The sequence below is a fragment of the Rhamphochromis sp. 'chilingali' genome, assembly GCF_963969265.1.
Source record: "Rhamphochromis sp. 'chilingali' genome assembly, chromosome: 17".
Lineage (NCBI taxonomy): Eukaryota > Metazoa > Chordata > Actinopteri > Cichliformes > Cichlidae > Rhamphochromis > Rhamphochromis sp. 'chilingali'.
In genome coordinates, this window is record NC_137944.1 from 16,513,164 (window position 1) to 16,584,830 (window position 71,667).

The 71,667-nt window shown below is 42.2% G+C and overlaps 3 protein-coding genes and 1 long non-coding RNA gene across 6 annotated transcripts in view; 2 read left to right on the plus strand and 2 right to left on the minus strand.

The window, feature by feature from the left end:
- Positions 1-19,786: 19,786 nt before the first annotated feature.
- On the plus strand, positions 19,787-39,436 carry itgb8 (integrin, beta 8). The gene is made up of 16 exons (XM_080862388.1): positions 19,787-20,421; positions 21,346-21,431; positions 25,218-25,389; positions 26,190-26,296; positions 26,732-26,871; positions 27,110-27,275; positions 29,655-29,813; positions 29,933-30,028; positions 30,203-30,295; positions 31,330-31,470; positions 32,755-33,169; positions 33,295-33,517; positions 33,640-33,743; positions 35,402-35,524; positions 36,558-36,724; positions 37,797-39,436. Exons 1-16 carry the CDS (start codon positions 20,328-20,330, stop codon positions 37,920-37,922), a joined length of 2,412 nt encoding a protein of 803 aa, XP_080718514.1. The 5' UTR covers positions 19,787-20,327; the 3' UTR covers positions 37,923-39,436.
- Positions 39,437-40,299: 863 nt separating this feature from the next.
- Positions 40,300-43,061, minus strand: sp8a (sp8 transcription factor a). Of its 2 annotated transcripts, none has more exons than XM_080862392.1 (2): positions 42,277-43,061; positions 40,300-41,871 (listed from the first exon to the last, which is right to left on the minus strand). In XM_080862392.1, exon 2 carries the CDS (start codon positions 41,732-41,734, stop codon positions 40,568-40,570), a length of 1,167 nt encoding a protein of 388 aa, XP_080718518.1. In that variant the 5' UTR covers positions 41,735-41,871; positions 42,277-43,061; the 3' UTR covers positions 40,300-40,567. The 2 variants fall into 2 exon arrangements, with proteins under 2 accessions (XP_080718518.1, XP_080718517.1); XM_080862391.1 differs by having other exon boundaries at positions 40,301-41,767; positions 42,277-43,060.
- A 21,353-nt stretch (positions 43,062-64,414) lies between these two features.
- Positions 64,415-71,667, plus strand: part of sp4 (sp4 transcription factor) — an 8,698-nt gene continuing 1,445 nt past the window's right edge. The window contains exons 1-7 of the mRNA XM_080862286.1: positions 64,415-65,166; positions 65,450-65,520; positions 66,517-66,867; positions 66,959-68,153; positions 68,841-69,039; positions 70,125-70,324; positions 70,620-71,667. The exon at positions 70,620-71,667 is cut by the window's right edge and continues 1,445 nt beyond it. Of these exons, the coding sequence (XP_080718412.1) occupies positions 65,160-65,166; positions 65,450-65,520; positions 66,517-66,867; positions 66,959-68,153; positions 68,841-69,039; positions 70,125-70,324; positions 70,620-70,891 (2,295 nt within the window). The 5' untranslated portion in view covers positions 64,415-65,159 and the 3' untranslated portion in view covers positions 70,892-71,667. The remainder of the gene's footprint in view (positions 65,167-65,449; positions 65,521-66,516; positions 66,868-66,958; positions 68,154-68,840; positions 69,040-70,124; positions 70,325-70,619) is intronic.
- On the minus strand, positions 68,884-70,836 carry LOC308384001. Of its 2 annotated transcripts, none has more exons than XR_013969257.1 (4): positions 70,700-70,836; positions 70,087-70,296; positions 69,555-69,675; positions 68,884-69,018 (listed from the first exon to the last, which is right to left on the minus strand). It is a non-coding gene; the product is annotated as an uncharacterized lncRNA (long non-coding RNA). The 2 variants fall into 2 exon arrangements; XR_013969258.1 differs by having other exon boundaries at positions 69,555-69,724.

A 71,667-nucleotide genomic window follows, 5' to 3' on the forward strand; every position in this document is an offset into this window, starting at 1 on the left:
AAACCACAAACTTTCACTTTTTCAGAATAAAATAAAAACGATTAAATAAACATTAGTGGAATACTTTCTGCCATGTTTGTGAAACCTTTGGTTATGTAAGAATGTTTCACAGTAGTGAATTGCTGTTGTCTTGGTCCAGCAGGCTGCTATTAGTTTGGGATAAGATGCTGCTTTTGGCCTGCTGCCTGTGAACCAATAAACTTCTGATCAATGGCAGACTTGATGACACTCTAGATTTCTCTCTTATTGCTTTGGTTTTCAAACCAACAGACACCACCCAATTAATTATTTTGTCTCCACCATCTCAGCAGAATTTAATATCTCATTGTATCGTCCTTTCTTTCTTTCCCTTTCTTTGTTCTTTTCCCGTGTTCTCAGCCAAAAGTCAAAACACTTGTGGATTTATTTGTGTTCCCGTGTGCATTTTAAGAGTGCATGTAAATTTCTGTGTGGTGATCTACAGCAGTGGTTCTCAAACTGTGGGGCGGGAGCCACTGCAGGGGAAGAAACATGGAGAAAAGCAAGGTTGAGTTAATATGAAGAAAGGTGATTTATGTAACTTTAAACGTGGCATGGTTGTGAGCCACACAGGCCGGTCTGAATATTTCAGAAACTGTTGATCTGCTGTGATTTTCCAACAAGGTTCACACAGAATAATCTTAAACAGGGAAAATAGCCAGAGTGCTTCAAGCCAGTAGGAAAGCAACAGCAAGTCAAATAACAACTCGTTACAAACAACAAATACAATAACTGCCTTCTACGAGTTTGAAGATGTTTAAGGTGTTCTTTTCAGTTCTGAAAAAACATTTAGCCTCGTAGTACTGAATTGCTACACTGAACGAAGCTGAAACTCCAGTAAAACAATCATAAAATCCTGCTTTTCCGCAAACTCTTCCATTTTAGTGAACCAATGCAGCAGCAGAGTGCAGATATAGAAGACATATGTACTCCTATCCAGCTAAGTGGATAAAGATGCGAGATCTCCTGAAGAGCCTGGAAGTACGGCGTCCCCAGAGGCCCATTATACTGCTTCTCTGGGTGACTAAGAATCACTAGGAGATATATGGCTGCCGGCACATAATTAGTGTAGCAGTGGGCAAATGTCTATCTGTCATTGCTCCCAGGATACGAGATAAGTGAAGGAAATCGAAGATACCACAGGCCACTTGGAGACTGCCTTTGTACCCCAGATGCTTCACCGTAGCTGTGACAGCAAATTTACTGTTTTATTGCCTCCTGCAGATTTCAAGAGCTGTTGAGATATACTGATAGCAACGAGGAATAATGAATCACTGTAAGACCACCTTTTTTTGGTACTGGGCTGTCACATCTGGCAGTAGGTTACACTGATTTGTTTGCTCTACAGTTGAGAGACACTGATTAAAGAGCAACTGTACTTAAAGTCTGCAGCTGTGCTCAACCTGGCAGAGAAACCTGGTTTTAAAGGTCTTTCCCCTCAGGGACGTCTTTCTGTGCTGTTTATTCAAGCTGCTTAAACATCCGCTTCTCTCAATTTGGAAAAAAAGTGTTAATATGAGAGAAATGAGACGACCAGGCATCATTAACTCAAATGTCAAATACACAAAGACTCACCTTCACAGTTTCAGGCATAAATATTTTTAAAGAGCATTGTATTATATATGCAGTACAAGAAAAAAAAAACACACTGCCAAGCATTACCAAGTAATCCGACTGCATCGATTATATCACTCCAAACACACAAAGGGTGTCAAAGTCATTTGTAATTCGATCTCAAGCAGGACCAGTTAACCGACTCCATAAAAACAATAAAAAAAGATGTGCTACACTCAACCTGCTGTCATTACAAAGAAACGTTAGCTCTGTAAATCAAAGAAACGCATCAGTACAGCTTCTTGACATCAGCGTAATGTATTACGTATACTCATTACTTCTCTTAAAGGTAATGCAGTATGTTACTTAATTACTCACTGTAGAAAGTAATGTGTGACACTAAATTACTCTCTTGTTACACTATAAAATGAAACGTATTGTCTGATAATTACGAGTTAACAACAAAAACCTGAGGCTACAGTCCCACACAACAATACAAATTTCTGTCCTACACTGTGTGCACAATTATTAGGCAAGTGGGTATTTTGGCCATATCATAATTTTTACGCATATTTTTCAACTTCAAGCTGTATAAACTTTAGTGCTTATTGGATTTAAGTATATCAGGTGATCTGTATTTGAATAACGAGTGAGGGTGTGGCTTAAGGAGATCAACACTCTATATAAAGGTGTGCATTATAATTAGGCAGCTTCTCTCCCTCAAGCAAAATGGGCAAAAAAAGAGATTTAATGGACTCTGAAAAGTCAAAAATTGTAAAAAGTCTTTCACAAAGATGCAGCACTCTTAAAATTACGAAGATATGGCGCTTGACCACAGAACCATCAAACGTTTTGTTGCAAATAGCCAACAGGGTTGCAAGAAACGTGTTGAGAAAAAAGACGCAAGTTAACTGCCAAAGATTTGAGAAGAATCAAATGTGAAGCTACCAGGAACCCATTATCCTCCAGTGCTGCCATATTCCTGAACTGCAACCTACCCGGAGTGTCCAGAAGTACAAGGTGTTCAGTGCTTAGAGACATGGCCAAGGTAAGGAAGGCTGAAACCCGACCACCACTGAGCAAAGCACACTAGTTGAAACGACAAGACTGGGCCAAGAAATATCTGAAGACAGATTTTTCAAAGGTTTGATGGACTGATGAGATGAGAGTGACTCTTGATGGACCAGATGGATGGGCCAGTCGCTGGATCAGTAATGGACACAGAGCCCCACTTCGACTCAGACGGCAGCAAGGTGGAGGTGGGGTACTGGTATGGGCTGGGATTATTAAAGATGAGCTGGTTGGACCTTTTCGGGTTGAAGATGGCCTGAAAATCAACTCCAAAAGCTACTGCCAGTTTTTAGAAGACACTTTCTTCAAGCAGTGGTACAGGATAAAGTCTGCATCTTTTAAGAAGACCATGATTTTTATGCAGGACAATGCTCCCTCGCATGCATCGAAGTACTCCACTGCATGGCTAGCCAGGAACGGCCTTAAGGATGAAAAGATAATGACATGGCCCCCTTCCTCCCCTGACCTAAACCCTATTGAGAACCTGTGGGCCTTGCTTAAATGGGAGATTTACAGTGTAGGGAAACAGTACACCTCTCTGAACAGTGTGTGGGAGGCTGTGGTTGCTGCTGCACAAAAAGTTGATCGTCATCAGATCAAGAAACTGACAGACCCCATGAATGGAAGGCTTGTGACCAGGCTATACTGGTCACTGATTTTTATTTATTTTTTATTTTGACATGTCAGAAATGTTTATATGTACATTTTGAGTTGTTTTATTATTCCCAGTTTAATATTTGCAAATAAACTAGTGAGATGGGAAAATGTTTGTTTTTTCAATTAGTTGCGTAGTAATTCTGCACATAAATATATATATTCTCTTAAAGACAAAACCTCACTTTTACATTCTTAAACATTTAGGTTTAGGCTCATTAACATTTTGGATTGACCGAGAGCACTGTCCTTGATCCATAATGAAATTAATCCTCAAAAATACAACTTGCCTAATAATTGTGCACACGGTGTAATGAGGACACACGTACTGTCGTTCTTTTAGTTTTTACGTTTGAACACAAAGCCGACAACATGAAGCAAAGATGAAAACCAGCCAAAAGCGACTTCGCAGCACGTAGATTCTACTTTAGAGACATGAACAGGTAGAAACTGCAGGCTGACTGCTCATCACTGCTTTGGTTACCTGTTGAGGTTCAGCGTCTGGCTGCTGGGCTGGGGTCAGCATTCACTCAGCTTTAACATCACCTTAGGTTCTTTGCTAGCTTAGTGTTAGCATGCTGTTTGTGCAAATGCTTGCAGAGAGCAGTATTCCTGTTAGCAATGTAATGCATTTTCTGCTTCCCCATTGCGCTTTCGTCCTTTTGCGCAATAAAAGTAAAAGTAATGCCCATCTCCGCTCCTTAAAAGCTTCATCGCTGTACTGCTTCACCATTCTCCTCCCTTCTTCTTTCCATCCACCTAACGCACAGATAACTGAGGAATCTTTGTAACGCTAGTAATGAAATAATTTTAACTGTGATACGATCCCTGTTTAGTACAGCAATGCATTACGTTACAGTAATCCATTACTTTGTAGCAAGTTAAACCCAACACTGCGCTTGACGTCATTCCTTTTCTTCAAGTTTCACTCTTTTTAAAACCATGCTGTGGGCCGGATTGGACCCGCTGGTGAGCTCCATAATGTGCAGAAACGTCTCATTCTGTTCCACTCTAATTAATTCGAGCAGATATGGAGAGCTGGTCAGCTGTCACTATCCTATTCTGCAGTTGCTGCCAACCACCCACACGTTCAGACACACAACTCCATTCAAACTGGAGCTTTGCAATTCATTCATTCTTTCTCTTAAGGAGTAAGATATGAGAAGGTCAGTGTTTTACATACAAGAATCTACCTGAGAGATTAACGTCAGCCTCTGTGTGTGCGTCTGAATGTGTCTGGAGTGGGACTGTTAGGAAAAGGAGAAATGAAAGGAGAATAAAAAAGCCATCCAGAAACTGTGGTAAATGAATAAATGGATAAGTGAGGACATGGGTACAGGGGAATGAAGGAGAGAGGAACTGAGGATGTAAGCCGAGGGAGGAGGAGGAGATGAAGAGAGATTGTGCAATCAATCAATAGATTCTTACTGTGTGTGCTCTGACCAGAACAACCAATTCTAAAATCAATTCCCTCTCTGAGGCTCATAGCAAAGAGGTAACGCTCTCCCTTTCTCCCTTACTGCCTCTCGATTTTGCTCTTCTAATGACTTTTTCAATGTACGCTGTTGAATCTATATACATTAGCAGTGCTCAAATATCCACCCTCGCCTCCATCAGCTCCTGACAACGAGATAGCACCAGCCACTGGAGATCAAAGGTCACATCGATGGCTTGCTTAATGAATGCCTTTGCAGTGGGAAAGGTCAATAAAAAAGGGTCAGCTTGCTCACATGAAAAGGTGACACCACCCTGAGTGTAAAGTAACTTCTGTGTGTCTGTTAGCAAGCATGTGAAGTCACTAAGTCATTTTGCTCCTTCATCCTGAGGGGACGTAGGCTTCAAATCACCTGTCACATCAGGTCAAAAACCATGAAGCGAAGTACCCATTTCCTGTTTCATAACACAAGCAAAGTGCTTTTTCATTCTGCATATGCGTGCTGGCTTCGAGTGATGGGCATGCAGCGTGAAAATGTGCATTTCTTCCAACTTCAGGGCATGTTACTGTAGTCAGAGCCAGGAGACTGGTGGGGTATGCCCTTGAACACAGGACAGACACACTCACACACACATACACACAGAGAGACAGAGAGAGACACGGGAGTTGGCTATTGTTTTGGTGTCCCCCCCAAAAAAAGAAAGAGAGCAAGAAAACCTCTAATTGCCACTCACAGAGACTCCTACCACATATGAGATTTCTGTTTTTGTCTTTTCTTGTTTCCTGTTGACGTGAATGACGTTGTGCAAAGCTGGGTCAAAGCTGATTTTCCGTGGGCAAAAAAGGGAACGAAGCAACAACAGAGCTCACCAGGAAAAAAAGAAAAGACTTTAATAAGGATGAAAAATACAGCATGAAAAGCACAGACAATGGCTGCTCTTGTGTTATAACTGGGCTCTTCTCCATGGCTAGGTGATGTACTTACAACAACACAAGCAAGAGTAGCCCGCAGAGTGCTCCATCTCTGACAGCAGACGCTGTCTACAGGCAGTCTTAAGTTGCCTGCGGACTGCTGAAGAGCTGCCACCTTTGAACCATAACTTCCCCATTAGGCTGATGTCTGAGCAGCACCTAGCATAGCACATAGCACAAGTAATTAAAACATTTAGGGTCTTTGTCAAGCAGATAAACTAATTCATGAAAGCACTTCTAGAGCTCGCTAATTCAACAGGCATTTTCACATTACTTCTCTCAGACGTAAGCTACAACCAGCACGACATCAGGTTAGCTAAAATAAATAATACAGGAGGTGTCATAACCTCCACCTGAGGTTAACGCAAAATGTGAATCAGACCCAAACTCCTCCAGGTTAAAAATATTTTTAAAAAGCTATGATTTTATATTCTTGTGCAAACTAAACAGGTTCCTATCGATATGATCTGTTTCTCCAATCATAAGAACTGTACAGATGCACAGCATGTACAGATGCTGTTGGATTTCTAAAGAGGATCAAAGTGAGGGGGACACTTTGACTAACAGGTGCTAACATGGCAGCTTACCTCAGGTAACTGATGTCACAGAAGTGGAGTGCTCTATTTTATCTTAATGTGGTCCAAAGGATTTTTTGTTTTATTAATGAGAAGATCAGCTAATAGCATAGGAACTGCCAGACCTGCTGTTTGGCACAGCCCAGCCAAGAAGACTGTGCTCCAGTATGGTGAGTGACATTCTGGGCTTATAATTAGCATTAATTAGCAGGTATCTGTGTCTGTGCCATGCATTCATACAGCTGATAACCAAGATGATGCATGATGATAACCCAACATGCTAGTGTTTAGGATAACTTAGGATAACGTACTCAGACCTCTTCTCCAATTATTGTCACTTATGGACCCAAAAACACAACTTGATGGAAGCCAAAAACGTTCATGCTGAGCCTTAAAAATATGTGACCCAGAAAATAATGACTATAGCCACAGCCTTATAGAAAAAGTCACTCTTCAGATATTATGGGAATTAAAATATTTAGGAATTTTAAAGCTTGCAACAGAATTAAGTTTGATTTCAGTGGTCACCAGAGTATAAAAACTGCATGTCACTTAAAATCGCTGCTGACGTTGCCTCAAAATAAGATATTAAAATTAGTTATAGTTACAACACTGATTATAAGGACAAAGTTGTTGCTTTGTACAGTGTAATTCCTTAGCCTTGTCATTGGCCGGCTGTAGTTTTGGGTAGTATATGAGAGTGAATCATCCCATGTCAGACCATTCAAACTATTATAATTCAGACAGACTAAATAAAGCATGCCCACACACTAAGACACTAAGCACAGTTTCTCTAAGAGCAAAGGGGGTTTGGGTCGTTTGCTGTCAGTGAGCTGTATGTGCGTATGATTTGGCACAGCCAATGGAAATCTTGGATAATGACACGTTCAGTCTCTGCGGTCTCTGCCTGCAATCGAAGATTTTCATCTAATCAACTCTTCATTTATCAAAAGCTGGAAATACCAGGTCTCAACAGACTGTTGCTTCAGGGGGAAGGAAAGGATGATGTGCCCTATAAACATGTCCACAACTCCCAGGCCGATGTGTGATATCCCATATCACGTGGATCAAATTCCATTTTTTTGCTGAAACGAGGGAAGGTGCAGATGGATAGACATAATGTCAGAAGTGATGTCACCAAGAAACATCATGTATTCAGGTTTGCAAAAAATACATTTTCACTCAGCCCCCCCCAACGCTCTGCAAATAATGTGGAAAGCTGTGCAAAAAACTTGGAAATGACTTCCACTGGCGCGGGAAAAAAAGATAAACAGAGATCTATGATAAGAAAAAATCTTCATCCAGCTGCAGAGAGATATTATTTACTGCAGCAGCAGTAACTTATCAGCTGTCAGCTGACTATAAACTTGTGTTTCTTTATTGCAGCTGTTTGAAATAGACCAAAAAATAGCAGACAATAAAATATAGAAGCCTCTTAAAACCATCAGTGCATGTAAAATAAATGATTCCTTCCTGCAGAAGATGACATGACATCCACTGTCATTACTCACAGACAGACAGTGTAATAAAAAAAAGACCACAAGCACGGAGAGAAACTCCTCACCTGCTTATATATGAACGCCTGCTGCTGACTCTCTCTGCAGGTCTGCCTCAGTGCTTTTGTTCTTCAGGCACTTTTTGGCCTTTTAAGTGTTCCTTCGTTCTCTGTCCCGATGTGGCCTGGCTCACCTGTCAGTAAGGTTATTTGTTTTGCCACGGTTACATTATCACCCTTAAATTTTAAACTACGGTTCATGCATTATCCATCACTATAGAGTACACACACAAACAGCCGCACAGGGTACCATAAGGTTCTCCCTCCCACCTCTGGTGGTTGTTCAAGGTCCTGAGATACAAATCTCTCTTATTTGTGTTGTTTTTTCCTTCTCGTATTGTAAAGAGGGGAAAGTTGACAGTACTTGAAACGTGGTAGGATTTATCATCACAAGAGTGTGTTTGTACCAGAGTGAAATGAAGCAAATATGTGTTTGTGTAACAAGCGATGAAGGGTGATTTATTGTGTGTCCTTTGTGTAGTGTCTGGAGCCAGGCTGTGAGTGCGTGTGAGCGTGTTTTAATTGTGGTTCATAAATATTTCACGTGATTTTTGTTTACAGAAAAATAAAACAGCGCAGATGAGAAACGGTGGAGTGCGTCTTTGGTCGTGGGGGTTTGAATTACACTTAATTTCAAATGCTGACAACATTTCATTTTGTTAAAATGTTTACGCAGAAGAAGAAATACACGGCGCTTTCTGTTAGGCTTCCCAACATTTTCCTCTTTAAAAACACAAAAAACAACACCACATAAATCTGAAGACTGGAACAAACTCTCAAACAATGAGCATCGCTTTGTTTTCAAACTGTTAAAATATCCAAACTACATTCTGGATCTGTTTCCCGTATTGCGTAAGTTGTGTCTCTCAGCATTTGAGCAGCATCTGCTGTGTGGGCCGCAGCCCTGCCAAGTAAACAAGGCTCTTATTAACTATTAAACACTTCACAGCAGGGACCGCAAAGCAGCCACGCACACACATACAGCTTTGCACATTAACACAAAGTTGCACAAATGCAAGTACGTTTGAAGAGTAGGTAAATGTGCAGAGTCAGTAGCTTCTTTTTTTCCCTTCAGTCACAGTGAAATTAGATCGCTCCGTCTCTCTCCATCCTCTTTGAGGAGGTTGTACGCTCTAACGTCAGGCTGTCCACGTCCCCTCTCGCCCTCTATTGGGCGAGAGGCATGAATGACTTAGTAAGCAGAGTGCTTGCCAGTCTGATTCAGCTCTACGATTCACTCCTGGGAGATTGAAACACGCTCTCTCTCTTTCTCCCTAGCGAGTACGCCATGTGAGTAACCACCAGATACCATCCTGAAGTTAAATTAAGGACAGATGTGCCCTGAAACTCCGGAGATTACTCTCACACTCACACGACACTCACCTCTTTATGCTTGTTTCTGAGCAGTAAGGTTGAACTAGGAATGCTAGAAGGAGACAAAAATGTAAGATCTTGGATATTTCTCTCAGCTGCATATCTCATATCGTTATTTATGATTGCAAGGTTTCACCACTAGGCGGCTCTGTCACACCGTTAAAGCCCAAAAATGACTGGTTACTTAAATACAGCAACATCACAGCAAGTTAGTGAAGATCATTATGTACTGTGGGACTGATGTTCCTGAAATCAGCCATTACACTGCTTGATTTAATCCTTGTACTTCTAATAAGTAAGTAATAACAGTGTCCAGCTTCCTCAAATATGTTTCTTTGTTCAAGAGTCATAAACCTCATCACATTCAACCAGATTTAATTTGAAATTATGTAAATTACAATTAACGCAATTATATAAAACACATTTTTGTAAACAAGCCTACTTTGTGACCAAACCAGTGGTTTTATTTATATGCCAAGTTGAAAGGAAGTGGGATTATATTCCAAAGAAAGCAAGTAAAGGAAGGCTTACATTTGTTCTGTATAAGGCAGGAGTGGAGTTCACATCCACCCTGAGGGTGAAAAGTGCCGCTTTGATGCTTTCATTCTCCACCTCACTCCTGGCCACAGAGGCAGCAGTGCACTGAATGACGACGAAGCTTGTTCACCCAGGAAGGAAACTCCCTGTTTTCCCAAAGGACGTCAGCACAGGATTTACAGCTGTGTGTGAGTGTGTGTGTTTGTTTGTGTTTCTGAAACAGAAAGAGGAAAGGGGGGCGAGCTGTGTCAATAGCCAGTTCATTCAAGTGTACCGTAAACCATCGGAGAGCCTCATACTGATACTCGCAGCTTGTTTTAACTTGTAAAAACAATCCCATCCCACCTCATATGTTCTCAAAGCACTTTAGTCCTCTTTAATATCCGCTGCCAGTATGAAGGAGATCAGAGCACAGTGAAATGTAAACTATGGATAATAAGTTCTATTGTATTATGACAAATTCATGAATCACGCTTTGGGAGGAGGATGGACATGGGACACTGGCCATGCTTGGAGAAATAATTAACCGACGAAACACACACACGCACACCCACACAGTTGTAGAGGTGATGTAATAGCTTCCTGGAGTTACTGGCGAAAAACCTCTTCAGGCCTCAGCCAACTGTAAGACAGTACTTACAATGGATGCATTAAAAAGACTTCCAGTATGCTCCAAGCACTCTGGGTTATCGGATTCACCTTCCTAACCTGTATGTCTGTGTTATATTACGCTTAAACAAAAATAACAATGCAAAAGCTTGGCCTCTGTCTAGAAATCACTGCTGCGAGTTGTTTTCCACAACCCTGACATAAAAAGGCTCCTTTCTTTCTCTTTACTCATTCGGTTTTGTTTGTACCAGAACAGGAGCAGCGTGCTTCTGAGATCTCCTGCACCGTAGCCTTCTGTTGAATCGGGGAAAAAAAACCTTAAAGCTACGCAGAAGTTTTCAGCAGATCTTGAAGATTTTGTTTGAGCACATTTTCCTCTTTGAATTAGTGGAATAGTTTACCCATGTTCTAAATATAGGCTCTGTAGTCATTGTAAGAACTGCAGTGATGTAATTGATTATTCGTGTTTAACATGACTGAGCCATTAACCACAATGGTGGTCAATGTGGTCAATGTGAGACAACAGTCTCATGGTGGCATAGCTGGCATGGTGGCACAGTGGTTAGGGCAATTGCCTCACAACAAGAAGGACCAGGGTTTGAATCCTCCATCTGGCTGAGGCCTTTCTGTGTAGAGCTTGCATGTTCTCCTCATGTACTCCAGCCTCCCAAAGACATGCAGTTAGTGGGGTTAGACTAGCTAATGGATATTCAGTTCCTGAATAATTAAAAGATAACAATGACTTTCAGATCTTAATAATTTATCATTGAATTATTTTTCTTTTCCATGCAGTTTGAGGATAAAAAGAGCCTGCCGTCTCTTTTTAGCATTCCTGCTCTATGAGCCACGCTCTGACATGACATTTACTGTAATCATTTATTTAACGAATGCATTTGATCTTACTATCTGTTTCATTCTAGAACATCCTGGCAATGGATTCATGAGTTCTTTGGTAAAGATGTGAGACTGTGTGAAGCTGCTTATCTTTCTCTACTTATTGTTTACAGTACTGGCTGTCCTTGGTATCTGCTGGCTACAATGTGTCTTAGCTGTTATGACTTACTTGGAAAGAAGGAGGAAAAATACTGGGAGGTGAAGCAGAAAACTGACATGCTTCATGTGATTTGGTGGATTTTACCAGAACTGTCCCCGGTGGTGACACTGTTTTAAACGTCTCTCTGTGGGTGATGAAAACAAACGATTCTTTTGTGTCGGCTTGTTTGAGCTTTTCTTCCTTATCTTTGAGCATCACTGCCCATCCTATTTTCTCCTCTCCTTTAGCTCAGTCTGCCGCTGGTACAAAGTAGATTTCCTTTCTACACTTGACTTCTCAGTCAAATAGTGAAAAGTGATTCCTCATTTCCTCTGACCTTGTAGTAACATTAATAAGCAGAACACACAGATCAAAAGCTTTTTTTTTTTTTTTTTAAAAAAAAGAAGGCTTTCCTTTTGTCTCTTTCATTAGTTTTCACTGATTTTGCCATGTAATTTTGCAGATTTGATCTGTGTTTGTGTTGGCCTTGAATCACCGGACATTCACCTGGGAATCGGATCTGATTCCCACATGACTCCTGGGTGACTTCACATTACACAGCAGTGCAGTTGTGTCAGGGAAATACAACCTGGGTGGAGATTTAGAGGAACAGGCGGTGAGTCTGGATGTGTATGCGTAAACCACAGAGTGGCATATCACCATTACGCCTTCATGTTGCAGCCCTGCAGGCCAGATTGTGTTATTCCCCTGAATATAACTGAAAGTCCTTCAGAGCTGTGACCTCGCTCATTCCCTCCCTCCTCGCTTTCCCTGACGCTCCCTTTCTTTCTCATGGCGCTGAGCCAGAGAGCTCCTGCTCTGCTGGCCTTCATAGAAATACAGTAACAAAGTGCAAAGTGCAGCCGGCACCCATGATGTGTGTGAAAATCAGGGGCATTCCAGCTCCTTGTTAAGTGGAAGTGGGCACAATGAGGAGCATAGATAACCAAGCTCTCCCTATTATTGGGTTTCACTTTCACATTCAGGGGACAGTGAGTGTGCATGTCTGACAGGTGCCCTGAGCACCTGATACTATTATTTCTGCAAATAAATTACAAGGATGGATGTGGGCATTTACCAGACAGGAGACCTGGGAGAGGACAAACTGAGTTAGATTATAGGTAATTTTTATTGCCGACTCAAGAGCCTGTAATAAAGGGAGTGTTTATGTGTTTGACCCAATCATGGGAAATTCAGGATGTCTGTCTCAGCTATGCAGATTTTGTCCTTAATTATACAGAAAAACAACTTTATATTGCGAGCCTGAAATAAAATTTTTTGGCCGAGCTGTTGTTTGTATCTCACAGTCTTCATAGCTTTTCTCCCTCTGCCAGTGTAGGGTTTGCTTGTGTGCATGTCGTCCTGTCTGTAAAGTTTTCATTGAAAAATTTGAATGTATGATGATAAAACTTTGTAGGAATGTAGAATGAGGTCATCCCTTAAAATTAGGCTCACATCCATCAAGATCTTCAAGGTCAGCTTGATGATTTATTGGATGAAAGAAGGCCAAAAAGGCTTGTAACTTAAGAAACTATGAGTCTTTCACTAGCGGGGCCCACGTCCTCATTTATGTTTGACAGCATTTTAGCAGGTAAAGGTTGGCTTGGACATGAATTGAGCTGCGGTTTGGGAAAGGCCTCAAAGGGGACTGGCAGCGGCTCCCGGGCCTGGCAGATCGCCATGTACTAAATAGAAGTGAAGAAGTTAAAGAATTGAAAAGGGGCGGGAGGGTGGGGCACGTAAATGAGAATGAACAGCTTGTAGGACTCGGGGAACATATATAGATGAGAACATGAAGGAGCGTTTTTGGAGGCGTGGTCCTGCTCCTGAAATTCTGATACTTAATCTCCAATAAGTGTGGTGATGATTTTTAAGCACCATATAAAGGTTTAAAATATCCTAACACATTTGACCTCTAACCTTTCCTGCTCATTAACCTGATCTGAAGGTTAAAATGATAATAATGCTACTGTATAAAGACCTATTTAAAATGGTGTTTCCTATAATGCCATTAGTTGTATGACAGCACATATAGGGAATAACATATGGGAAATCTAACTATCATAGTTTGGACCTCTGACCTCATCTTTAATGTCAAACTGTCTTAAAATGTCTTTTATTGTCTTTTATCTTTAAAAGTTTCAAACTATGCTTAAAATTCTACTGCCTCTGTTTGTATAGGGGACATTACAAACAGACCGTGGCTCGGGGAGTTGGGAAGCGTATCTGTAACCGGAAGGTCGCCGGTTCGATCCCCGGGCTCTCTGTCCTGGTCGTTGTGTCCTTGGGCAAGACACTTTACCCTACCACCTACTGGTGTTGGCCAGAGGAGCTGATGGCGCGATATGGCAGCCTCGCTTCTGTCAGTCTGCCCCAGGGCAGCTGTGGCTACAACCAGGGTGTGAGAGTGAATGAATAGTGGCATTGTAAAGCGCTTTGGGTACCTTGAAAAGCGCTATATAAATCCAATCCATTATTATTATTGAATTTAATGCTTTTTTTTTTTTTAAAAAAACATGTTTTCTAAACTGTTTTTCACTTCCTATTTCTTGCTAATCATTCATCCATTTATCATTCTCTTCCATTTATCCTTATCAGGGTTGCGGGGGCACTGGAGCCTATTCCAGCTTCCATAGGGTGAGAGGTACACCGTGAAGCAGTCTGTAACAGGACTAACACAGAGAGACAAACAACTGTGCTACACACTCCTTAAAGTGAATTTCAAAGGACCAAAAAAATAAAAAGGAATATATAGAAAATACAACAGTATTCCCTTAAAAGTATGTCTTGGCGGATGTTTGTGCACTCTGACTGCTTCTCGTTTCATGTGTAGTTTGAGGACTGCTTAGTCATCTGACCTATTCCTTGTCTACTCTACAACCACTAAACAGCATCCATTTGGTTACAGGATCCTTGCTGATTACAGGTCTTTCGCTCTAGTCTTGCCTACGAATAGTTTGCCAGAAGCAGCTGCCTCCGTTCGATTTAATTGCTCTAGTTGGATAATCTAAAACCCCACAAATGCAATAGTAGAGTTTTAGGCCACCCAAGTAAACTCTCCATCTGACCTTAGAAACTGATTCTATGAAATGACGCTAAGATACACAGATTAAATGTTCACACTGCTGTTTTAGAGACTGGTAAGAACTACCAGTTCTGATCCCAGATCATGATAATGTAGCCCAAGAAAGCAGCAGTGAGTCATTTGGGATCATTTCTTTTGTAATCGTTTACTGAAACCACAGTTTCTTTGAAAAAACAATGACAAAAAAACATGGGTTGCTGTGGAAGTTCTTGTATGTGCTGACAGTCATGCTCGTGGTTGAGTGAAGTGGAGGTGTCTGCATGTTTCTGTACTATTGTCTGCGTCTGCATTCAGCCACAAGGCCACTGATAGTCACCATAAATATCAGCTGTGACATCGCAGTGACCACGGGGTTTCCTTGGGTATGTCCAGCGGAGAGTAAACGGATGTTTTCTGAAATCTTAGCACATGCCATCATTCCAACCGTGAAACCTCACAGGAATTCAGACTCAATTCGAAGAAATACATGCAAAACCTTCTTGGTGTTATTGTATACGAATGCTAAATAAGTTGCTTCAAAGGAGGAAATTCAATGCTACTGATAAAGGCGAAGTGCTTCCGTTGAAAATCCCGTCTAGAGCATCAGGCTTGAAGTCTTCATGAAAGTGAAAGATCGAGGAGGAACTTTGTCTGGTAGCTGCATCGTTTTTGAAACAGCTGCGATGGGGTTTATGGGTACTGTGGTTTTAATATGGAAAAACTCTCACGCAAACTATACCACGGGTTAAAGATGTTTCATGTTGCTTCTATTACAGTTACTTCAAATGGTATCTGACAGGCTGTATTGATATGTATAGACACTACTTACACAGAAGCTGGTCTGCTGTAGGGGAACAAAGTCTTTGTGTGGGCCCACTGCCCACACTGCTAGTGACATAAAAAATTAAGTGTTCTGAATTTTCACCTTTATAAACACAATTCAGAGTTTAAATTGAGTTAAACGTACACACGTTGCAGTTGGATCCCATTTGCCTTCAGAACTGCTTTAATTTATCATGGCACAGATTCAACAAGGTCCTGGAAACATTCTTTGGAGATTTTGGTCCATGTTGGTGCAATAGCATAACACAGCTGCTACAGATTGGTCAGCTATACATGCATGACGTGACTCTTGTTTTCTACCCAAACAGTTGAGATCTCTGGAGGACATCAGAGTACAGTGAACTCATTGTCATGTTCAAGAAACCAGTTTGAGGTGATCTGAGCTTTGTGACATGGGAAGTTTTCCTGTTAGAAGCAGCCATCAGTAGATGGGTACACAAGGTTCAGCATATTTTACTTTTAGAGATGCTTTTCTGCGTAACTCAGAGGTAATGACTGGCTGTTTGAGTTGCTGTCGCCTTCCCATCTGCTCCAAGCCGTCTGGCTATTCCTCTGACCTCTGGCATCAACAAGTCATTTTCACTCAGAGAACTGTCCCTCACTGGACATTTTTTCTTTTTTTGCAACATTTTCTGTAAACTCTGGAGATGATTGTGTGGGAAAAACCCAACAGATCAGCAGTTTCTGAAGTATTCAGACCAGCCCATCTGGCACCAGCATCCCTGCTACATTTAAGGTCACTTCATTATCTGATGCTCAGTTTGAAAATCAGCACGTCGCCTTGAACACGTCTATGTGCCTAAATGCATCCAGTTGCTACTATATGGTTTTTGATTAGACATTTGTAATTAACAACCCGTTGGACAGGTGTGCCTAATAAAGTGGCCAGTGAGGGTATTACTGTCACACGCGCTAACGAACCAGAAGACTGAATATGATAAAATGATTACTGCGTAGCAGAGACATCTTAATCTGAATAAAAACATTTGGATAATTACTCTGTGTTTTAGGTGTTTAAATTATGCTGAATGATTTTACTGTTTATGTAACAAATGCTGCCTCGTTTCTTCAGGATGTCTTTGTTAAAGCAGCATCCTACTTTATTTTGAATGTTTGTTCTCATTTATGTTTCCTGAAGACTCATCATGTCCTCCACACGTCAACCACATGATGTGTTTTGGGTTTTTTTTTTTCAAAGACAGATTTCTTTTTATATTGAAAAGCAACTTTGATATCAGTGTTGCTGTCTCCACCACGTAAGCATAAAAGTCACAGCCGGATGTAAGCGGTAGAATGGTTTTTGAGTTCGAGGCTATCAGCTGAAGAAACAAGAAATTAAAGGCCAAAATCAACAATGAACTGAGGACAGATTTTATCTTGCTAGCAGCCTAATACTCAATAGATCTTTCCTTGAAATCATAACAGTCAGGAACAAAACCAGCTCCTTAATGCAGTGTAGATTTCCATTGTGCCACTAAAATAATTCTGAGTGGAAATCTGGGAGTCCACCAAATCCTTTGGGGATTTGAAATTGAAACCTGGGGGTCATTTGGACTCGTGGGCTCTTCTTGGTCTTGATGGAGAGAGGCAAGATTGTGGCAAGGGGTGGGTGAATCAGAGTAACATTGTAACAACGAGGTCAGTGTTACTCACGTTGCCAGTCAGTGCTGTATGACACTGTGACTGATATGTTTAAGTTTTCACTTCAACAACAACTCAAACTTATAAAGTCACACTGTTTCATAGTTATTTTTTTTGTTATGCCATTCAGCACTACATCCACTCACTGAGCACCAGATATTCAGGTGAACATGCCAAATACGTCTGCTATTTATTTACTATCATTTATTTACTATAAGAGTACTATTTCCTAAAAGCCCAGGTTTTCATATAAAAAAAAATCTATTCTTATAATTTCTTTAGAAAAAATGATTTCACAGCTAAATTTATTGTATCCATGGCGATGCTGTTTTTTCCCCCCATGTTGACATTTCTCTGAGTCAAAATGACTTTTCCGATGTTATCGTTAAAAATATTAAAATACTCTGAACTTTACATCATCTGAACCATACGCAAAAGAAAATTAGACCACCTGATCACTACCTTCTCACATTGACCAAATATGGATCAGTTCACATAGCAGCTTCCTGTTCATATTAAAAATAATCTAGTGGTTACCCACAACAAAAGACTAGATCAGAGTGTGACAGTGAAATAAAAACACCGTTTTTTTATGACTTCAAAAAATTTCAGTTCTATGTCAAATTTCCTGATTCACTCAAAACAGGAACAGAAGTAGGTCTTCCTATTTTTAGACCTCCCAGACGTAAACTGAAACGTGGCTGCTGTCAGCATGTGAATAATAGCAGTAGGCACATTTGATTCTGCTTTACATAATACCTTATTTAGACTGACATTTTGATAGAAGCGGAAATTTGAGATTCAACTCCTCCTCCACCTCCTTAACATAAAATTGAACAAAACAAAAAAACAATTCAGCATCAGAAGAAAAAAAATGAGTAGGAAGGCGATGATAGGTGATTCTGATTTTTGAGGGGGAATTCATTTCACCAAAGGCCAAATGCTGACATATAAATGTGAGAGGGGATTTCAGATTAGACTGTCGAGTGTTAAATCATGATGAAATGCAAATTTGTTATGACTGTGTGGCTGTTCGGTTCCACTCGATAACAAAAGGCTCAAAAATGCTGACATTTAGAAACACAAAGAAAAATTTGTGCCAAATCTCCCCAAACGTCAGTCAGTCTGTGCACTTGTGGTGGTTGGTTTGGATCCATGCATGAGAATCCCCATTCTGCTCCCCTCTCACATTTGACCCCTTACTTTGTCCTCGCATCAGCTTATCCAAAGAATGGGAGGCTGAATGGAGAGTGAGGGCGAGGCTTCAGAGAGAAAATCACTGAGAACTCTCTGAATGACCACTTAGAAAGAAAGAAAGAAAGAAAGAAAGAAAGAAAGAAAGACAGAAAGAAAGAAAGAAAGAAAGAAAAAAAGAAAGAAAGAAAGAAAGAAAGAAAGAAAGAAAGAAAGACAGAAAGAAAGAAAGAAAGAAAGAAAGAAAGAAAGAAAGAAAGAAAGAAAGAAAGTAAGTTGGGCAGGTGTTTGAGATGCTTCAAAATAGAGTATGGTATGTATGTGTTTGTGCACACATGCATGTGTGTGTGTGTGTGTGTGTGTGTGTGTGTGTGTGTGTGTGTGTGTGTGTGTGTGTGTGTGTGTGTGTGTGTTTGGAGAACGATGAGGCCAGACCAGCGTGATGGAAAGCCCAGCCGACTGCTAACACAAACATAGCAGGGGGAGAAGAAAGGGAAGAGAAGGGGGAGGAGGGTGTGGAGGTGGGAAAAGTTGGGGGAGGAATGACTCAGAGGAAGAGTGGCTTGTGTCGGGTTAACAACAATGACAGCTGTCATTAAGATAGTGATGTAGGCCAGTGCTGATGACCAGGGCAGAGGACCTGTTTACACTGGAGTCCATTATCAAGTTTGCTCAGCAGTGAATACCTCTATTTTTTATGCCCTCTGGTCACCACGAAACCGTCGCTGTCACCTTCAGCCTGCAGAGAGGAGAGACTTGAGCCTGGGCAGAGAGAGAGAGAAAGAAAGAGACTGCGTGGAAGCTGCTTTTCAGGGATGTTTCACACACTTAGAAAACAGTGGGGTGTGTGTTTGCATCATTATCATAATTGGGGGTGACTGCTTGGAGTGTGGACGGGGAGGTGTCAGCACTCCAAAAATTCCCATTGGACAAATTATGTGAATGAATGGATGAATGAATGAGAGGAGAGGCCGGCTGGGTCTGCTCCAGGCTCCTGAGCAACAGATGGAGGCCAAAGAAGAGCAGATAAGCGCGATCTTATTGCTGCGCGTTGGCGCATTCACCGTCGCTGTTGAGGCCAGGAGCCAAGACAAGACTGGAATCTCTTTCTTTCTTTCTTTCTTTCTTTCTTTCTTTCTTTTACCTTGAAGACCCCCACCAGATACGAGCAGGCCAAAGATGGTCTGGGTTGCTAGTGTTTTCTTGCTCCGTGGCTGTGGATAAAACGTTCAGTTATTTACTAAGTACTTTTGGCTCTCTTCAGCGAAGCAGCCGGCGAGGAGGTTACTCTATGTCACTGGAATCTGCGCACAATGGAGTCAGACCCCCGCACCCCGTCACCTCCCCCTGCAGCACCAGCCTGTGAACCCCTCTGCGAGAGCTCTGGTTTTTACTGACCCCCCCCCCCCAACTACCCCACACTATCATCCATCCACGCAGGTCCTCGCGCTCAGCGGTCCCCCTTACGGCTCCCTTAAGAAACAACAAAAACACCAGCGCTACACTCGGAATCCACCGCAACTCCTCCTTGTTCACCTCTCTTCCTCCTCTCCTTATTTGTCAGCCACCCCCCCCCCCCCCCACACACACACACACACACACGCACGCCCCCTCCCCTTCTGAGCTCGCTCTCTCTCTCTCTCTCTCTCTCTCTCTCTCTCTCTCATACGTACAGCGGCGTGGTTACCATGGCAGTGGTTAAAACACGGTTATTCTCCTGTTCTCGGCGTATGATGTTCACTCAGCATGATGTTGGTTGCGCGCCGGCTGAGCTCTGATTGGCTCTCCCGTGTGTAACTCCTGCGTGTGCTCTGTCCCGGGATGAGACTTTTACCATCAGCTGTGAGGCGAAGCTGTGAGAAGCTCTCGGAGACGCGTCGCACACCTGCGGCTGGGTGGAAATAGATGGAGGTGACTCGCACTCCGCCGATTGCTTCACCTCCTCTCGTGGCCCACGGGGGAGCGCGCTTGTAAGCTGATTTGACCGGTCGATGTGAATGCCTCTCCGGGATTAGAGGGCTATTTGGGTGAACCACGATGTCCCGCGGCTTGGGCCAGCACTCACGGTTATTGTTCATGCGCCGGCGAACGCACGGTGTCCGGTCTCCCCCGGTTCATCTCCAGTAGCCGTACAGCTCCGCTTCCCGTGTCTCCTCGCTGCTTGGCTCCGGTCTCCTACCCGGTGTGGACAGAATAATATGACTTCCTGGCTACGCACATACGACAGCGCCTGTCTGTGCCTCCTGCTCTGCTGTTTGGTGGTCGCTTTCAGCGGAGAATCCTTCAGTGCCGGTGAGTGGAGGCTCATTGGGGGCTAATTACATCCCATCTCAGCAATTAGACTGCATCTTGTAGCTATCACTGTGAAGCGATCATTAGCGTCCCCCACATCCCACATTCTCTGTAGTCTCTGCAGGAGGTCACGCAAAAGACTCGTAATGAGCATTTGTTTCATGTGGAGGAGTTACAAACTAGTTATTGATGAGAAGTAATGACAGCCTCACTGCAGTAGCAGGTAACACTCCAGCCCTCTTTGTTGAGCACATTACCGAACATTTAAAATTAGAAGTTAGGCGATTAACCTTCACAGTCTTTTTTGCCAGAGGCCAAGATTTTTAACTGGGTGAGAGTGCGCTGTTAGTGATGCTCAGACCTGCAGCTTTTCTCCTTTTGTCCTACATTACAACCTCACTGAAGCTCCCTGGAGAATAACTCTGGAAAATTAGATTCCAGCAGATAAATCACTACACTAATTCCACTACAAAAAGCCTTTCTTTGTCACTCAGTAAAGTCTGAATCCTTACTGTATTTTTTTCTGCAAACCTTGCATAGACATATCCTGTTTGAGTGCCTAGTTATGGACTCCCTACATATGCACATTCTCACTAAATGATTGACTAATTAGATGTGGTATGGATGTGTGTATTGGTGTTGGGCGAGGGGTTACTACTCCAGCAAATCCAGTACCTGCTTCCAGATGGTGGCTGATTTGTGCTGAACAGCCTCTTATGAGATGCTAAGTGGTGCTCCTATCATCAGAAGTGTCTAATGTCCACAGGGGTTCAGCTGCATGGCTAATAAGTGTTGACACACACATTCTTTCATATGCTAATCTCAGATTCTTCCCTCCTCCTCTTGCCGATCTTTTTTCTTCTTCCCTGCAATCATTTTTCTCTCTCTGCCTCCTCCACCTTTCGTCCTCCCTTCCTTGAGCAGGTGACAGCGTGTGTCGGTCTCCTGGCATCACCTCTTGTACAGACTGCCTCAGCCGTGGGCCACAGTGCGCCTGGTGTTTCGAAGAGGTAGGAATGCGTACGAACGTGTGTTTGTGTGTGTCAGAGACAAACGTGGCAGGCATTGGACAGCATTCCTCAGATGACACGAACCAAAGCTTTGATCCAGTCCACAAATGTGAATATAATATGAACGTTAGAGCTCGGCGGCCTGCGTTATGACTCATGTGAGTTGCGCCGGCCGCTCGTGTGAATGTTTCCATGCACGTTTTCTCAGGCAGAAAGCAGAGACAGAGCCACTTTTCCATCCATGTGTTTAGTCTCCACACACTTACACATATTGCTGCTTCCGCCCATGCCTCTATCTGTCTGTGTGTCGGTCTGTCTCGTAAAGAGCCCACCCCGAAACAGACGTGAGGAGCTGTAAAGCTTTCTGGTGCCACACCAGTAATAACACACAGATAAAAAATACCAAACCAAACTGTCAGCATGTGTGCATTTACAGACTTCAGGTGCTTTCCCACCCTGTAAGTCCTACACTTCTTGACATCATCAAGTGGGGCTGGGTTCACTGGTGTGTGTGTGAGCCCTCAAACATTACCTCCTACACACACAGAGACACACACACACATACAAGGTCATATAAACTCACAGAGCCATGCTTGGATAAGTATTAAACAGTGCCGGTCTTGTTAATATGCATGTTCACATTTGGCTGTTAATATTCAGAGTCCAGTGAAAAGACAGACTGTGTAAGGAAAGTCCCAGAAAGTCAGTCTGAAACTTTTTGGCATTCAGAGTTGTTACAGGGCATATTATAGCCACAGGGAACACCATAAATACACACAATCCAGTCCAGGTTTCAGGTTCAGGTCCTGGTCACATAGTTTGCTACAGTTTCAGGTTCTATTGTAGACCACGGTTTTCCTCAACCGTGTGTTTTTAAAAAAAAATTTCACTCTTTCATCCCTTATCTGTTTCCCCCTCATGCTTTTTAAAAAATGACTGATCTCAGTCTGGCCCATGACAGATTAATTACAGTGTAAATACACATATTTAGGGGTGTAATTTTACGGGGGGGGGGGGGGGGGGGGTTGTGCCACTTCTTTGTATTTGTGAGTTTTTTTGCTACAGTACCAAAGGTCACTAAGCCTCTCCAAAGCTATAAGGCATGACACTGTTACATTCTGCCGTTGTGGCAGCTGACTATTAGGAGAACTTAATCAAGAATCTGAAGACAATAAGGGCGCCTAATCACATTTTGAACTGTCCAAACTAACACTGAGCAAATTTCCACCGTGTTGGAATACACAGAGAATAAATCCGGAGTAAATCCAAACAGGCACCTCCACCTGGTGCTTGAAACTGATGAGTAATTTCAAGGGTCCGATAGCAAAAAACAGTCATGGCTCTCATGTCGGGGTAACTCCATCAAAAATCAATACAAGCACACTGAAAGCAATCAGAATGAAAAATGAAACCACTGATTAATTGTGAAACTGGTTTCAGTATAGCATGTTTCCCTGAGTGGAATAAACGAGGGAAGACTTTGCACGTCTGTGACATCAGGCAGGTGCGCAGAGAAAGAGAAACGGATCAAAAGTTGCCCAACGGCTCCAGAAGTGTTGCAAGTAAATCCTTTTTTTTGAATGTTTGTCAGTGTGCAGGAGTCTGCAGCATGTGTGAGTCTTTCACTACATACTTCACAGTGAGCAAAGGTTAAAAAATTAACTAATGGGTTAAACATTAACTAGATTACAGCCTTTAAACGCAGAGTGTTAGGCATACATTTTTGAATTGATGGAGACGATGGAGACATCGGCACAAGTGTAGAGAAAATCTATAATTTTTCTTCTGACCTTGAAATTGTTTACTCTCGCTCTTGCTCCAGACGGGCTGAAGGAGATGTGCTCATCATACAGATGAGATTACAGCGAAAACATGGCTTCCTTGTATGCTCTGTTTATAGAGTTTAAAATTGCAAGTGAGCTATACCCTACAGACTTTTGTGATATTGTGCATGTGAAAAAAATGCTCTCCTATATTAAAATTTATAATGTTAAATAAAATTGATGAAATTCAAACATGTTGTTTTTTGAAACATACACTTCATTTGAACTTGTAACCAACTAACTGGGGAACATATCCTACGTAATTTTGATAAAGGGCAGTACGTCTTTAACAGCACTCTGAAGCCATTATTACCTTTTATTATTTGCAGTATATAAAATAGTGTAGAACCCAGAGAAATCTGTGAAAGCAAAGGGGAAAGAAAGGCTGAAATCCAACATTGAACGGCCTTGATTTGTTGCCCTCAGGCAGCACTCAATTACACAGTGGAAATCACTGAATGGCTTTTGGAGCACTTTTAAAACCAACGTCAGCCAACAAACAGACCGTCAATGTATGCACACTTATCCACAATGAAGAGGAGAAAAAAGGATTTATACAAGATGCAGAAATACAGTTACAATGGGTGGGCCCAAGCTCATTTAGGAGGGTGCAAAATTGACCAAACAAAAGTCCTTTTGGAAATCAAGGACGCCGCCTCCTGTGGGCTGAAGAAGAGACAGACCATCTCAACCCCCGCCATCTGTTATTTGTATTCATTAGCGCACATGTCGTGAGTGACTTACATGTGCAAAGGCACCGTTAATATTCAATATTACAGGCTTTGAAGTCACATGTGCTCTCATTGTTGTTTAATAAAAGAAGGCTTTGCTTAATTCGTCAAGATAATGCAAAATGAGTCCTCTGTCACCTTTTGGAGACATTTTTACCTAAAGTGTTGTTAGCGTTTTGTTGGAAGTGAATTTGCTTTTTGGAACAAAAACAATGACGTTTCAGGTTGTATTATGTTTTTGCTGTTTTCAACGACACGTTTAAATTATTTGCTCATCCGTCCATTCCCACATCACCTGTGACGAAGCTTTTGCAGATGAATTTACAGTGAAGGTGAAGACTGAGACAAAGTATGGTGGAAGCAAGAGGTGTTTATTTGCCCACATGTATCTAACGCCATGACAGTTAGTGGTAGATCAAGCTTTCCAACAGCAACAACAATCTCTTGTCTAATGACAAATGGCAGCTTTAAATACTCTCAGCTGTTTAGGACTAAACCATTATTTACTCCCAGGTGAGTTTACCAAATTGTAGCATTCCACCTTCTATATACAATACACAATCTGAGTTAATAAATAAATACATTTTATCATTCTCTGATAATTAAATATGTTATATTTTAACCTTATACCTTAACCCTATTAAAAAACCACCAAAAACCCATGTATAGAGATTTCTCACACCTCCTTAACCCATGGCCTCTCCTGGAACCTTTAAATGTCCGGACCACTGGGGAAATATTTGCCCAAACACCCTGGAGAGGACACAGAAAAGGTCTTTGCACCAACACTTTTACCTGTAGACTTTAAACACACACACTTGCTTAAGTTTTACTTGGCAGTAGACCTTATTTGCTCCAGTAACAACCTTTCCTCACAGACAACCACCACACTTCTCAGTGAGGAGCAGCTGTGCAGGACCTGGAGCAAAAGGCCACCTGCTAATTATTAAATAACTCAATAAATATTCAATAAATAATTAAACCTCTTGTGTGCAAATGGTTATTGATGTGCAAGTCTATCCTTAAAGTGCAGTGCTCAATAAAGTGCTTTTAATAAAGTGCAAAGGTGCTTCTAAAGTGTGCAAGTTACCACAATACAAATTATACTAGTAAGGAAGCCCTCTTCCTTACATCATCCTAACTCGTTTTAGATACAGGGTTGGATTTTAAAACCAGCATATTTTGAATGAAGGGCAAACTGACCATTTTGAACTTTATGTTTTCACCTGTAGGGCTTTCTAGATGGGGCGGGGCTAAGTCAGCGCTGTGACTTGCCAGTTAACCTGCTCAGGAGGGGCTGTGCACTGGAGTTCATGGAGCAGTCAGAGGTTAAGGTGGAGGTCAACGCCACCATCAGCAGCACACAAGTTTCCCCAAGAGACATCAGCATCACCCTCAGACCAGGTAGATGACGTGATAACTTGGGTTGGGCGTAAAAACGATCAGACTCTCTTAATAATGTGTTCAGTATGCAGAAAACACACCATTGCAGCGATAGTGTATTATTTTGTGTGCCCAGCAGGGCAGTTTGTGAATGTGCTGAACACCAGTGCAATATCAGAAAATAAGAATGTTCTTGCGGGAAAGAAAAGGAACAAAATGTGAAAAATCTCACCTTCTTTAAGGATCAGGCCATAAGACCTCATCCACATCACATGCGGTGCTGTATTTAGTAGCTCAGCAGCACAGCGAGTACTGCCTGCAGCGCCGTATGGGAGCATACAGCACCAAGCGGTGGGTGTTCAAATTTCCACTGACTAAAAGTGTTAACAGTTTCCGAGATGGGTGCTTCAAGAATCACTGTTAGTGTTTAAGCCTTCAGGGAAAAAAACTATAATAAAGGCATCATTGTGGAGAAATGGTGCCCTAAGCACTAAATGAAGTCACAGTCCCAGTGTGAGTGTGTGTGTTGTATTCTGAGCTTTTGGTAGCTGGTTCGGCTGCTGCGAATAGCAGTGCAGTTAGTCCCCTTCCACTGAAATCGCTGTCCTTCCTCGTAATTACACACATATATATATAGATGAGCAGCAAAGTGAGAGTAAAGGGACGATGCCTTGCAGTCCGGACAGTTCAGCCAACCTCTACCTAACAAATGTTTCACTGCATCTCTGCTTCACGTAGATGCTGGTGCTGCAGTGCACCATGCAGTATTTTTGAACTTTTGCTCATTGCAGTTTATGTTGTGCGTGTGTGTTTGTTTCTAGGTTCAGCGGCCAGTTTCATAGTGTCGGTGAAGCAGCTGGAGCGTTATCCCGTGGACCTGTACTACCTGGTGGATGTATCGGCTTCTATGCAGGAAAACCTTGATCAAGTAGGTTTGAAAATGCTTGTCTGTCACTCTGCTGCTCAGTGAGTCAGTGAGGATTTGTTCCACGCCTTCTTCTTGAAGGTTCTATATATAAATATAGCTGCAAGGACTATTTGCTGTGTAAAAACATAATTAAGTCAAGGCTTGCATAAATGAGAAGTCTCACCAGGATCTATAAACAGTAAGTAGGCCCAGTGAGATGGACACTGACTTTATAACTACTACAGATTAAACTTTTTTTTAAATGAAGCAGAGGAAATGGGAAGTAAATCAGCTTCTTTTTTTGTCTATTGTGCCTGATTTATTCTGGATCATCTTCCAAATCTTCTTATTTTATATCCTCTTGCACGCCTCCTTCTTTTGCTCTTCCCTTCTCGCCTGCTGCTCTTTACCTGTCCTTGTTCTACCTCTCCAACCTGCTTTCTGCGTGCTGCACAGCTGAAGACGGTGGGTGTAGCTCTGTCCCTTCGTATGACGGAGCACTCCTCAGACCTTTGGCTGGGTTTTGGCTCATTTGTGGACAAGCCTGTTTCTCCTTACATCAACGTTCATCCTTCGAAGATCCACAATCCCTGCAGGTAAGATCATTTGTTAGCTAGAGTCGGCAGATACAATGATACACTCGAAGAGGGATGTCATCATTTCAGTGATCATGTAAAAAATATATACAAAGATGCATAATTTAGCTTTTTAGTTGCTTGGGGGAACATTGTCATCAGGATAAGCTGAGCATATAACAAATAGCTCTGCAGTTCCAAATCTTGCAAACAGGACCTCATTTTTTAATTAATTAATTTATTTTTTGTCTCTCACAAGTGATTTTGAAATACGCTGTCGACCAGCCCACGGCTTCCACCATGTCCTTAGCATGACAAGCAATATGAGCGAGTTTACGCGGGTGATCAAGCGCCAGCGCATCTCTGGAAACATGGACACACCTGAAGGAGGACTAGATGCCATGCTGCAAGCTGCGGTCTGCCAGGTGGGCATTTGTTCATATGTAGTTTGCGTACATGAATGCATATAAAACTCCCTCAGAGGCTGTTAGTGACGTATAGTGATGTGTTTTAACAGCACAGGACCAATTAATGTAGTTTTTCCACCCTTACTCGATTGTGCCGGCTCAACCCTGCATTCTCATAATTGTTGTTGCTATAATCCATCAGATGTATTAGTTTAGGTTGCAGAAATAATCAAAGGCTTCCCTAAAACAATATCATCTACATGGCAACATGTGTCACTCCATAGCCTGTCTATATTGCCTCCACAGTGCAAGTTACCCTAATGCTCACTACATACCACTGAGACTTCTGGCTTTTGAAATGTGTTTTAATAACAAGCTCCTCTTAATTCAAGTCATTATTTGGTAAATTCACCTTTGGATGCTGTCACAGCACTGAGTCTGTGTGGACAGGTCTGAGTCATGGTGGCACATCTGGACACTGCAATTGTACACCACTCCTCTTTGCAAAACTCCTCAAGCTCTGTCAGGTTGCACAGGGTCAGGCATGAACAGTGCTTTTCAAGTCCAACAACAAATTCTCCATTGGCTTGAGCTCTGGGCTTCGATTCAACCACTCCAAAACACTCACCTTGTTGACTTTAAACCATTTCCGTCTAGCTCGTGCCTGAATGCTTTGCGTCTTAGGTTCGCGTATTAGGTTGGAATTCTCTTGGAGACTGAATCAGATGGTCTTTCAGGATTTATCTATCATTGCTGTATTCATTTTATGTTTTGCCAGAGATGGTGTGTTTGCCAAAATATATAGAATGTCTGTTGCTACCTTAACAAAGTGTCTAGTGTGATGACTTAAAAAGTTGATTTTGGTCTCATCAGACTAGAGACCCCAGACTCCCACATGCTTTTAGATGAACTTATCCCCTCTCTTCCATAAAGCCTGAGCAACATCTCAGGTGCTGAAGCTTTTAACTCCTTCAGAGTAGTCATAGGTGTCTTCGTGGCCCCCACCTTACTGGTGTCCTTCTCACACAGTCACTGTTTGTGAGGACGGCCTGCTTTAGGCAGATTTACACATGTGTTTTTTCTTCCAGTGATGACGAATTTAACTGAACTCCAGGGGATTTTCAGTGACTTGTACGCTGACCTATAGTTTTCCTAATCTTTTCCCCGACTTGCTTGGAGCGTTCTTCTGTCCTCATGGTGTAATTGTTGCCAGGAATACCGATTAACCTTGACTGAATCTTTCACACACAGGTGTCTTTATACTACAGTCACTTGAGACACATTCACTGCACTTTGGTAATCTGCACTTCATTAACTGTGAAACTACAATTGGCTGGAGCTCTGTTGAATTAGTTCAGTTACTTTAAAGGGTTTGAATATTTATGCAGTGACTTATTTATTATATATTTATATATTTTTGATTAATGTTGATTAATTTAGCCCTGTGTCGAATTGGCGACTTGGTGTATCCCGCCTCTCGCCCTATGGTAGATAGACTAGATAGATAGTCTATCCACCACCACGACTCTGATAAGAATAAACAGAAGAGAATGGATGATTAATTTCCTCTACTTTACACAGTTTCTTTAGTGAATTCTTAAAAAGCCAAATTATATTGACCCTGATTCCATCCCAGCCAAGTGGTAGAGTAGACGCTGTATATGTAAATCTAAGGGGTGTTTTCTAATTGTAAGTAGGTGTTAAATCTGCAAATGTAAAAGAAGCGTTTACTCTTTTCTGGAAAAATAGTGGCACCCTGAAAGCAATGCATATTGCCACAGGAATCCCACTAAGTATTAACTCCACATGTGGGGTATGGCAGACACACACACTGAGATTCACAGTTGCTTACATTATAGCTTCTGTGGGGGTTATGTGTCACACCATGCAGGGGGCCCCTGAGTAGCCATGTCGGAGAGAAACACCACAGTGGTCATCAGTCTAGAAATAGACTCCATTATGCCAGGCCTACTCACTAGGTTTCCCTAAATACACACACACGTGCACACTGGCCCATTTTCTCACGCTGAGAGAAAGGAGTCACTGTATGAGTCACAGACATAAAAATCGAGACTCCCGGTTCTTTATTTAATTGGACATTACAGAAAAGCCTGATCATCACCGAAAATAATCCAGTTCACATGTGTAAAATGTTTCGCCTTGCATTTTTTCCCACACTTGTAAATCCTTAAAATGTGATGCATGCACATTTTTCCACATCACTCCGTCATGATTTAAAGGAATAACAAAAACCACTCTGCAAAAACAGGCTGTAGAGACGTTCAATAGATCTCTGCTTGTGTTTGAATTTTTTTGGTATTAGGATGAAAATATGTAAGTTTTGCTAAATTAATGGCCAAAAATAACATTGCACGTTGCCTTCCTTCTGCATTTTAGAGGGCTGTTGGTTGGAGACCAGAGGCAAAGCGTCTGTTGCTCCTGATGACCGACCAGCCTTCTCACCTCGCCCTGGATAGCCGGCTGGCAGGGATCGTCGTGCCACACGATGGTCTGTGTCACCTGGAGGACAACGTCTACAAAGGCAGCACCAGGATGGTGAGGAAACTTGCAAAAGCTAAAGCATCAAACTTTAAGTTCACATAATCTCACTTTAATGTGGACCAGATGAATTACTACAGGCTTTGAGGTGACAGGAGGTTTACTTTGCTTTTCAGGATCATCCCAGTTTGGGTCAGTTGTCTGATAAGCTCCTTGAAAACCATATCTACTCCATCTTTGCTGTGGAAAAGCAGCAATACCAGTGGTATGAGGTAATGTGCCCCTACACGTGCACTTAGTAATATACTGAGAAGGCATACAATCAGCCACAGATTCTCAAGTTTTGACTCATACATATCTTGCTCATTTCAGGAGCACATTTGAGAGGGGAAGATTTTTAAAAGCATTACGTTTTTTTCTACTCTCGTCTCCCTTTCCTTTTCCAGGAGCTGATACATCTGCTACCTGGCTCCTACCTGGGAAAATTAGGCCTCTTCCAGGCTCCGAATCTCATTGACCTGGTGGTGGATGCATACAAGGTACAAAGCACTCAGCTACACCTCCCCTCGTAGGCTCTTTGTCCTCTTTGTAGCGTCTTATTCATTCTTTGGACAAAGACGGGAACAAGTGAAAGGTGGGAGAGACGAGAAGAGCAGCACTGTGAGAGCTGGAATCACAACCCCACACATTCCTGGCTCAGAAATGTTGAGACAAAGTTTGCTGCCGGTCTGCTGAAGCAACACAAACTTTTGTTGTTCTCCTTGACTTGTTGAATCATGCGGACTGAGTAATAGCGCATGTCCTGTTTGAAAAGTGCGTCCTGTTTATGTGTACCCCAGAAGTTGAAGTTTGAAAACGGGGAATGCAAGAAAAATCTTAAATGATCTCAAACTTAAAGTGCTTAAGTTTGGGGAAAATTGATGATGGGGAGAGACCTAAAGCCTGAAGAAAGAAAAACAACAACAGGAAACAACACGGACGAGAACTTGAGGTTACGGAAGGTTAGGTTTTGTATGTGTGTGTGTGGGTGAGTGAGACTCACCACGGGGTTAATTCTGTTGGCAGAGTATAATCTTGCCTCAGGCACAGCGCTCCATTGTTTGCTTCGAGAATCTGCCGAATCCACAGAATCGGGTGCGCAGCCACGCATACGTGCCGAAACACACACACATACACAAACAGCGCCGCCTGAACAGAAGCTGGCATTATAATGGCTATCAGATCCCCACAGAAACCATGTGTCCTAATCAGAGAGGGACACAAAGATGCTATTTTCGGCCCCACCTCCTTGTTCCCATAAATCCCTGTATTTCAGGAAGAAAGAGAGGGCGACAGTAAGGGCTTTCAGGCAACATGTGACAACTTTGATTAATGAGCCTCTTTTCCCCCCCTTTCTTTCGTCATTGCTGTTCACTCACACAGATTACGTTCATTAAAATTTCAAGCTGTTCCTAGCATTCCCTTTTATCTTAACCTACATTGCTTTGTAGTCAGCACAGTAAGCTATGATAAGTTTCTTTATATCAGGCTCTCAGTGTAATGCTGCTTGTCTCTCTGTTTTCGATGTGCCCAGAGGTTGTTATCAGAGGTGGTGGTGTCCGTGTCGGTGGAGGACAAGGCGGTCAGCAGGTACTGGGTGTCTGTAACTCCTCTCTGCCCCGATGGATCCACTGCTGCAGAGCACAGTTGCACGGGGGTGCAGCCCGACCAGACGGTAAACACCCAGCAGCGTCAGAGCCACCAGAGATGTCACAAGGCATATATTAGTTGTATCAGATTACCCTGACATACACAAACGCCCTCGCACTGAGAGCTTTACGTGACAGAGAAGATTTGGTAAATAATCCGAGCTGAGCGGATTACACGGACTGTATTTAAGAGGAAAACATTTCCATGTGATTTCGCGACCTTTTCCTCCAGAAATCCCTACCTCACCTAACACGAGAGCCTCGATACAGACAAATAGGACATTTATATTTAGAATGAGGTCATTGGACTTGTACTCCTTAATACCTGTTCTGTTATCCAGCAGAGAAAAAGAAACCTTCACCAGTGCCGAGAGCACTTTTTGATATTTCTCAGCTGTGCACGGTAGTTTTTCTACTTAAGCAGCATGACTTTATCAGAGGTTACTATAGCTGTAGCAGCCAAAGAGACCTTTGCTTTGGCACTAATTATAGCATCTTCAGTGCATTTGGGAATGATTTTACTCCCCTTAGCTTCCTGCGAGACTTCTTTCATCACATTTTGGGGTTCTAAACTTTTATTGAACCTCGGCATACTAAATCACTGCTCTACAGAGTTACTCCACTGTACAAAGAAACTCAGGCCTTTTAATCTGTGGGTGGATTAGAGACGAATTATGGAAACAATTACCAGAATGGAGATAAAAATCAATAGAAAGGCTGACTGTGAACTCAAAGCTTTGGCATGCGCAACTTTCCACATCAGCCAACAGAATAATTGTTCAAATTCAGCCTAAGAATCCATTTTCCTGTCCAACTGTTTGAGCTGTTAGGGATTTCTGTAATCATGCAGCCAGATTTGGCTTATTCACACCTTTTAGATTTACAGCCTCAGTTTGGTGCAGAAAAATGATTTCTGTATAATCCACATCGCTGTGTAAGTGTAGAGGATGTTTAAGATAGTCTCTCTGATGTAAATGTCTATGTCAGCATGCTTACAACAATACTGAGGGCCTGAGTTTAGCATGTTAACTAATGAGGATGGCATGAGATGTGGTCATTTAGTCGTGAACAAAAGTAGTGAAGAAACTGGAATTTCTACCTGCTGTTGCTAGGCAAACAAGACACTCTATCACTAAATCGATGAGGTTCATAGCATAAAATATTACGGTAGTTCTTTTTGAACTGGGCCATGGTGGTGCACCAGATGACCAACTGACCTTGCCGCCCACATAAATATACAACTAGAACACAGCTCTATCCCTCTTTCAACATCCCCTGCTGCTCTTTATAAACATATTTGTTTTACGCAGGTCTACTTCAATATCACAATTGGCCAGCACTCCTGTCCTGATGACGGTAAAGATGAAGATGTGACAGTCATGGTCCGTCCCGTGGGTTACAACGAATCCACTGTTGTGAGGATCCGCTCTAAATGTCAGTGCACATGTGGACCGGCGGGACAGTGCCGTGATGCCAACGCGTCACCATGCAAACAGACCCAAAATGGCAACAATCAGGAGGAGAGGCCGAACTACGGGATGATGAAGGACTCGGATTCAAACAAGAACTGCAAAGCAGATGGGTCTGATGTGGTCTGCAGTGGCCGCGGAGTGTGCGAATGTGGGAAGTGTGTTTGTGAGCAGAGCAGGCTCGGTGCAGTGTACGGGAAATACTGCGAATTAGACGACTTCTCCTGCCCTTACGAAGGAGGGCTGCTGTGTGGAAGTAAGAGGGGCACACTCTGAAAATTAGTTCATAGTGATACTGCTAATGTCAAGATGACTAGTGCACGATTTTTCTTCGTTAACTTCTCTAATGCCTTTTCCTCTCATCTCTCTCCTGTCTCTCAGGTCGGGGTGTGTGTGTGCTAGGTGAATGTGTGTGTGAGGATGGATGGACAGGCGATAGCTGCAACTGTCCCGTCTCCACAGCAACCTGCCAGTCATCAAATGGCTTGCTTTGCAGCGGGAGAGGGAAGTGTGTGTGTGGTAAGTGCGTGTGCGACGACCCCCAACACTCCGGAGACTTCTGCGAGCGTTGCCCTGCGTGCCAAAGCACCTGCCAATCATACTGGTAATTAGCGACTTATATTTAGTACCGCAAAGCACGATGGGAGCTCCGACAGATCGAGCTGTATGCTTGAAGTTGAAACTGTAGTGATTTGTTATTTCTGTTTGCGTTGCTTTGCCTCTTAGGACGTGTGTGGGCTGCCACCTTTCTCATGGTCTGACCCAAGAAGAGGCGGGACAGTGCAACCACACCTGTGCACCGCTGGTCGGCTACATGGATGACATGTCAGGTAGAGCTGGTGTGATTCAATTCAATTTTATTTATATCGCACCAAATCACAACGACTGTTGCCTCGAAGTAAATAATAGAGAGAAAACCCCATCATATGACCCCATATGAGCGAACACTTGGCGACAGCGGGAAAGAAAAACTCCCCTTTAACAGGAACAAACCTCCAGGTTCAGGTTTACATATTTGTAGTTTTGTGGACACTAAAAAGGTTTTTTTCTTTAATTGAAGCTACGACAGATTTAGCTGTTTTTAATAAAAGCCTTGGCTCAGTTTGAATTTGCTCTTGGGTTTGAAATATATTACTTTGTATTTACTATTTAACAAGCAACCCTTAGAGCTGCTTGTATTCATCTTTTTTTGCTAAGTTTGGCAATCTATAAAAGCAACATTGACAAGTTACACGAAGTGCTGTTGCACATGTTGGCAGTTTATTGCCTGCATTTTTGAGCCAAAGCCATTTGGTTATTTAGAAGCAGAGCGACAGATGGATTTCACTGAGAGCTGAGCATACTGCATGATAGCAACATGTCAATCACAAGGTAGCCCCGAACTAAACCACATCCTGTTTTAACACCTATTATACCTTAAATAATACAATCATTGAAAATGAATGAAATGAAAAAAGAACACCATGTTTTATTAAGTATGACTTAAAACTGTCTTCAGGGGCCATAAACTCACAAGGCAAGCATTTGCTGAAGTCATAAAAGAAGTGAAAAGTTGGGTTTCCCATAGATAACTATGTATCCTGACCTCGTTTTGCAACCAGAGATGCCACCCCCTGCTGGCCACTAAAAAGACTGCCTCTACATCACATTCTTTTTCATATACAGTTAGAGTTGCATTTCTGACCACCTGATGAGTGTAAGCCTACTATTCACTGACCTTTTAGCTCAGTTTTGTTCTCCACTGACTCCTAAAAAATCAGTTTCTTTAGCTTCAAAATGCTTTGTCTAACAGTTGGTCACTATTCGAGAATCAAGACCCCAGATTACTGAGAGGATTTGTATAGTCAGATTCTCATTGCACACAGATCTTCAATTACTTAATTTGGTTTTACTAAAATAAGGTTGCCTTCATGTCATACATTGTTATGCACTGAGCACTTCTTCTCCACTCTCTTCTTTTCACTCCCCATGTGTTTATATACCGCTGCAGCAGCATTAAATTCATCACATTTGTGTCTTCTCTCTCCCTTAGTCTGTGTTTTGTCTCCCTATGCTCTCTTTTTCTTTTTGCTTCTGTTTCTTCTCTTCTCTTTCCCTTCACAACCCCCACCCATCAAGGCAGATGGCTGCCCCTCCCTATGCCTGATTCTGCTGGAGGTTTCTTCCTGTTAAAAGGGAGTTTTTCCTTCCTACCACAAAGTGCTCGCTCACAGGCAGGTCACTTGATTGCTGGGGTTTTCTGCAGAATTCTGTAGGGTACCGTGTAAAGCACCTTGAGGCGACTGTTGTTGTGTGATTTGGCACTATATAAACAAACCTGAATTCAATTTGATTGAAACAAGAGAAGCTTTAAAACAGTGCAGCTCTGCAGCAGCAGCACCACTCTGATCAATTTTTTTGTTTAAACTAACCCTCCAGGATTTGTTCTGGATCTTGGATCTATGTCTGGGTCTCACTGCTCCCTCTCTCTCTCTGGCTGTATTTTCAGGTCAAGCAGGGGAGACGTGGATTCACTGCATGTACATCAGTAACGACAGCTGTCGCAACAGCTATCGCTTTCAGACCAGCTCGAAGTCTGGTCAGGCTCAGCTTCTTATTAGCACAAGACCAGGTATGAAGTCAAAACTCACACACACACGCTTTAACTTGGGGTGATATCCGTTGATACCTCTGCTGCACTAGTGCACCCTGGTGTATTTGAGTCAGCAAGCCTGCTGTCAGTGTTACAGCTGTAATTTAGATTTCCCCTCAGTTTCCATCTCACTTTATGGATTTTTTCTTTTCAATCATCCACAAACACACACACACACACACCTCCTCACGCACAAACACGTACACACAAACACACAATTTTAAACCTCACAGTTCACATTTGCCCTCAGTCTCGCACACATTATTATTGCACATCTAAGTGTTACAGATCACCCCGCCACCCTTACACCCCACCCTTTTCCAATTTTTGGAACAGCACTGCTTATTATGCATCTCCCCCCCATCTCCCCCTATCCCCTCAAGCTTCCCTCCAACCACCCCCCCACCCCCCACACCCAACGGGACACTCTCTTCCTGCTCACACCCACTCCTCCCGGGTGCAGCAGGAGCCAGGTCTCTATGGTAACTCTGTTACAAAATGTCAGAGCAATCTTTGGGCTCTTTGTGTCGAGCAATCAGCCCGTCATCCACACATGCTCCCCAGCAGATACACAGCCAGCTGACTGTTCAGTACCGCAATAGTGGTACAGCTGCCGCCGAGCGAGCTCTGTGTGTGTGTGTGTCATATGTCATTTAAATGAGTAGCTCTGCTTTGTACTGCCTTTTTGTCTCCCCTGTTTTTCAGTGGACAGTCTCTTTCCTCTTTTAGTAACTTTTATTCAAATTCATTCATGCAAGTCCAACGTTTACATCCAAAACATACCATACCCAGCCTACACCTGGGTTTAGAGCCACTGAAATATACCTGATTAGCTCTTCACAGTTTCATATTGCTGAATCTGTACTTTTAGTTTTATTTAATCTGTACTTTCATGTTGCTCAAAGATGATTTTGATCAAAAATACTCCAAACTTTTGTCCCCATCAGTGAACAATACAATGTTATAGCTCTGCACAGTAAAACTGAGTGCGTTTATGTGTATGTGTCTACAGACTGTGTCAGCAGCAGCCTTCGGCTGGTGAGAACTTTCTTGAGCGTGTGCGCCCTGACCGTGTTGTGCGGGCTGGTGGTTGTGGCCGTGTCCCGGCTGTTGCTGCAGAAGAGGCGGTGGTCACCAGGGGGCACTGTTGAAGATGCAGGGTACCATTGCACTGGAAAGGTTAGCTCTCTGATATCCTTGAGGAATTTCTCAGTGCTGTCTGATTTTAAATGAGAGCCAAAGTGTCCCTGGAGCCCTGAGCAGCAAAGGTTCATTAGGATATTTATGTGAAGTAGTACCGGCAGCTGAAACCAGCAGTGAGGAATGTGAGTGTGCTCTTAGAGGTACAGCTGTGTTTTACATTTCCTCCCAACTCCCAGCTCAGCAGCTACAGTTTCCAGCTTTCTGACCTTATAATGACATACAGCACTTTGGAGAAGAGGAAGATGGGAATTTCTTAGCAATGGTTACTGGTTAGGGGTGGCGAGGGGGGTTCCTGTTTATGGCACTGCTGCAGATCATCTTAATGATACTGACGATTGTGGACTGTGTTTAAGAATCAGGACCATCTGTCTGGTTAACATTTACAGTTCTTTGCTGATTTTTTTTTTTTATGACATTTTACTGTCAGGGGGAAGTTTTGCTTTTGAGTAACAAAGACTTACTCTTCACTTCTCAGTCATGGGAAAGGCCACATAGACTTTGAGTTTACCTGCCTAATATCCACCAAGGGTTAAGTTTAGCATGTTTAGCCACATGCTGAACTTTCAGTAAATAGGGGACGCATTTAGATTTCAAATAAAGCCACAGAGTTTCTGTTAAAAGCTTTTCCACGTGGGTGTTTGAAGCAGGTGAAAATGCTATAAAAAGGGGAGGACATTAACCAAACCCAGTGACCTGGTGGCTGTTAAGAGGTTAAGATCCTCTGTGTACCTGAAAATGACCCTTAACTCATAATCTTGGCTTTACCAACAAATCTTTACCAGAAATAAATCACAATTAAACAGACTAACACTTTGAGTTCTCCACTAATATGAACACTCACAAGCTGTAACCACGGAAACATCTGTCACACATGACATGTAGGAGTCATGTGGGGGGAAAAGGCAACTTGTAAAGCATTATGGGAACCGTAGTATGTAGTATTTTGGACTAATAGTGAAGAAGTCTTCTGAAGTGAGCATCTGTGTTCATCTCAGACTCCAATATTACTGACTGCATATTTCTGTTGCCCCCTCCCCTTCCCCACCAGGATCTGTCATACATTCCTACAACCAATGAGAAGACTGTCACCTACAGGAGGGACCATCCACCTGATCGCCCTGTGGAAATGCACATTCAGGTTCCTAAGATGCCCCTGGGTGACCCCTGGCAATAAAAGGTCATAACAAAGGCAGTAGAGACATATAGAAGCAAAGCTGGACTCAAGGCTTCTTTTCTGCCTCCTAACCTTCATAAAACTTTAACCAGCGGTACGTAGTACGTAGAGACTCAAGCGAAGTAAACTATGAAACCTCCACGGGATTTTATTTGTTAATCGAACTGACCAAACTTTTATTGACTGTGTGACTGACGCGGCCAGTATCCTGGGAATCCTGGAGATGAAGACGAAGAGCACAAATTCCCCACCTCTTCTCCTCCTTTTGTAGGAGCAGGGAAGCTACTTCACCTTTACAGGGTGAAAGTTGATCACTCCGCGCTTTTTAGCCATGCACTACTCTAGCATGAGTAAGTGTGCATGTGTGAGTGTGCATGTGTGAGTGTGTGTGGTGCAGGTGCACATATGCTTTCTATTTATTTGATAGTGACAACACTACATATTAATAAAAAAAAAAAAAAATCATGTGACTGTGCCAGACTACAATAATCCGACAGTACTGTCTCCCTGTCTTAGTCTGCCCCCATGTGGTCAGTGTAATGTACGACATTTTCTTTCAAATAACACACATTACTGACCTCAGCTGTGTTGCCTTGCATACACCAAGTGACTAAGCAGCTTGCTTTTATTTTATTGCGATTACATTTTAGTCACGCATGGCGAATCTTGTCGTTTAATGTTTTTATTTCTGTTAACATCGGCTGCATTGCAAATTAGTGTTATATCATGGCATTGTGTAATGACAAGCAAGAATACTTTCATTTGATTGTCTTTTGTTAATAATCTGGTTAGACTTGCACTAGAACAATTGCATTTTACTACTGAAAAGTGTGGGATCTCTAGGCATTAAAGGTACCTAAGTGTGTTTAAAGCTAATTCACTGGAGGAGTGGATTAGCTCCACTGGAACACTGGAATGACAATGGATATAGATTTATATTTTACATACTGACATAATGGCAGTTGTATCATCAAAAGCCTGAGAATGTGAACTCTGTATCAGAATAATGTCTGCATTTACCTGCTGTTTCACAAGTATAGACTAATACACAAATCTGCTCCAAAGGTACTGAGATCAGAGGTGGAACTTCACTCTTCAGCAAATTTAAAGGATTAGATCCTCTGAAACCAGAGTGCCAGTTTCGTGACTTGTTGAGAGACTTTGCTTGCCCACTCCTGTTCCTCTTTTTTTTTTAACATGTTGTTTACAGCATTAGCTGCTCTGTTTTACTGTAACCTCGGAACACTAATGAATATTTATTATGATTCTATTATATTTTTTATGTTTATTTGATTTGTTATGCTATATTTGAGTAGCGGTAAATAGGTAGTGAATACTGTGAGCTGTCTCTGTTTCTAAAACTGAAATGAATTCAGCAATAAGGTATTAATCATCTCATCTTACCGGGCATTATGTTCGGAGTGACAACAGCACTTTCTCTGTAGTTTTGCTGTCGATTAATGTGTAGCATGACTGTTTTCATTCCAATAAAAATGTGCAAGAGTTTTTAAACTGTTTCTTGAACTGTGTTTTATTAATTTATAGTTATTCTATTTAGTTGTATTTATTTAGGCCCTGTGGCCCAAAATTTCATGTACATTTTTTTTTAATGAAAAATAGGCAAAAACTTTTTTAATATTCAACCATGACAGTCCCTGAAGACCAACACCAGAATTGAAGCATGTATACAACTCACTACACGTTTTTAATATCTGTTTGTTTAAATATATTTGTGTAGATGTGCCAAAGATTTTTACATTTTAATTTATTTTATTGGTGCAACAAAAGATTGCTGCATAACCAGGACCTGCATTCAATATTACAGTCCAAGCCCATGTGATCCAAGCAGCTGCTGACTGCATAAACTGAACACTAGGTGGAGATCTCCACCTACACAACTGTGTTTAAAGCTCACTGTGAGTATTCACTCCAAGTCTCCTAGTCTTTACAGCATTTTTTAATAGCAACGTCTTTTCATCATTGAAACAAAAAACTTAAAGCAGATTTCCCCCCCCCATAAAGCAGCAGCTGACGTCACTGACTACAGAACTCTTTGTATCTAAAGGTGCAGATGTGCAGATGTGCCTACTTAAATAGAATAAAATTGTTAAATTAAAAAAAATAGAATTGTTATGTATGTATTTTTTTTATGTTTTTATATATAATCACTGCAAACTGAAAACTAAGACTTTGTTTCTGAGGCAAATTGTAATATACAACAAAACTTAGATTATTGCATGTGAATAGTTGTTTTGTTTGTTTTTAATTGAAAATTGCCCCATTTATTAATCCCAGTGCAACACAGACTTTCAAACACGAGTAAATTATAGAAATGTAGTCACTCAAACTTTTTTATAATTTATATATTTAATTACTATAATAATGAAGTAAAAGGGGATTATGAAAGGCTCGTTTTTCTTCCTTTTTTATATTAAAAAAAGAGAATAAATTAGGCAATAGAAAAATTAAAAAAGAAAACAAAAACTAAACGACAGATGAGTAAAAGATTTTTCATAGAAAGGTACAAATAACAGATGAGGTATAAGCAGAGTGATCCATAAAGTGCTGTTTCAGTTCTTTAGAGTCCACGGCACGCTGTAAAGCAAACAACCTACGTGTGGGTTCATCGGGTTCAGCTCTGTGGATTATTGCACCGCTCTCTGTCCCTCGGTGCTGTGCAGTCTCAGTCCAGGGCTCGGGCTGCCGCTATTGTCCGTGTCGCTGGTGCCCTTCGTGAGCCCCGGCTCCCCGCCATCCTCCGGGCTGTGTGTCCTTGCGTGCTTGCTGAGATGGTCAGAGCGCATGAATCGTTTGTGGCAGAGGGGGCACTCGAATCGCTTCTCCCCGGTGTGTGTGCGCAGGTGCCGCTGGAGCTCGTCAGAGCGCGTAAAGCGTTTCCCGCAGAAAAGCCAGTTGCAGACAAACGGCTTCTCCCCGGTGTGCCAGCGCAGGTGGGCCTTCAGGTGCGAAGTTTTGCCGTAAACTTTACCACAACCTGGGATGTGGCAGCTGTGCAAGCCCCTCCGCCGGGGACTCGTGCGCCCTTGGCCGAGGCTCTCCGCCTCTTGGCAGTTTGGACAGTCACAAGTGGTTCTACCGGAGTAGCGCCGTGAAGAGGAGCGGGAGGATGGGGGCAAAGAAACGACTGGGGAACCTGTGAGAGGAGGTGCCGCCGTGACCGGAGGCTCTGTGTAGGCTGCGGGAACAGGTGGTCTGAAGCCGTCGAAGAGATGTTGCGCCGCGGGGAGCAGGTGCTGAGAGGCACCAGGGCTGAAGTTAGAGCTGTAGTCACTGGTGTAGCTGCTCAAAGGAGAGGGTAACCCGACTGTGTTCTGTGCGTCCACCCAGCTGCTGCCCATATCCCACCAGGCAGGAGGCCCGTTACCAGTATCCCCCACGGGTTTGAACCATGGATCATAGGGATGTGCATGCATCCTTGGATATATCCCGGCTATGCTTTCTACCGAGGAGGGAAATTTGGTCAGAAGCACGGGCCGCTGTGCGTGTGCGGAATTGGGAACGCAGTTGTCCGGTGGCACAGCGGGCTGGTACATCGAAAAATCATTCCCTAAAGAAGAAGTAGCAGCCGTCACAGTGAAAGCGCTAGAGGCGTCATTCAGTCCGGTCCTGCTACTCCTGGAGGTCCCAGAAGAAACCCCAAACGATGTGAGGCAGGTACCCAAGTTGCTGGTGACTTGCGAGCTCCTTCTCCACGGATGGAACCCTTTGACGGGTCCGGGGGCTCCCTCGGAAACAGTAGGGGAGCACGAGGGGCTGGGCTCCCCAATCCTGCTGCAGGTTTCGGCCAGCATGGCCAGCGGGGTGCTGCCCAACCGTGGCTCCTCCTGCGGGAACACAAAGCACGCACTTAGAGCCAGCACGCCACTGAAACCATGTGCGCAAAACACGCGTAAAATGCAGCATGTAAATCAAATGAGTTGGACACAGTCTGCAAAACACAAATGAAGCTTACATTGTTGTTGTTTTTTAACTTAACCAGCAAAATCACAGCAGGTGGGATAACTTAGTAACTTATAAAACTTTAACTATGGTGGGCAAATAATCTTTTAAAAATCGCTTAACTTTTCCATTAGACGTAGCAACTCGCCATCAATAGCGCAAGCTGTGAAAGCTAAAAATGTAGATGGGAAAAGAACTAAAGCTCGGTTAATTTAAATAACGATACTTTTATTATAAACAGCGGCATTTAAACGAGATAAAGGGAATAAAATAAATATTAACCGAATAAGCAAATGGACAGACCCTTTTAAGAATTTGCTTTTGCCAAAAAATTAAAATTAAAATAAAAAAATATTCAGAGAAAAACAAAAGTTGCGTCGAAATGCAAACTCACCCCAAGCAGTGTGGCAGCCATGGACTCCGTGCAGTGATATCTTCTGCTGTCAGTGTCTGTGTGTGCTCTCGGTAGCTTGCGTGATCGGTCTGTTTTCCTCTCTGACTGCTTTGGTAGTAGTTGTATCTTCCCCGTGGCTTTGAAGCGGCGCTAAGCATCCGCTGGCCAATCAGACATCAGCTGTCATCTTCTCCAAACATTCGTGCTCGGGGTCGTCATAAGTTTCAAACGTTGTAAGCAAGTATAGTTTCAAAGTAGGAGTGAGAGAATAGTTTAAAGTTTAAGGCATGAAATTCAAAAGGAGACACTGAAGCAACAGATGAGTGCGCAGAAACGTTCTTCCTTCTCACCACTTGGTCAAAATACACGTCATAACGCCACAAAAAGTGGCAGTGAATAGTTCCGTGACTGATTTAAGGCATTTCCTCATTAGGTTAATAAAAATGTAGCAGCAGTAATGCCATTTAGTTTCACGTGTATTTATATTTGATGCTCCATGTATTTCGTTACTGGACTTCGAACAGCGCAAGGCTCCATGATAAGGCAAAGTAGGCAAATTGCAGCTAAAATCCCCCAAACCTATTCACTGCCAGTTGAATTTAAAGCTGTGTTAAGGTGAAGTTACCCCTTAATTTAGCAATAAAAAGGCAACATTTAATAAACTAAAAAGCAACTATGATGGCATAAGGGGATTTTGTGCCATCGGCCAAGAAAGATAATGCGTGCTAGTAAACACAATAAAATACACAAGGGAAGCTTTCTGTGCATGTAAAACAGCAAAGCGCAGTTTTGTTTTACTTATGTTGTGAGTTCACTCAGAGGGAAAGGCTGATGAATGGGAGGCTGGTCAGGTCCGTCCCATCCTGTCCCTGGGGCGTATCCAGTCAGCCCTGGGGGAGGGAAAGGAGGATACCATCACTGCCTCTACAATTTCATCTTATTCAACACAAAACAAATTACTTTTTAAAATAAAGCACCTCTTTCTGTTCTTTTCCCTAATTTTATAACTCATTTAGACACTTGGCTAAGCTCAGACTAACAGTGGGAGGAAGTAACTTTTATTATTTGAATAGATAGTCCTACACTTAAATCAGGCATGTTTAACCTTTGTGATGACACAAGCACCCTAGAAATAACCTAATGTAAGAGCAAAGGCACTTATATTTCATTTGAATTTCAAATGTAATAAAACAGCAGGATTCAAGCTACTTTCTTCATTTGCTTGATATACTGCTTTCCTGCCCTTACCTCATCGCTTTGACTATCCTAAATGAAGTCAGCTCCACACTCACAGAAAAGTTAATCACATCTCACAGTTTAAATCAAGTGGCTGCTAGTGTGCATAATTATTTTTGGTGTTGCAATGCAAAGTCCGATATATCATTTTAGCTTAGATTTCATGTACACTTCAAAATGTTAAGGCAGATGTTTGTTGTTTGTTTCTTGAAGGAAATTATTCAGCATATCCTTGATGGTTTAAACACACCAAGATACTAATATCTCAAACATATGATGTACAATGGATTGACTTACTTGACCAGTGGCTAGATTAGTAGTTTATAGGCCTAACAACTATTCTCCAGGAAAATAACAAATACATTGTTGGTCTGCTGTACTTGCACCTTTTTGTAAAATGTAGAGAAGCTAGACAAGCAGCTGCAAAGCCTTTTTCATTTTAAGTAAGTAAGGATGGCATGGTGCATCAGCTTAGATTAGAGGGGTACTTTACCCCAAAACCAAATTAAAATGTAATTTAAATTTAATTTAAAATTAAATTAAATAATGATACTTCCTACAGTCAATTTAGTTCTTCTGTAAATTGAACCAGGTGGCTTTTGTATGGAAGAATTTTTGTGCCACCAAAAAAGAGAAAAAAAGTGAAGAAATTGAATTTCAAAATTTCAATTTAATATCTTAAAATTTTGACTTGTCCAGCAGAAACTAAAAATTTCAAGTAATTTAACAATTTCATATCCCAAATTAAATTTTTGACATAATAACCCAGAATGTTGTTTTGTTTTGTTTTTTGTTTTTTCTTTCTTGCATACATTTTCTTTGTTGTATTTAAAATAAATTTGAGTGAGGTCAATGTTTTTAGATCTTATCTCCCTGGAAGAGCTGCATAAACACTGGAGATAATTCACAGAGACCAAAGATAGTGAATGATTTCGTGAAGCAACCATGAACGAAATAACTGCTGACGATGTGAAGTGGGCGGGACCTGTAATAAACTTTTGGGCAGGCGACTGAAGTGACTACCAATGAGACTGAAGAATACCGTTGACTGACATAAAACCACCTATAGGGTTACCTAGGAAACTATAACCTGCCAGTCCAAATGACCAGCTGTCAGTTTCAGAGAGAAATATGTAACAAACAAAAAGCATTCAGTATGTACGGTTTAAGGGGCGTGGCTATGTTGACTGACAGGTGTCCCAGTACAGGCAGCTGGCTCAGTGTGCACTAGGCCGACCAACCTTTGTTTGTGCTGCTGCTGTCTTTTTGAGCTTTATATCTGTCATCTCAAAAATATATATATGCTTTAGTTTTGAGTGAAACTGTAGCTCTTTATTAGCACTAATTAGCCGATATGTGTGTTTGTGAGCTGCACCCATACAGTTTGAGAATGTAACGTGCTAAACAAGCTAGCTAGCATTAGTTGTTAAAGGGGAATTCCACACTTTCATTCATCTAATGCAACTTCTCAATCCAGGAAACCAAAAACAAAACAGTGACTGCCATGTTGAAGCTTCAAAATGCAAAATCTAAAAGCAGTGGGTGCCACCGTGATGTCTTTGGTTCTCTTTCATACCGTCTACACTTTACACTGAGTTGTTTCTACAATTTCTTAGTTCAGTTTGTTTTGCAGCTATTGCTAAATCCACTGTGCTGTGGTGGACAATGTCACAGCTTTCAACTTAAAATTGACTTCATAAACTTGATATGCTGGATTAGCTTCAAATGAATATTTGCTTACTCTACTTTGAAATGAAACCCAGAAAATAATTTAGAAGTTGGGCTTCATAGCTGTAAAATTTTGGATTTGGGTATTTTAGTTATTACAGCGAAATCACAAAAACACACACCTCTCAGCAGACTGGATGAAATGAGAGGCTCTGCTTTCCCCCACAGCCTCGGGCAAGGCCGTATGCACAGGTGGAGTTTACAGTGGGCCATCTTCCCCTAAACCTAATCGCCATCTTCACAAGCCACCCAAACAGCTGTCCCTCTTTTCGAAGCATTCTTTTCCCACACTGAGAGTGTGTGCGTGTTTTTGTATGTGTGTGCTTTAAAGGCCCCCAGTGAAACCCTGTCTGAGCCTCAACCTGCTCCTTTAGCCATGATAATGACCGCATTATCACGCGCCATCGAACGTCAACAAAAAAAGATTGTCGTGTGCTTTCCAATCACTTTGTGGGCACTGAGACAGAAAGAGCTGGGAGAAAAGAGTGAAATAAAGATCTGGCACTTCTCCGGGAGAGGGGTGGGTGAAGTATTTTATTTCTCCTTGCTTTTTCTTCCCCATCTCCTCCTTTTGTAGGTTGGAGCATAGTCAGGAGTGATCCAGAGGGCAGGCCAGCCATCTTGGTCAGCTGCCCTGCTGAGACAATTAGCGGGAGAATCACAGAGTCAAACGACAAAGCTGCTAAACATGACAAAAAAATATTTATTGTAACCAGGGGGTAGCCACTCAATTTTAGTTAAAAAAAAAGAAAAAAAAGAAAAAAGAAGGATAGGTTCCAGACCTTGCGACAATCAATGTGAAGACGCACGTTAAGACGTTAAAATAAAAATAAACTTTCTTTTCTAAAGTGCAGGAAAAGTCATCCAGGTGAGCTGTGCGCCAGGATGTGCCTGAAGCAGCTCCTCCTTGGCTTCCTGTAATTACTCCACTGAGAGGGCACGTCCGCAGCCTGTCTGTCAGCACGGAGCTGATGGACGACTGTAGCAGCAGAGTCAGGGAAATTAGTTTGAGTTGTTGTGATGAAATCATAAGATTCACCCCTCTTTTTTTTTTTTTTAAGAAAAAACCATCCCATAAAGAATCAGTACATAGTGAAATCTCTTCGACTCATTTACCCTTTGTATGCTTTTAATCTCTCACATAGCGTATAGCAGCTTATTGAAATTCTAACGCTTATAAATGATACAATAGCAAGAAAAGATAAATATAAGGTCATCAGAGGAGGACATCTTAAAAAGTCCAGTGCTTTAGAGTAATGGAAAGCAAGCGTAGAGAGGACTGATTTCCATTGGTTTCATAGATTATCCCTTTGGTTAGTGGATACAGTGACAATAAGCTGCCCTGAAATCTGTAGAAGTTTACCCTCATTTTTCTGTCGCTCTCACGCACATACAGGGGTCAGAGAGGGCATCTCTCATCAGCCCGTGCAGCAGATTGAGGGAATCCAGGCCAATGTAATTACACTGTTGAACGGCTTCATTCGCATTCATGTATACAGCGCATATACATACACCAGCAGACAAACCCATTCATGAAATTAGAAAAAAAAAGAGGAGGAGGGAGGATTTGTCAGTGAGGAGAGAAAGGTTGGGAGGATGAGTGTGTAGACACCTCTGCCGAGTTTGTTTGGCTCAAGTTTTGGGATGAAGGTGAATTGAAATTGCACTTTATGAGCACTCTCTTTCCTCTCTTTATTCCGCACACACACAGACACACACACACACGCTGAGGGTTAGTGTTGATGGATGCTCGGGGTTTGTTAAGTCGTACATCACAGAGGTCATTTAACCTGCCAACACATCTGCTGTCTCTGCCCTCAGAAAGACAGGAAGAGGTGGAGTGAGAAGAAAGATTTATAAAGGTGGGGAGGAGAATTATGCAGGGTGTGAGAGAATGAGACTGTGATTAGTAACTGGAGTGGATGAAAAGCTCTCATTCAGTCTCACTCGGAGTTTCACTCATACACACACACACACACACACACACACAAACGCACACACATGCATGTTGTGCTGAAAGTGGTATCTTTTCAACAAGCGTCTTCACTAAAGCTGCTTGCGTTATGAGTTTCTCTGCTCCTCCATCAACTTTCGTCACGTTTCTGTTAACTACTCCCAGTAAAGCTGCTGATTTATGCCGAGGAGCTGTTCTGCGCACCGAGATATTAATGAGATGCTTCTGGAGGAGGAGTCTTCATTGATTTTTCTCAGAAGTCGTTGATGTTTGTGATGAAAGGGAGTGTGTACGCTGATTGCAGGTCACTGCTTGTATACACTCTTGCTGCGCTCTGTTAACGTAGCTTAAACCTCATGGAGAGACCTCCGCCTTGTCTTCACATCATCTCCGTGTACATAACCCAAGTGTCACCTCAGGTTTGCAACTTTTAATATTAAAGTATTAAAAAAAAACCAACTACTGGTCTACCAATTAACTGTGCTAGGAATTGACTATAAATAAATAGATTTTTATAAATATTTTGAATGGTGATGCAGCGATTTCTAGAAAGTAAATAGTAAGTAGAAGTAATTGTTTCATATTTTACTTTCTTTGTTTTTTCTCAGGCCATCTTTTACCACTGCTGCTAATTAAATGACAGTTTTTAAAGGTTTGGAAAGGCTAACTTTACGGTACTGCAATTGTGTCTACAGCAAGCCCACAGATTAGTGCTGTCAACCACTCCTTTAAGATCCCAGCTGCATGTTGCTCGACATCTGTCGGTCAAATGCTGATTGGTTGACAGTGACCGGAACCGGGTAGGGAGCGATAGTGGAGCTCACAAGGAATGGGAAAAGCATGAAAACATAAAACAGTGAGTGCAGTGGACACTTTTCATTGTTTGTAACACTAGGTTTCACTTCAGCTCTTTTGTATGGCTGGCTGATGGACCAACTACAGCACCATCAAGCCCACAAAGTGGTGGTACCACATGTTTTTGACACTGTCGCCATCTGACAAACAGCTGTACCATAATTTCCCCTTTAGTTCTTAAGATAGTAAAGATCTGACTTAAAATAAATAGTTTTATTGTCATGGCTCAAGTTATCATCTACACTGAGCTTCACTTTATTTTATGGACAGATTTTGTTGTCTCGTGTGACTATCAGCGGATTCTCAACAATAACATGGAACTGTGGGCCACAGTGAAGGGTCAACCTCTGGGGCTAAGAAAATGGATCCAACTGCAGTTTGTCAAATGACTGCTTTAACTGGCTCTAAACGTGATTCAGTCTCCATAGACTCTTACAGTGGGGCAAAAAAGTATTTAGTCAGCCACCGATTGTGCAAGTTCCCCCACTTAAAATGATGACAGAGGTCAGTAATTTGCACCAGAGGTACACTTCAACTGTGAGAGACAGAATGTGAAAAAAAAATCCATGAATCCACATGGTAGGATTTGTAAAGAATTTATTCGTAAATCAGGGTGGAAAATAAGTATTTGGTCAATAACAAAAATACAACTCAATACTTTGTAACATAACCTTTGTTGGCAATAACAGAGGTCAAACGTTTACTATAGGTCTTTACCAGGTTTGCACACACAGTAGCTGGTATTTTGGCCCATTCCTCCATGCAGATCTTCTCAAGAGCAGTGATGTTTTGGGGCTGTCGCCGAGCAACACGGACTTTCAACTCCCGCCACAGATTTTCTATGGGGTTGAGGTCTGGAGACTGGCTAGGCCACTCCAGGACTTTCAAATGCTTCTTACGGAGCCACTCCTTTGTTGCCTGGGCGGTGTGTTTTGGATCATTGTCATGTTGGAAGACCCAGCCTCGTTTCATCTTCAAAGTTCTCACTGATGGAAGGAGGTTTTGGCTCAAAATCTCACGATACATGGCCCCATTCATTCTGTCCTTAACACGGATCAGTCGTCCTGTCCCCTTGGCAGAAAAACAGCCCCATAGCATGATGTTTCCACCCCCATGCTTCACAGTAGGTATGGTGTTCTTGGGATGCAACTCAGTATTCTTCTTCCTCCAAACACGACAAGTTGAGTTTATACCAAAAAGTTCTACTTTGGTTTCATCTGACCACATGACATTCTCCCAATCCTCTGCTGTATCATCCATGTGCTCTCTGGCAAACTTCAGACGGGCCTGGACATGCACTGGCTTCAGCAGCGGAACACGTCTGGCACTGCGGGATTTGATTCCCTGCCGTTGTAGTGTGTTACTGATGGTGACCTTTGTTACTTTGGTCCCAGCTCTCTGCAGGTCATTCACCAGGTCCCCCCGTGTGGTTCTGGGATCTTTGCTCACCGTTCTCATGATCATTTTGACCCCACGGGATGAGATCTTGCGTGGAGCCCCAGATCGAGGGAGATTATCAGTGGTCTTGTATGTCTTCCATTTTCTGATGATTGCTCCCACAGTTGATTTTTTCACACCAAGCTGCTTGCCTATTGTAGATTCACTCTTCCCAGTCTGGTGCAGGTCTACAATACTTTTCCTGGTGTCCTTCGAAAGCTCTTTGGTCTTGGCCATGGCGGAGTTTGGAGTCTGACTGTTTGAGGCTGTGGACAGGTGTCTTTTATACAGATGATGAGTTCAAACAGGTGCCATTCATACAGGTAACGAGTGGGGGACAGAAAAGCTTCTTACAGAGGACGTTACAGGTCTGTGAGAGCCAGAGATTTTCCTTGTTTGAGGTGACCAAATACTTATTTTCCACCCTAATTTACGAATAAATTCTTTACAAATCCTACCATGTGGATTCATGGATTTTTTTTTCACATTCTGTCTCCCACAGTTGAAGTGTACCTCTGGTGCAAATTACTGACCTCTGTCATCATTTTAAGTGGGGGAACTTGCACAATCGGTGGCTGACTAAATACTTTTTTGCCCCACTGTATGTTTAAATGCCCAAAATCTATAGCAGAAATAAATATGTTTACAGTTTGATATAAAAACACTGATTGTTTCTACAGATAATTTCCCCTTCATAGCAAATACAAGAGGGTTTAATAGGGTTTGCATAACTTATTTAAATCCTACAATGGCTTAAAGTTATGCAGAGTTAAGTTTTTGTTCAGTGTGTGGTGTACATGAAATCACATTTTGACAGGGAAATAACTACAAAAACGATGCACATTGCTAACCAGTGCTAGCATTAGCAGATAACTCTATATCTTCTATAGCCTCTCCCTCCTCATCTGTATGAGACAGCTAAGATGCAGTACAAGTGCTGTATTGTACTAAAAGACCATCAAAGCAGTCACCTGCTGATTTTGTTTGGTAAGTAAATTTTTCATTTAGTAAAAACCACAAAAAACCAACAGGACAAAGCAAAGATGAAAAACAGCCAAAATTGCCACAGTGATTCTACCTTAGAACCATAAACAGATAAAAACAGAGGCTGCAGGCTGACTGCTCATAAGTTTGTTACCTGTTGAAGTTCAGGGTCTGGCTGCTGGGCTGGGGTCAGCATTCACTCAGCTTAAAGAGTTCTTGGCTAGCTTTGTGTTAGCAACAGAGGAGGAAGGAGGATTTGTCTGTCAAAACATTGGCAGATTGAGTTTTACCAACTTCATATTGACATTGTCTTATTGGGAAAAAGTTATTTTACGACTACTACTGCTGGAACGAAGTCAACTTTAATTAGATGTGACACCCAGCTCCGAAATCTGACTTCAGAACTAACAGGAAGCATATCTCCCAAACACTACCCTGAAGTGTTTGATATCATGGCTAAGCTTCAAACACGTGTATCACCATTCTGCAAATGGTGTTGAAGTTTTTTTTTTATCAGCATGTAGTGATAAGGTAGCAAAAACCTAAAACAATCAGCAAACAAGATTTTGTCTTTATTGACTCAGGTTTGCTGTTACTATCTGTTTCCTGTGGCATTCAACAATCAGAAAACCAACATTTTTGCTTACATGTGAACTAATAATGCTGGGTTTCAAAGTGGAAGGAAGACAAACAGAAGAGCAGAAGAACTAGAAGAAGAGGATGAAGATATAAAAACAAAAAAGCCCATGATGCCACACATGTCACATGTCTGAGTTAAGATGCCGCAGTGTTTGTCCTGAAGCCAGCCTTGTTCTCCAAACTCAACCACTGAGGAGCACTCGGACAAACTCGTTCTCCTTGATTAAATCCCGCTCTGACCGTGATCTTGGTTCTCTTCACCAATAACTCTGTTCATTCCTCTTCTTGCTCTTCACCACCGCACAGACACTCCTCAGACAAGAAGATTAATTTACTCATGTTCATTTTTCAGGTTTTTGTGTCTTCTCTGTGTTTAATGTATGTGCGTCCATTGATTGATGAGCTGAAGCCCAGGAGCATAATCATACACTTCCAGACGTCATTTTTCACTTTCAGTCTTGATGGATGGACTTGATGCGTCTGATCGCTGCTACCTCAGCGTGGGGGGTCTAGGTCATCTTGTGTGTGTGTGTCCTGTTGGCTAGCAGTCCATCTGTCTGTCTGATGGAAGTGGTGATTGAGTAGACACCCACATCAGCATTAGAAGGCTTGTTTGTGAGGTTTTTTCCTCCCATCCTTACCTGGACGACTACCGCTCGCAGCAGCTAACTTTCGGAGAATTTAAGTTTGCATGTTTGCTAAAGCGAAGACCATCAGCCAGGTTTATTGTGATTTATAATTTTTTTAGCTTTTGAACATGATATATATATTTTGTTATTGTGTCTTCTTGTATAATCAGTGCAGATCTGAGCTCTATAAATCTGGAAACCTTAATTAAATACATTTACGAGTTTACGGCACCTATCTTAGTCTTCTTCTTAGTCTTAATCAATGACTCAATGAGCTTAATACAAGGCATCCTAAATTATTTTGATCAAGTGTCATCAAAAAAGCAAAAGGAAGTCTCATGGAAAACTCTAGGATATGGACATCTGCTGCTACTGATGCTTATAAGCACTCTGACTCCTCTAAGCATTCATATGTTTCTCTAGCACTTCTTCATGTGAAGTGATATTTTGGACATTTAAAAGTTTGACTCTTTTAAGTTTCCAGTTTAATTAAGATTTCAGTGCTTAGATATAATTATATACCGGTACCCATCCCTAATTACACAGTTCTTAAACTTTTTTCAGTTATGTGCTCACTTTAAATGTACCTGGTGTTACAGATCACTGTTACTGTTGTTGTTTTCTTCTGCTTCTGAGTTTACAGGTGTCACCCAATGATGCTAAACGCAGGACACCTGCAAGGTATATGGGGTATGGCCGTATAAGTGTCCGCCTCCTTAGCCCTGCCCCCTCTCCTTTTCTACCTAGCCTTGTGCTTGATCGCTCTTTTGTTTAGAGTAAAAAGGCATTGTTTTTCTCCTTGCTTTTTTAATTAAAAGAAGTGGCAGGTGAACTTTATGGTTTCGGTAGTACATACAGGTATGAGTGTGAGAGTCCCCAAGAGCTGCTTGAGCTCTCTCCTTTTTTCACAGTATACACAAACATTGCAGAAATCAATACAAAAAGGTAAGCAAGCCAAGATCCATCAGAGATTAGTTTTAGATCACAGCTTGGTTTTAAGTTGCGGAGAGAAGGTTAAGCAAGGGACAACTTTAAGATGATCACTTTGGGACCCATGTGATGGATGAAAGCATTGGAAAATTACTCTATAGGGCAACTACTGAATTTTTCATCCATTATGGCAATACTACATGGTTTAGTAACCTGTCTGTTAAGCTCAGATCACAAATCCAAAATTTGATCAAAAGGGCTTGAAAGATAACTGTTATTTTTGTGTGTGTTTTGAAATTATTACTTTTATGTTAAGCACATTATGTTCACATGTTATGAAATGTGCTATATAAATAACATTGCCGAAGGTACAAACCAGATCCTTCATAAAGAGTAGAATTTGCCGTCAGAAAAGTGCAAAGCACCGAGCTGTAAGTTAAATAGGTAGAAATTTTCTTAAGAGACACTATCAGTTTAATTAATGAATGATAATAGGTGAATTGTGAATGTGTGCTGCGCTGGTCAAAGCTGCTCTGCAAAGGTGTAGCTGTGTACTGTTTCCAGGGGGCAGTGTCAAAACAACTGTCAAGAGCTACATTTGGAGGCGTAAAGGTGAGGCCTTCAAACCTAAAAACACTGTATCAGCTACCAAGCAGGGTAGTGGTAGCATCATTCTGTGGGACTGTTTTGCTTTAACAGGTACTGGTACACTGCACAAAGTAGATGTGATAACAAGGAGGAGAAATTCTTCCACTTATTCAACTTCATAACAAATTAGCGGTTTGATGGATGACGCTTGGTCTGTGCCAGGAAACTAACCAGTTTAAATGAACTGCAGCAGTTATGCCAAGAACTGTGGTCAAATAACCAGACAGAAGCTTGATGATGGCTACCCAAAGCATCTGGTTTTGATGAAAGTTGCTAAGGGAGATTTATCCAAATATTAGGAGTAATGTATTCATGCTGTGTGGATTAGAGAACATCCTAAATAAAGCCAAAGTTCTGCATACAGTTCTTGTTTTTTAAAGTCATTAAAGATATATGCTGTAAAATAATTCCACTCTGGAAAAGAACAATTGAAGAAATCAGTAAAAACCCAAAGTGACCATGACACACATATATATGTTGAGTGTATGTAAACTGACTATAACCATAAGTCATAATGGATACAGAACTTATTTGCAGTGAAGGTCTTGTTCAAGTTAGCTTCAATAAGCACCTACATGCAGTGTCGTGGGTTTTGGACTATGTGCTGACTTTTTGGAGAACTGTGTGCAAGTGCATCTCTGTAGTCTCTGCATGGGTTAAATTCCCACAACCTCATTATGAAAAGTTATGGAAAATGACACCACACTGGGACTGCAGCAGTCCTCTGAGTGGTTTCTCTTCAACTAATCCTAAAAGTCTAAATTACTTAAGTGCTTTAACTTACTTTGTAAGTCATAAGGTAGTGTATAATGTGCACACAGTGCTGTAGTAGTATTGTATTACAAGTACTATTATATTCTTTAAAGCATGAATCTGTTTTGTTTTGTTTTTTTGTTTTTTTTACCTCTGCTGCTGTGAAATGTCAATTACTTCTTGCAGATTTGCAGACCAAAGCACTTTTCAGTGCAACTTAATGCAATAGCACTCACATACGTATGCACAGAAACAGACACATACTAACAAACCCACACAATCAATGCTACGCTCATGGTTAGCTCATCCTCCTCCCCATCATTGCGCTTCAACTCGCCACAATGCCTGCCATAAAATTCCGAGGCTAGAGAGAGCAGAAGAAGGGAGGTGCTAAGAAAAGCACTAAGAGATGGCTGATGTTAAATTGACTGGAAAACAGCCGCTTGCTTTTTCATGCTAATTGCCGTGCAACAAATTGTTAATTTATTCCACACATAAATGCAGACCCCGCCCCCCAAGATTTGCCTGGAAATGTGGGCAAGCTTAAATATCATCTGTGCATCTGACAAATCTCTGCAGAGGCACAGCCTCGCGCAAACCATGCTTTACATGGTCACCAATTAGAGCTGCTGAAGTCACTGAACAAGTTAAAGAAGAGAGAATACATGTCGACACACATCCTCTACTATCTTTCACTCTCCGTCTTGCTCTTCTTCTCTCTCTCCCTCTCAAACACACTCAGACACATTCCTCCACACTTTCTCAGAGCAGGTTCAGGTGGTTTTGAGGCGATTTGACGGTTGCTGTTTTATTGATGGTTCCTGTCGAACATGAAACCTTTCTTTTCCCACCTAACCACACACATACGCACTGCCTCTGGGCTGTCATTCAGGACGCATACAGACAGCCAGAAACAAGGGGCTGGCGTCAGCTCTACCGGGCCCTCAAGTCATGTCAGGTCCTGCCTCAACTACACAAACACACAACTCATGAATACACACATTACACACTTATCTTGGATCTTAATAGTGAGCTGCACCCTCCACTTAGCACTGCTGTAAAGGTTTTCCTGAGCTCACAAGAGTGCCATCTTCAAAGAGCTCCATGCACGCACACATGAACGCACACTGAAGAGCCACGCAGACTTCTAAGTGGACTTAATCATTTCACATTTAGCTTCAAAGAGACTGTTTAAACACATACTTGCTCACTGTCTGAAAGCACAGCATGAGACCTGTCCTCTTTAATAGTCTTTCAGTGCAGCTTAATTCTGTGTCTTTGAATTCGGCTATACATTTTTCCTGTCAAGTGGCGATGCTGAAAAAACTTCCCGTTTGTGTATGCATCTCATAAACAAAGCCAAACAATTTCAGTGCTTTGAACTAAAAACAATAATAACAAGGAATTCTGAGTTTGTGCTTTAATCTGCCCATAATTTGAACTAAATTTAGGCTGTACTGCATGATTTACGGGGGCAAAGTTCATCTCAGAGTTTACTCTCAGTTCAAGGTCTTGCTCCTACCTCTCCTGTAATGATGTTATATCTTTGAGCATCTCATTTCCTCAGGAGGTCTTTGACCTGTGATCTCTCAGGGTCATATAGTTTTGGAGCCTGACCGCAGGTTGACTTTTCCCTTCTCTTTGTGCATCTTTTATGTCTCTATCACCTTTGCAAATGTGTACATATAATAGTAAACTCCTGCATATGCCACTCAGATTTGGTCTTTGAGGATGTCTTCTGAGTCACAGAAGTGTTAATTACTGTAGGTTTGGCTTTAAGTATCATGGTTGAAGTTGGGGCAAAGAGCTGAAGACAGAAAAGTAAACAGTTTGTGTAACAGTCGAGGCTGCAGTAAAACTCAAAGATATTCTCTTTTGATGATTAGAATTTCACTATAACTAATACCTTCTAGTGATTTTTGAGACAGTAAGGTCACATTTAAACCATGAATGCAAAATCATGCCATATGATGTATGTATGAAAACTATCCAAGCCAATCCAGAGCTAAGACAAAGAGAGACCCAGCTTCCCACTCTCACATTCATACAGTATGTCCAGTTTGAAATCATGAAGCAATCAAAGGAGAATGTTTTGGATTGTGGGGAGAAAACGTGTGAGGCAACTGTTCACTTTGAAGAAAAAAAGGGGGGAAAAACAAAGTTAATTATTATAACTGCAGCTTTGACTGAATTACACAATATGTCCATAAAATAACTGAAAAAAAAAAAACCACTGAAAAATTGCTTAAAAGATTTTAAGTAAGGCAGTCCTGCATTAGATTTGTTCTCAACAAGAGAACACCTAACACAAGCACTTAACAGCAAGATATGGACAAGAACAGGAGAGAAGGATACTAAAAGTCTGATTAGATGCTTCTCAAGTATTAGCACAATGCTCTGTTTTCTTGTGTTCCAGGTCACTGCAGAAGTATTTCTTTGGAAACACTTCACCTGTTTTTGGACACACCTCTCTCAGTCACATACAATCACACACATACACTCACACATGCACGCATACTTTAGAGTAGAGATGTTTATTTTGTTTTTTTCTTTTTCTTTTAAGCAATAAAACCTTATTATTCCAGTCAATTAAACCATATGTGAAGAATGTTCTGGGCACAGACAGAATCTGTCAAACTTGTATCCCACTGACACACATTTAGACACTCTCACACACACACACACACACACATGCACACACAGTAATCCAGCCTGTCACAAGGTAATTTGTTATTAGTTTTACAGTCAAAGACTGTTGTCAGGCTTATCAGAGTCTTCTAGCAGGGTGTGACAACCAGTATCTGATGTCACAAAAATTCTTTCTGTATCCGGATTATGTCTGTCATTCATTCTTTATTTAAAAGAACCAGAGCACTCCCTCATTTCTGACAAACACTGTACTTATATTTTTACGAGCTGTTCAAATGTATATTTCAAAAGGGATTAAAAACTAACAAACAAAAAACAAAACTAGGTTGTAATTCAGTTTGATGCAGCTACTCACTTAAAATGAACACAAAAAAATCCTATTTATCAGTTTTTTATTGAAGTCTGATGTACTGGAAACAAAATGAAATACCTTTTCAGCATTTTTCAATAAAAATGCAGAACCTGAGATATCGAAAGATGATTAAAGGAATATATAAAACATATGTTTTTTGCAAAAACGGAAAACATTTTGTTTTAATTCCCATATTTAGAATCACTCAGCAGTAGTTGGTTGAGAAAAGGGTTTTTTTCTACATTATACTGTGTTACTGTGTTAAGCAGACAGTAAAGACATTATTGAATTCTTAACTCCCCCCTGCAGACACAAATAATTATGGACCTGCAGAATAGCGTATGACAATAGAGAGGAACAATTGAGATATGCACTCAACTGTCATTTTATTAGGCACACCTTGCACCAGGTTGGACCCAGTTCTTACTTTCAGAACTGCCTTAACCCTTTAACTCATAGTGGTCACTGCAGCGGACAGCTATTAAAAGGCTGTTTTCTTGTATTTGTGTCAGTGTTGATGGTATACTTGCACATAAACACAACACACAGTGCATATCATTTATTAGTTTGTCAAAACGTATGTTGTCCACCTAAGTGGACATGTAAAAAAACTCTTTGAAAAGTAGTTCAAATATGTTTTTTCATGCCTAAAGATGAATAAAAATACTTAAGAAAAAAGGTTGTAATAATTCATGTTTGAAAGGGTTAATTCTTAGCATAGATGGCATAGATCCAACAATGTTCTGGAAACATTCAGAGACTTTGGTCCACACTAACATGATGGAGATTTTTCCACTGCACATCGATGATGTGAATGTCCTGTTCCTGCACATTCCATAGGTGCCGTATTGGATTGAGATCTGGTGACTTAATCAGTGAGTTTATTGGCACATTCGTATCTGAGATCAGTTGAGCTTTGTGACATCTTGCTGACAGAATCTGTCACAAGACTAATGGACTCTGTTTATAAAGGGGTGGGCATGGTGAGCAACAACACCCAGTAGACTGTTTTTAAATGATGTTCAGTTGGTATAAAAAAGAACAAAGTGGACCAAGAAAGTCCCCCACACTATTTAAACCAGCTAATTTTGGTAAGCATGTCTTAACTGCAGCCTCAGTTTCCTGTCCTGGTCTTCTGCTGCTGTAGCCCATCTGCTTCAAGGTTCAACCTGCTGTACATTCAGAGATGCTCTTCTACTTGCCTTGGTTGTAATGAGAGGCTATTTGAATCTTTGTAGCTTTCCTATCAGCCTGAAGCAGTTTGGCCATTCAGCTCTGACATTTGACATTAACAAGGTATTCTCACCACTGCTGCTCACCGAATATTTTCTCTTTTTTTGAACATCCACTGCAAACTCTAGTGATAACTGTGCAGGTAAAAACCAGTAGATTTGAAATACTAAAACGAAACAACAACTATGACACATCTAAAGTCACATGAATCCCCTTTCTTCACTATTCTATTCTGTGGTTTGAACTTCAGCAGATCATACGCAGGAAATTCAGCCTGTGATGAAGGTTGAAGAGATGATGAGCATTGTTAGCTGCTTCTTTTTAAAGAGTGACAAACAAGGAGTGGGTGGTAAACTCAAACAGCACTGGTCTAAAAAACATCTATGAAACATCCAGTCACATAGAAAAAACTCACCTTGACAAAGGTTTTTCTCTTCGCGGGTTAGGAGCATATTCCACCCACACCCTGAACTGGCACAATACCCAATGAGACATACCGGCTGTCTTCCACTCAAGCCAGACACCAGGAAGCATCAATCATTTAGCTAACATTTAAACTAAAACAAAGCCAACTTCCAGGGAGCTCAATGCAAGTCCGGGTCAGTCTTATGTGATGCTCCATGGTGTTAGCAGTAAAACAATAAAATGTCATCACGGCCGGATACATTTCCTCAACAAACAGCAAATACAGAAATATTTAAGTCTATGGCTTCACCATCGTCATCATCCATCACAGGGTAAAACTACAAGTATGAGTGATGATGATGAGCAATAGCAAAGCAGTGAAATCACCTGTTCCTGTTCACATTTACTGGAACATAGAGTGACTAAAGAATGACTATCTATCTATCTATCTATCTATCTATCTATCTATTTCATTATAGGAGAGTTATGCGAAGCGTATCTGTTATCACTTGTTAACAAATTCTAGGCCTACACAAAGACACACACACACACACACACACACACACACACACACACACACACACACACGCACGCAATGAGATGAGCAACAGAGGCCACTGCCAAAACATTAACTCATGCTAGAAGTCATAAATCTCTCCATCTTTACAGCCTAACCTTTAGGAAACAGAGACATCTTGACGCCAAGCCTGCATGTGACAAATGCACACTTACGCTTGCATGCGTGTGCAACAAACTCACGGATCTCACGCAAAACAACACACATCAGTACACAAGCCTGTACTGACTCATACCTGCAAACGTGCTTGTGTGCTGATGCACTATATTAACATTCCATTCCCATACGTACAAACGCACACAAACAAACACAGTGCATTAAATTCAGAGGAAGAAATTGAAATCATTCTGCACTGTCCAAAATGAAGTCGCATCAGTTACACTGTGTCCGCACACTTTATGTGTTTGGTTATGAAGTCTGCCTTTCATCAGAAAGAAAGTCAAGCTGAACTACAATAATTACATTAAAGCACACAAGAATAGGCTCTTGAGTATTTTCTATGATGCTAGGAAATGACAACAGTAGCAACAAATTTTATAGACACAAATTCAACAAAGCTATGTGCTGTTAAACTATAGCGCAATTCAACTATAGTGTAAATAAATGTTAATGTGTTATGAACCAGATGTTTCTTTGTTAAATATGAGATAAGTGTTTTTGTTGTTTTTGGTCAGCAGTGATTTTTACATTAGAACTCTTCCATAAATGCCATTTTTGCCCAGTCTCTTTCTTATTGTTGAATCATGCACTCTGAGCTTAGCTGAGGCAAGTGAGGCCTGCACTTCTTTAAATTATCTTCTGGGCTCTTTTTTAACCTCCTGGATGAGTCGTTGATATTGCACTTGGCGTCATTTTGATAGGCTGGCTTAGAAGGTTCACCACTGTTCCGTATTTTCTTCATTTATGGATAATGGCTCTCACCGTGGTTCACTGGAGTCTTAAAGTCTTAGAGATGGCTTTGTAACTGTTGTGAGACTGATAATAATGAATAATAATAATGGATCGCATTTATATAGCGCTTTTTGGGGCCCTCAAAGCGCTGTACAATTCCACTATTCATTCACTCTCACATTCACACACTGGTGGAGGCAAGCTACAGTTGTAGCCACAGCTGCCCTGGGGCAGACTGACAGAAGCAAGGTTGCCATATCGCGCCATCGGCCCCTCTGGCCATCACCAGTAGGCGGTAGGTCATTGTGCCCAAGGACACAATGACCGGGACTCAAACCGGCAACCTTCCGGTTACAAGACGAACTACCAACTCTTTGAGCCACAATTGCCCCAATAGATAGATGTCAGTGACTTGGTTTCTCATCTGTTTCTTTAGCTCATGGCACAATGTGTTGCTGTTTGAGATCTTTTATCTTACGTCACTTTGTCAGACAGGTTCTACTTAATCAGGCCTGGGTGTGACCAGTGAAATTGAACTCAGCTTTCCAAAACTTTGCTTATTCACAGTCAATTCGTGATGTGAAAAAAAAGGGAGGGGGCAATTACTTTTCCACACAGAGCCAGATGGGTTTAGATATGTTTTCTCCTTAATAAATAAAATTATTATTTCATCCTGAATTTTGTGATTACTCTGGTTATCTCTGTCTAATATGAACATTTGTTTGATGATTTAAAACTAGTCTGTGTGACAAGTAAGCAAAAAACTAAGAAATCAACAAGGTGGCAAACACTTTGTTCGTGGCTCTGAATAACAACAGAAAATAAATAAAAGGACCCTTCAGAAAACCTTTGACTCTACCTGCAATGTAGCAGTTTGACTTGAGACGGATTCTTTTTAAACAACTTTTTTTCATTGTAAGAAATCTGAAAACGTCTTTCGTGATAACAGCTGCAAGGATGAGTACACAATCTGTCGTCCTGATTGGTGCATGGCGCCATCTAGTGGTTGCAGCTGTTCACAAATGGAACTATCATTTATAACCTGTTCCCATCGTGGATTCCTTTAGCTTTAATGTTTATTATTTATATGCTGATATTTTATTTATTTATTTGTTTATTTATTTATTTGTCTTTTGGTGAGCATAAAGGACTGCTAAATTTTCCAGGAAACTCAATGACTTGTCAGACAAATATGATAAATACAACTTTAACGAGGATTGAACCTGCTGTAAATTAAAGCCTTATTGTATCATAGAGTTTTACTGCAGTGGATATTAGTTTTTCTGTTCGCAGGATATTTATCTGTCCCAGAGAACAGCCTTCTTTCTACCACACCCCCTTCCATCACCACCACCTTACATACATATATAACAACACCCCTTCTTCCGAGCAGACCTCGTTGCCTAGCAACGCCCTGCCGAGTGGCCCAGGAGGCGGGAACAAGGGCCGTGGCTTCCGCAGTAATTACAGTGCATGTGCATGTATGTTTCTAGGCCAGCCCAGGTGTGTTTTCCTGTGAACATAGTTTCATTATGAAAATATGTTTAGACTGCAGCGTTCCCCCAAACACACACACACACACACACACACACACACACACACACACACACACACACACACACACACACACACACACACAAACAGAATAAAAACCTTTGAAAAGGGGAAACGAAACCACATAAGCATAAAGTGTATGAGCATGTTACAAGAATAAAGTTCTCAAAATTTCTGTAGGTCTCTAAGTGTGAAAAGTCTCGTTCATGAGATATGTCTCAGCATTATGATACTCAAATGTGAAAGGCCATGTTAAGAATGTCTATGAGACACACAGGGACTAAATTAGGCTTTATCACATGCAAGCTACGTGCATGGACAAGGATGAAAGACTTGCTCCAGTGAAAATTGTGTTTTTAACAGCGTTAACGTGTGAAAGCCACAAGGAAACTAAGCAGCTGATATTACAGCTGAACAGTTCCTCCTGAGGACTGCAGCATGGTAGACAGTCTCAGATACGTTGGTTTATACCATCAGGGTTTCAAAGTTAGGGAAGCAGTAACCTCTTAGTGGCTGTGTGTGAGCAATGAGGAACAAAGCTGAAGGCTTATGATATCTTTTACCATTTAATATTTTAAAATGAGATATATTGAACACATTCTGACACATAAAGCAACTGGCAACCTTTTGCTGAGAATTCAGCTGTGCTAATAAACAGCTGTTTCCTTCAGGTCAGTTTGTTTTATGCTAGCCAAAGTTAACAACCCCTTTAATGTCCCATTGGATCATTCATGCACCCTGCTAAACAGGCTACCCAACTAGTGATAAACTTATTTTATAACTAAGATGGCGACAGACAAAAAGCCAAGCACGATGCTTAATCCTACTGTACATTTGTTATTTTTTCACTTTTCTCTTCTTTCTCAACAATGACTTCTGATTGTTACATATATTGCAATAGTTTTCAGAGTTTGAGCAGGTTTGTTTAACTTACAGGCACACAGCAGATAGGTGAAGACACGTGAGACACTTATTTACACATTTAGAGGTCTGTGCATACTAAGATGATGCAAAGGTTTAGGGCTACCTATGCACTGTTTCCTCATTTAGGCACACGAAGGCATAAAAGGATCATGTTCAGGGAACATGAACAACTTATTAACACGTCAATTAGACTAAAAGAGATGAGCTGTCGCATTTTTAATTAATACTAGATTTGGAACTTCTATACCATCCTGTCTGAGTGTTTATGATGTTATGTTGGGGTGAGACACTGAGACAACTGCATTGCCTTGGCTGCCAGTCTATAAGCCTAAATATTTCCCCTGTGAGCCGGAGCCATAACCTCAGTTGGCCTCTTGTTAATGATGTTTTCTGCTTGGAGAACCAGGGCTGTGACTGGCTAAAGCCACGGAGAAACCAATACAGGCCTAAAGGCCCTCATACAGGCCTTCTGCTTCATCACAAACCCCTACTTCTCAGATGCATCAAAAACACACTGTTTAGAAGTCTGAAAGAGGTTTTGTCACTAGAATGACAGACATGACTTCTGTTTCTATTTAGACACTTAAGTACAGCTGTTGTTCCTCGGCCTGAAACCACCCCAGATGCATTTACAGAACAGTAGTAACAGTGTCACTTTATGGGCTAAAGTTATCATGCCAGGCTGATTCTTATTTCGTGGACAGCTCCTGAATGCTTAAACAGATGGACTGCTTATGTATTATTGGTCTAAACAGAAAACAGTGTGTGTTGTAGCTGGATTATATAAGCAACCAGCTTCTAGAAAGTCACTTAATGAACAAATAAATAATTACTATATTTACTGTGATTTAGTTAGTAGATGATCTTTTTTAAATGCATCAGTTATTCAGATTCTTAGCATTCTTTTAAACATCTGTGGTTTATGGCAGTCTGGGATGTTAGCCTGTTTACCAAATCCATCAAGGTACCCAAGCTGAAGTCACATATAGCACTTTTCTACTCTCCTAGAGCACCCAAAGCGCTTTATACAACATGCCACATTCACACTCAGTTCACACAAGCACTTTTTTCTATGCTTTTAAGTGCTTCCTACCTAAAATTCACACACATACTCCGATGGATTGGAGAGCAACTCGGGGTTAGTATCCAAGTAGTCTCTCTCCATGATAAAACTTTCATAACAATTAGAGACAGTTTATTTCTTTGCAACTAAATTCAAATACAAGTTGTTCAAAAGGATCAAATAATCGTTTCCCCCACTGTAAAAATTACTGTTGATTGGCAGAATGAAGCTATAATGCATATCCCAAAAGTTCAATTTGTCTGAAGAACCTTTTTTGTTGAACTAGCCAATCAGAACCCACATATTCAATTCACAATTGCATAACAACACAAACACACACACACACACACACAAATCTTGTACTAGTGTGAATTTCCTAAAGCCTCTGGCAATGCAATGACGTAATTTTCTACTACATAGGATCTAAAGTTGACAACAAGGGGGGAAATAGATGAGGTAAATAAATAGACGTACATCAGCTTAGAAGCAACACTGTTGCATTTTCACCTTTTAAATGATTTCAAAAATAATTAAATCGTTTGTTTCCCTGATTATTTTAATTTTTTAACCGTTACTGACATTCTGAAACTGACACGCGTGCACAAAACACACGGGCGCGCGCACACACCTCCTTTCCCGTTTGCCCAACCCCCACAACACAGAAGTCGCCGCCCTTCCTTCTCGCTCTCACACCAACATGACTACCGACACCGCCGCTCCAAACCCAACCGACAAGCCGGAGCATCACGGAAGTTGTAGTCCCGCTCGCGCTAGCCAGTTCGAGAAGGCGAGGCCTCACCAAAATACAACTCCCATCTCGACCCTCGCACGCCGAGCCCCGTCGTCCAATCTGAATATGTGGGAGGAGCGCATCCGCCCACAAAAGCCACAGCTATCTCCCTGTATCCCCCCCTTTAAAAAATCAATTGTGCACGAAAAAAAGGGGAACACGCTTAAAATACCAACACAGGTGACGGTTTGTTTTCGGCGCGCGACGGACAGCGACGAGGCGTCCCCGCGTCGTGCGGCGTGAGAAACAGCGGTGACAGGCAGGAGCTGCGAGGAGGGTGTTGTCCTGATGCTTAAATGGAAGTGGGTGGGCCTCTACGGTCACACACTGCCAACTTCTCTGTGGATATCACTCTGACAACCGCCAATTTGTTCGTTTATGGACTGTCTATCCGGTAAAGGAGTCATACGACGGATCTGTGAGGTGTCCGGCGGACCGGGGACGGTCACCGCTCTCTCTGTTATTTCCGTTATTTGGGGCTGTTTGATTGTTCCTGCGCTTGGCACCGCCCTTCCTGGCCGGTGGGTGGTTTCGTCAAACGGGCAGATCCGCCACGGCTCAGAGCCGAACATATAGGCCGTCCTCCGCCTGTGTACCCGGCCGGCCTTCTACCGTGAACTACACCCTCTCCCTCTCGGTATATTAATGCGTTATGAGTGGTAGGTACCCTCCCCCTCCCCGTCTCCACCCCTCCTTCCCTCTTTATAGCCGTTTGACAGATAGGAAGCTCAATGCCCCTTTGATATTGATGATAAGGTTACTGGTTTCTCTTCTGTCTATATTGATCACCTCTGTGATGCCATATATGCTATTTTTTTGCTTGGATTTTATTTGCAGCATGCAGTGCCCCGTATACTGCTCGGGACTTTGTAGTACTCAGTAATCCCCATGTGATAATATTGTAATTGAAAATATTCTAACATTTCTGCCTCTTCCTCACAGACTCGAAGAAGGAATCATCTGGAACTGAAGGAGGGAAAGCATCTAAAAGGGGGAAAAGTTCTGGATCACAGGTAAAAGCAAGGAGACAGGAGTTTATTATAGTTCGTTACTTTTCCCTTGCCTGTAGGCCAAAAATGTACTCCCTCCCTCCCAGCCTAGCCAGCCAGACACCTCTGGGGGCGTTTCTCTGGTGAATTCCACTTCCTGCTTCTGTGCAGCCCTACAGTGAGCCAACCCAGAGCCTCATGAATAGGCTTACACGGCTGTCACACTTCAGCCGCTATACTTTTTGAACTGTCTGTTTGAATTATGGTCAGAATGATTTAATTCTGCACGTGGATATTATTGAAAGACCTGCAGCTTTGGTTAAGTGGCCCCAAGACTGTGAAACTTCTCTCTGCAGCAGGTTGTATACATATATATCTTTGAGATTATTTTTGAGCCAGGCAGCTGTTCTTGAGCGCATCTTATTGTCATTAAATGTGCATGACGAGCATCGCTGCTGTGTTAATTTTCCTGCTGTTGTAGTTGTTACAAAATCTAGGCTGTTTCCCCGTGCACTGTTGTGAGGTGTTGAGCATTAAAAATTTGCCTGCGACCTAGTTCCTTTGAAAAGGGAGGAGAGAGAAGGCGGCATTTTCTTCCAGTGTTCTCAGAAAACAGAAATGTGGTTCTCACACGCCCACCCACTCGCTTCCTGTAATACCGCCCACTTCCACTGACAGCTCTCTCTCTCGCTTTCACTCAGCTTTTTGTGTTTCTTTTTTCTGCACCATGTTATTTCCCACCCCTCGCTCTTTTTCTCTTATTCATTTAAAATTAATCATTGCGTGAGCGTTTGCAATGATACCTGCTATCATCCCCAGCCTTAAGCGTTTTTATCTTTGCACATGTACTCTTTGGCTTTGTTTGTGTATGCGTACAAGCTGTTAATGTATGTTTCTAACCCTGACTCCCTTCTTGTCCTTCCTTCACCTGTCACTCCTGTTTTCCCTATCACCCTTCTCACCCCTCCCATCCATCCATCCATTACTCCTCCATCCCCTTTCCTCCACCGTCTCCTCTAGGATTCCTCTCAGCCCTCTCCATTGGCTCTGCTAGCAGCCACCTGCAGTAAGATCGGAGGGCAGGGGGGAGCAGAGGGGGCACAGGGCCAAGCAGGGGCCCAGCAGATCCAGGTCCAGGCTGGTCAGATCCAGTTGCAGGCGGGACAGATCCAGGGTCAAATAGTGGTGGACACAGCTGGGGGTCAGGCCTTAGTGCCCCAGCAGCTAGAACTGGTCCCGGCACAGTTCACAGGGAACGGCTGGCAGATCATTACAGCAGCGCCTACTATGGCCAAGGAGAACACCAGTCAACCTGTTGCTGTGACCGTGGCCACCACCTTGACTAATGACAGCTCACCTGGTGGACGTAAGGTGAGGGGAGTGGTGTGTTTGTGCAAATGTTTTTATCAATTTTTAATCCTTGTCCACATAACTGATTTACTGCTCCTTTCCTGTTGGGCAGGTAAAGGCAGTAGGTGGGACCAACAGTGTCGCAGCCAATCAGCAGCAGCAATTTCAGATCATCCAGGTTCAGAACCTGCCCAATGCCGGAGCAGGAGTCCAGTATCAGGTCATCCCGCACTTGCAGACTGCAGATGGACAGCAGATCCACATCAGCCCTCAAACAGCGTCCATCGGGGCCGTTCCCGAGCAGGTTCAGCTCATCCAGAGTTCGGGCCAGACCCAAGCTATCATTCAACCCACCAACCAGCAGGCCATCCTGACGAGTACAGCCAATCAGACGGTTCCACTGCAGATCCGTCCTGCGCAGTCATTCCCACTTCAGCTGCAGACTCTGCAAGGCTCCCAAACTCCTGTCATGACCACAGTACCTATAAACCTTGGTGGCATGACCCTGGCTTTGCCTGTGATCAATAATGTCGGAGGGGGTGGAGCTGTGCAGCTTATCCAATCAGCAGATGGCACATTCTCTGTTGCTAATGGCAACCAGCTGGTGACAACAGCTGTGTCAGGGGTGGCTCCTACCACAGCTGCAGCTGGATCAACAATGGCAGTAGCTGAAGGCGACAGCGTGCCTGATGGGGCTCAAGTGGTTTCAGCTGGATCAGAGGGTGGATCAGCTGACGCCCAAGTGCAGAGCAGCGAGGCAGACTCTCAAAGCCAGAATCAGACCAACGGGCTACAGAACCAGACAGACACACCTGGAGCCATTCAGCAGGTGATTGTGGGCCAGGTGGGGCACCAGTTGGTGCAGCAGATCCAGCTGCAGCCCCAGGCTCAGAGTCAGGGTCAGGCACAGGGCCAACAGCAACCTCAGCACATTCAGACCCTGCAGCTGGCTCCAGGACAGACCTTGCAGCCCATCCAGGCCTTCCCGAACTCTGCCCAGGTCCTTATTCGTACCCCAACCCTATCACCCTCTGGGCAGCTCACCTGGCAAACGCTGCAGCTACCCGGTGGAGTCTCCCTGCAGGGTGGTCTCGGGACAGCTGTGCCACAGCAGCTGACGCTGGCTCCGGTAGCTGGTGGGACTGCAGTTGGAAGTGGGGGACTAGTCTCTCTTAGTGGAGCTCCCTTGACGCTAAGTGCAGCCCAGATAAACCCTGGGTCAGGGGTGCAGACGGTCAGCATTGCAGGACTGAGCACAGCTGGGGTCCAGGTGCAGGGCGTACCACTCACTATTACTGGTCTACAGGGTAAGGGCATTATGAGAGTAACTGTCTAAATGCGTATTCAGCACCAATCTGCTCACTTTCATAAACCGTGAATGCAATGGGGTTGTGGAGACAGAGAGTCTTTATTTCTTGAGAAAATATCATATTAGTCCAGTGCGCTAATCCCTCATATCATGACAAACTAATCTATAAAGCTTGAATTAAAGGATGTCCTGCTCTCCTGCTTGCTCAGTTAGACTGTGTGTATGACACATAGTCTGTAATAAAAGTGCATGTTGCCTCTCTGTCTTTAAAGTGAAGACCAAGTCATTGAACTACATTCTTTCTAGTGATCAGCAGAGGGTGACTCTCTTGGTATCAGTTTGTAGAAAAGTCTATGAAAAATGATACTACATCTCACTTGTCTTAATACCTCAGCAATTATTTTCCTAAAGAGTTAAAGGCTTTAAGTGTTAGTTTCAAGTCTTCTTGAGTGAAATTCATATGCTCATTTAGTACATTTAGAATAGAACAGACAATGCAGCATATGCTTTAGGCCTAAAGTTTCAAAGCAGATCACCTCAAACCAATGGGAGATATAATGGTGGCTCCATATTGTATGTACAGCCTGTAGTCAAAGGTGTTCTTGTTTTTTAACTTTCTCTGTTGTAATATAGAAACTGTTCTTGTTTTTGATCATGTGTTTACACACTTTCAATCATCCTCCAGGTCAACCACAGGGTCAAGATGGGGTCAAAGTTCAGTCGTCTCCAGTGACTGTCACTGTGGGCAATGTTGCATCAGGCTCGTCAATGAGTCCAGACCAGCTGAGCTCTGTGCAAAGTTCTTCAGACCAGGAGGGACCGCCCAGCAAGAGGCTTCGACGTGTTGCCTGCTCTTGTCCAAACTGCAGGGATGGAGAGGGAAGGTATGCAAAGCATGCATAAGATACTCATGATTATTTCTAGTCTTTGAAGGGACTTTGAAGGCTCAGAAGTTATAGTGAATCCAAACTATACAATCTCAAAGGAAGCAGTTTTTTGTTTTTGGACTTAAAAGTCTTTCCGTAGTGGATTTTTTTTCATCACCTCACAGCAGTTTTCTCTCTGTACTGATTACTACTAACAAATTAACAAAACTGACAAGACTGACACAGTTCATTCTCCATAAATCCATAAATTACATGTTCTCAATTTTGAGAACATTGAGAAAAAAAATTATTGTTTCCAGAATTTTCAATATCATGCACCAACAGTGGTTTAAAAAAAGATGCAATTGAATTTTAATTGCTTTTGAATAAAAGATTAGGATTCCTAAGCTGAAATTTTACATACTCATATATTGGTTACCATGTCCATATAATGTTTTTAAAAAATATATATATATATGTATATATGCTAATGAGACATAAAGTTTACTTCCTGATTCATAAAAAATTTGTACCTTGTTCTGCTACGCTGCTTAACATACACAGACGCGTTGGCAGTTGGGCCCAGTGCTCGTGAGATAACTTCTGAGGCTTGCAAATGCAGAGGAGAAGTGGGGGTGGGGTGCAGGCAAACGACTGAAAGAGAAGGCGGGGTCCAACTTGACAATTCATGCATCTGCACATACTAAATGAGACAAAAGCACAAAACTATATCTAAAACTGTTTTCACACATGAAGCACTGAAAATGTCATGAGAATTGGCTTCTTAAACACAACACGCAGCAACAGGAGGAGTGCATGACAGCCATATTCTCACTACAGGAAATGCTCTATTTGGTTTAGGGGAGGGACTTTGCCTGAGAACGTTTGTTTTCCTGCATGCGTTTCTTTCAGGTAATGCTAAAGCTTTAGGGTTACAGAGTATATGGGGGGGGGGGGGGATAAGCAAAAGGCTTTGTAATATAAAAATTATGGAATTACAAATATAAACATGTAATTATTATAGGAGTATTTTGAGTTTGATCTGTAGCACACACACACACAAACCTCCTGGTCCTCACTCATAACAGAAGTTTGTGTTGTAGGAACAGCGGGGATCCCACAAAGAAAAAGCAGCACATCTGCCACATGGAGGGCTGCGGGAAGGTCTATGGAAAGACATCCCACCTACGGGCCCACCTGCGCTGGCACACCGGTGAGAGGCCGTTTGTCTGTAACTGGATCTTCTGTGGCAAGAGGTTCACCCGGAGCGACGAGCTGCAGAGACACCGGAGAACACACACAGGTGGGAGAAAGCATAGACACAGACATGCAGGGTGATTTTGAATTGAATTTGAATTCACTGCTGAATACAAACTAGAGCTGCAATGTTTTAATTTTACCCTCAGTTCTTGAGAAATGTCCAGCAGAAGCCAAAGTGGCACCTTTAAAGGTTTTTGTTTTTTCCCACCACCCAAATAATCTATAGGGCAGAGAAAAGCTGCAAAAATAGGTGGAATCACAATTTTTCTTTACTTTCTTTCTTTTAAAGTCTTCCTTAAAACATTAGTCTGACTTTTTTGTTCTCCACACTGTTGCAGGAGAAAAGCGCTTTGAGTGTCCCGAATGCTCCAAGCGCTTCATGCGCAGCGACCACCTCTCGAAGCACATCAAGACCCACCAGAACAAGAAGAGCAGCGCCGCGGTGGCAATCATCACCACTGACGACATGGAGGAAGACACTCCCGAGGACCTCGGCGCCTCCCCGCAGATTGTCGCCGTAGCAACACTGTCGCGTGACTCTGACCCCGCTACGCCGACCACTTCCAATCACCTGGAGGAAGAGGAGGAGGAAGAGGAGGAGTTTGAGTAGGCGCCTGCCTCCCGTCTCTTCGCTGGAAGGCTGGCTTCCTGTTTTTTTGGAGGTCTTTGCATAGACTGTAAGGGGTTACTTTTCTCTTTTTTTTTTCTTCCTTTTTTTTCTAAAATTTGACCTTATTTTGAAAGGGTTCGCTCACGAAGAGACTCTAAAGGGACGGGCAGGGATCCATGCGATGAAGGGAAACCTGAAAAATATAAACAGTCTAAAACAAAACTAACGCGTATAATAACAAAATAGAGAAATTTAGAGTGTATCAAAGATTAGTTTGGCATTTATAAAAATTTAATCTATTAAGAATTTCAGGTGTGGCGGGGAAGGGATGTACGCAGATTAGCACAAGACAGGGGACCTGCTGAATTTGAAACCACCCGACACTGAGAGACATTTTCCTAATCACAACAGAACTCTATGCACAAAAGTTGTGTTCCTGCTTCACACCTGTCAGGCAGTGCTGAGGGTCAATCAAGGTACAGAGCTGTTGCAGATCAGTGACAGAGCAGGGGCAGTATTGGGAGGGGGGTGGGTGTAAATGTGAGCTGTGTGAATGAGTGTGTACTCCCATGCTGTCCTGCAGAGGATCTACCTAATTTGAGTTTTTATTCATGGTTCAGGTTTAAGTCCTCAGATAAGATTCAGGTGTTTGATTCTTTTGCGATCAGATGACAAATATAGGGGGATAATTCTAAGAAAAGAGAAGAAAAAAGAAGAGTAGGGGAGGAAAAAAAGCACATATAAAAAAAGATTTATAAAATGCATTCCTATTGAGG

Coding starts and splice junctions, on each gene's coding strand:
- itgb8 (XM_080862388.1), top strand. CDS start 20,328: ATGACTTCCTGGCTACGCACATACGACAGCGCCTGTCTGTGCCTCCTG. Junction 21,432..25,217: donor GCGCCTGGTGTTTCGAAGAG/GTAGGAATGCGT, acceptor TTTCACCTGTAG/GGCTTTCTAGATGGGGCGGG. Junction 25,390..26,189: donor CAGCATCACCCTCAGACCAG/GTAGATGACGTG, acceptor GTTTGTTTCTAG/GTTCAGCGGCCAGTTTCATA.
- sp8a (XM_080862391.1), bottom strand. CDS start 42,297: ATGGCTGCCACACTGCTTGGG. Junction 41,768..42,276: donor TGGCTGCCACACTGCTTGGG/GTGAGTTTGCAT, acceptor GTGTTCCCGCAG/GAGGAGCCACGGTTGGGCAG.